At 54.6% G+C, this 60,618-nt stretch overlaps 1 protein-coding gene and 2 long non-coding RNA genes across 5 annotated transcripts; 1 reads left to right on the top strand and 2 right to left on the bottom strand.

The window, feature by feature from the left end:
* Positions 1-10,695: 10,695 nt before the first annotated feature.
* Positions 10,696-15,660, top strand: LOC311198808. Of its 2 annotated transcripts, XR_014617718.1 has the most exons (5): positions 10,696-10,812; positions 11,522-11,634; positions 13,896-13,992; positions 14,787-14,862; positions 15,464-15,660. It is a non-coding gene; the product is annotated as an uncharacterized lncRNA (long non-coding RNA). The 2 variants fall into 2 exon arrangements; XR_014617717.1 differs by lacking the exon at positions 14,787-14,862.
* On the bottom strand, positions 12,479-17,266 carry LOC311198807. Of its 2 annotated transcripts, XR_014617716.1 has the most exons (5): positions 16,791-17,266; positions 16,429-16,671; positions 15,873-15,996; positions 14,537-14,615; positions 12,479-12,716 (listed from the first exon to the last, which is right to left on the bottom strand). It is a non-coding gene; the product is annotated as an uncharacterized lncRNA (long non-coding RNA). The 2 variants fall into 2 exon arrangements; XR_014617715.1 differs by having other exon boundaries at positions 16,429-17,266.
* Positions 17,267-26,035: 8,769 nt separating this feature from the next.
* MNT (MAX network transcriptional repressor) lies at positions 26,036-59,634 on the bottom strand (the record flags this gene model as incomplete). Its single annotated transcript, XM_084273009.1, has 6 exons — positions 26,036-27,516; positions 28,994-29,186; positions 41,535-41,646; positions 42,374-42,415; positions 45,215-45,788; positions 59,562-59,634. The coding sequence occupies 6 exons, from the start codon at positions 59,632-59,634 to the stop codon at positions 26,801-26,803; spliced, it is 1,710 nt and encodes a 569-aa protein (XP_084129135.1). The 3' UTR covers positions 26,036-26,800.
* Between the last annotated feature and the right edge of the window lie 984 nt (positions 59,635-60,618).

Raw genomic sequence — 60,618 nt, 5'->3', positions numbered from 1 at the left:
CCCAATGCTCGTGTGCTAAGGAGAAGCTTCTGAGCCACCAGTACAGGGGTGGCTCTGCACAGAAACAGCCTTTGGTGTCCTAAACCAGCCAGCCAAGAGATCCCCGCGAACCCTGCTCCCCGTGAACCGCCTTCACAAAGAGCCCTCCCACTTCATGCACTGAGCAGGTCACCCCTGGAACTGGGCCCCGCCTCCAGAAATGGCGTGAGCGAACCCTGCTCCGGTTCACACGTTCCCACAGACAAATTAAGCTGCCCGGATCCAACCTCCGTGGGCTGCCGGTGGCACCGTGACGTCCGCCGAGCAGCGATGCGGGACGGGAAACGGAGGAGCCCTCGCGGGGCTGCGTCAGAGAGGATGCTCAGCGGCTTCCCGGGAGCCTATCGGACACAGGGCTCCGGATGAGCCGGGCACCGGGCAGGGGGGGACTCCGGGGCTCCCTCACGGCGCAGAGCCACCGAGACTGACGCTGGGGACTCTCCCAGTCCCGCCCCGCAGGCTCCTCCCGGCCTCCCGCTCTGCCGCCCTCAGCGCCGGCGCGGAGCCGGGTCAGGGAGGACCCCCGGGCCGAGAGACGCTGCCCCGCAGTCACTCCCTTTCTCCTCCCGCAGAAGGCGCCCGGCCCGGAGCCCCGCGGACGGGCCCTGCAGTTTCCCCCCCCTCCCCGGTGCTGCGGGGGCCGGGCTGCTCCGTGCCGCCGGCACCGCAGACGCTGCTCCCCGGGGCGGCGCGGCCCGGGCCTCGCCCCCGACCCGACCCTGCACCGCTCGCGGCAGTCAGGCGCCCGGGGAGCCGCGCAGGCTGCGTGGTGCTGCGGGGAGGCCTGCGGCTGGGCTGAGGTGGATCTGGCTGTTTCTGGCACTCGCCTCGGTCAAGGAGAGACCGGGCTGTGACCACCGATGGCGGGAGGAGCTCAGGCACGGCCGGGGGGATACGGACTGAATCCTCCTCAGAAACGCAGAGAAACACAGGCCCCGGCCCGAGCGCGGCCTGGAGCGGGCGTGACTGGCACCCAGCGCCCAGCCCGCTCCGCCTGAGGCGGCCGCAGGGGCTGCGAGCCTCTCACAGCTCGGCTGCGGCCCACTGCAGGGACACTGTTCCCTCCGGAGGCACCAGGCGGATCCCGGAGCAGCTGCCAGAAGTAATACGTTGAGGAAGGGTCTGGAAAGCTGCTCAGGGATGCCGAGGGCCAGAGGTGCTGCGAGCAGCAGTGCTGAGGGAGCCGGGGAGTCTTACTCAGCTCCCAGTTCATCACAAGCGCTGGGATGGGAACAAGCTGAAGCAGCAGCGTTTGGGGTTTGCAAGGCTGAAGTGATCACGGCACAAACCTGCCTCAGGTGAGGCAAAACCCATTCCTGAGGCCTGAGTTCCTTGACAGAAGCTGTTCCCCCCCAGTCCTGGGAATGACTCGTTTCTGGCATTGGAACTTCTCACAAGCCTTGCCAAGTGCCCAAAGCCTTTTTGTCCACCGAGCCAACGTTTCTGCGACTGCCCGTTGTGGAGTTTATTTAATGGGATGTCTGGAAGGTCCCCAAGGGACCTGAACTGGCTCCTGCTCCTGTGCAGAGCACATGGCTGGGAAGGTTGCAGCGCTCAGCCTCAGACAGGTGCACGTTCAGCTGGAAGTTCAGCTGGCACTGGACAAGCCACACAGCTCCAGTCTGCCCTGAAGGAAGAAGGAGGCAAAGCTCAAGAGAAACCAGCTGCAGCTGCCATACCCAGAGCTGGGGGCAGCTGGCCGTGCACTGGGAGCAGCACAGACCTCCCAGCCTCACCAGGTCCCCCGGCTGCGCTGCTGGGCTCGAGCCAGCAACCTCCTCTGACAGAACCAAGGGGCAGGAGGACAGTGAGCAAAACCCCATGTGTAACAGAAGTTTCCAGAGATGCTGAGGCTGCCGGGTGGATCTCAGAGCTGCACAAAGGCCAGAGAGGAGCGAGCCCACGAGTCTGGTTTTCCCAGTGAAGGCTGGGACAAGTCAACATGGCACGAAGGGAGTGAGGAAGACCAGGGCACCAGGGCAAGGGGATGGGAGGTTCCAGGGCACAGCTGCAGCCATGAGTTCCGAGGTCCGGGGGGGGGGGGATATGCCAAGTAGGAGAAAGGCCAATTCCTGCTGCACATCCTGGCCATGAATTCTGACTTCACAGCCATATCCAGACCTGTGTGGCCTCAGCTTGAGCCTTTTCCTTCCACACCCCTTTCCAGAGGAGGATACACAGAGCTGTGCCTGTGCACAGTGACACAGCGCTGGCAGGCTGCAGGCAGCCCCTGGCCTGTCACCTTGAGACAGGGACAGGAACAGGGAGGGAAAAGCAGGAGAAAGAAACAGTCTCCCCAGGAAGCGATGCAGTGTACGCAGTCAGGGATGGAACGATTAACCAGCTCTGGTGAACAGCTTGAGCAGTTCAAAGTTCAGCTCCTGTGTAACACTGTGCTCCCATCGGCTGTCCCAGCCAAAGCCCTGCAGTGACCTATGGGGATCGCACGTTTTCAGCTGTATCCTCAAAGAAAGAATCAGCCGCTCCACATGGAAGTTCTGTAACCATCTGCACAAGTGAGGGCACCCATCCCACCTCTGATCCTCAAGCCAGAATGATGGGAGCTCATCTGAGAGCCAAGGCTGCAGCTCCAGCTGGGGTCTGCACCATCCCTTCCACTGATGCCTCCCCCTGGAAGGAGCTGCTGCTGTGGGAGATGGCAGGACAGAGCTGGGGCTGCAGGAACTGCCCAGACCTTTCTCCCCCAGGGGCAAGGACAGGGCAGGACACCTGCATCTCCTGCAGCAGCGGCTGAGCTGCAGAAGGGGGTGAGGCGGCTGCATGACACCAGGAGGAGCTGGATGGCTGGTGCCAGGTGCTGGTCTGCAGCAGACTCACAGCCCACAGCCACCATCAGCTCCCCAACTCTGCACACAAGGGGAGGGGACCAGGAACACACAACGTAAGTTTGCAATGGGAAGGACTGGTGGGAGGGGGGGTGAGGTGCCCTTGCAGGGTGCCCAGAGATGCTGGGGCTGCCCTAGGATCTCTGGCAGGGCTCAAGGCCAAGTTGGACGGGGCTTGGGGCACCCTGGGCTGGGGGGGGCGTCCCTGCACATGGCAGGGGCTTGGATCTAGATGATCTTTGAAGTCCCTTCCCACCCAAACCAGTCGGGGATTCTGTATCTACAAATGCAGACACAATTATCAGCACTTCTCAGGAAGTTATCTACTAATTTTACTATGCTTCAAACTGCATTTGAGCCTTGATCTTCAGCATCACCCTCTTCTTCAAGAAGAAAACTACATTTACCAAGTCATACGGACTTGAAATTTTTCTAATCAGTTACTATTCAGTTGATTCCTGAGAAGGTGTTGAAGGGTTCACAGGTCCCATGTCATTGTTTCAGTCTGCCCAGCAGAACTGTGAACCCCTGGCTGTATTGTTAGGGCTGGTAACAAAATGCCCTGAAAAAATGGGGCTCCTTCCACAGGTGAAAAGAATGTGGGTCTGGATGTGTTACAGACTCCTCCCCCACGCAGGGAAGATGACAAAGGAAAGGCCTCACAAGCTTCCAGGTACCAGCTGAACGAGGGGAGCTTGTGCTGGGAGATGCTGCACGCTCCCAGGCTGTGCAGGGGTCACTCATGGCTCCTGGGGCTGCTGCAGCGCGGAGGCAGCGGTGCCGAGGTCCTGAGGAAGGGTCCCACAGGCTTCCTGCATCCGTCGCTGGGCCCTCTGAAAGGCCTCTGCAACACAGCAGGTGGCAGCGAGTCCCAACACACCAGGGAAGGGAGGGACGAGTCTGTCCAGGGAGCATCATCCCTCCTGGGCCAGGCACCTCACTTCCTGTTACTGAGTTCTGCCAGCAAAGCACCCGGCCCTCGCTGCTCATCAGCGTCACGAGCTGCGCTCAGTGCTCAGCAGGACTGGGCAGCCTGGCCTAGGCCTTGGCCTCAGGGCACAGTTATTCCTCCTGTCTGGTGGGAGCTGATGCCTCTGGGTGTTTACAGAGCAGATCGGAACATCCAACCTCTGCTATGGATGTGGAGAGCCCAGGGTGGGGGGCAGGTAATTACCCTAAAGGAAGGGGAGAAGGTCACAGCTTCGTGGGGATGACTATCGCAGAGAAATCACTGTCACCTTCCACTGGTAGGAAGTCCCTTCGTACTCGTTCTACAAAGACAAACCCACAAGCATGGGTAAAAGCCAAAACCTCAGATTTGGGGATGAAAACAGAATTCCTGACATTATGTTAAAAATCTGGGCAAACTCTGTTTTGAGAGCAAACCCAAACCAGTTCTCCAATGCTGCCTGGGCAGACAAGACAATCTTTCGTGACCTGATGACAAGCAGGGGAACCTTTTTCCTCTGACCTTTCCCACCATTATTGGGGGATTATTAATCCAAGACTCTCTGACAGGTCTCAGAGTATTTCTTCCTTCCACAGTGAAACAAACTCACAGTGTTTGTTCTAGGCTGAAAAATCCATCTGTGCTGCCTGACTACTCAAACCCAGTGTTGTGCACTGGGTTCAGCAGCACAGCACAGAGCTGCCCCCAGCAATCACAGCCCGAGGAGCAGGGGGGGTGGGTTCAGCAGAGCCCAGCTTAAAAGAGCTGGAAGTTTGAAAGTGACAGGAACTATATAAGGATTATACAGGTCACTGAGCATGTCTACAAACATGAGGCTCAGCGTAGAGCTTTGTCTGGGTACGACAGAGCTGCCTGTTTCTTCTGCTGCAGCATCCCAGGGCTCTGCAGGACACTGGGCACAGCGACACAGAGTGTGCTGGGCATTCTGAGACAGACAAGCAAGGAGCTTGCAAGTGGATAAAGCTGACTAGCCTGGAAGCAAGGCAGCATCAGTGAATCCACAGATGCTACTGGCATTGCTGGGCAGGGCAAATAGAGTGTTCTGAGGCTGGGGGTTGACAGGATCAGTATCTGCTGAACAAGCAACACCTCCCTTCCTTTACATGCGTCCTTTCATCTTGGTGAGGGGCCAAAAACCTGCCAGATACCTTCTGATTCATCTCCTTGAGTGAGAAACATCTCCTCTGCTCACCCCCCAGGAAAACAGCTGAAGACAAACTGTGCCCATCAAGCCCCTTTTTTCTGCACATGCGTGTGTGTGTCTGTACGTGTCTGTCCTGGGGCCGAGTCCTGCACGTCCAAGGCACAGAGGGCTCAGGTGTCTCTCTTGCTTTGTTTGAATTCAGAGTGGCCTTCTGTGACAAAAGGAACAAAAACCCCAGATGGAAAATGCCTTTGAGTGGGTTAGGTGGGGTTGAGCCGATTGCTGCTTGTGTCAGTGGTGGTGTGACTGTCTGTGAGCACGCCTGCTTGTGTATGTGTAGACATCCAGTGCAAGACTTTATTGTGTCTCCGATTTTTGTCTGTAGCCTGTGTCTCTGTGGGGCTGGTTTGCATCCTGAGGGGATTTTTTTTTTTTGCATTTGAAATTAAAGTGTGACAGTTGTTGCGGGATGGGTGGGGATGAGGGGTGCTTGGAGCCCTCCCTGTGTGCTCAGGACGGAGGCAGGAGGGCCGGGGACGAGGTGTCATTTGCCTGGTGTGAGGACAGAGTTGGTGCCCCTTTGCTTTCTGTGATGTGCCGAAGGGTGGCCAGTGAAGGCGAGTGGCCTCGGACAGAGAAACCCCTTGACCTCTGCTTGCCAGAGCTGCAGGCTCAGGCCCTTGGCTTTGAGGCACTGGGTTTTTTGAGTGACTGGTTGTCCATCTCAATTTAATTCTGAAAGCTACTGCAATGAGGAAAGGAAAACTCACACCTCTGGCCTACTTTCCATCTCTCATTATCATTTTGAACAGATTAAAACTGATTCTAACACTGTTCTGGGGTTATTTTCTTCCTTAGTCAAACAGCTGCTGTTGGGAACAGATGTTTGGAGTTAAGGAAGATTGGCTGGGGGCAGGGGTCAGTCCCAGCATCTTTCTCTTCCTCCTGCATAGAGCTCAGAATTAATAACTCAAACCTCAATGGGAACTGATGTTCCTGCTGACTGCGGGATGCCGATCTGCTCCCTCCTGGCTCTGCTGTAGGTCAGGATGAGGCCCCATTAATTTGCACCTTCCTTTGTGCTGTGAAAATGAACTGGGAGTGAAGGGTCACTGGTGGTGGGACACGGAGCCTTCCGTGGCTTGTGGGGGCACGGAGCCTGTGTCAGCCCTGGCTTCCAGGGAGACGGCCCAAGCTCCCACCCCATCACTTGCTGGGCTGGGCGCTGCCACTGGCCTCCGGATGAGACGTCCTGGGCCGATGCCTTACAGATTTGCCTTAACACCCCGGTCCAAAAGAGCGTTCCTTGGCAGAGTAAGAAGCATTAACTGCACCCACCCACTGACTGCTTTACATCGAGTCACGCCCAGGCATCGCCGGGCGAGGGGCTCTGGAGGGACCCAGCCCCCCAGCTCTGACCCATGCTGAGCGCATTCACCTTTGTCCTCCGCGCTGGGTAGGACAAAGCGCCACCGACGATGCCGCTTTGAGCGCAGAAGCGCTGCTGTGCCGGGCAGAGCCCCGCAGCCCCGTCTGCCTCCCGTGCCCATCCCAGCAGGGCCGGAGCCTCACGCCGGGCAGACGCCGCCTTTCTTCGCAGCGAGGACGCGTCACCGTGTCACCGGCTTCCCGGGACACTGCAACACCCAGACTGTAAAGATTTCTATGTGCTTGGATACATCTGCTGTGTGAAAACCAACCCCAGCTCATTTTGCACAGGATGTGTTTTTCCCGCCTGGCTGCGCCGTTCCGGCTCCTCGTGCCCCAGGACCGAGGTGCCCAACACGACACCGTCTGTGTCACTCGCCCGAAATGAACATAGAACCGAAATAAACCTGCACCCAGAGCTGCTGCCGGGCTCCGCGTTTCCCTCCTTGGGCTCCGCGTTCTTTCCCGTTACCCCACGCAAGAGCGAGGCTCCCTGTCCCTGTCCCTGTCCCTGTCCCCCTCCCTTCCCCTCCCGCCCCCAGCTGCAGCCGCGTTACCGGCCGCGCCTCTCGGGCAGCCCAGGTGCGAGTCGGCTCCGCTGCCCGGCCCCGCGCCGCCCCGGGGAGGAGCCTGCGGCGCTCGCAGGTAAGAGGCCGCCGGCCGCAGCCGCGTGTGGCGGTTTGGTCGGGGCTGCCGGTTCCTGCGGAGCGGGGACTGGCCGGGCCGCCGGGGAAGGAGCCGGCGGGACCGGCTGAGCCGCGGCCCGAGGCGGCTGCCAGCGCTTCTCCCGCAGACGGCGAAGCCGGAGCCGCAGCTCCTCCTCCTGGGTCCTCGCCTGTGGCAGCGGAGCGCGGTAAGGGGGCCGGCAGGCGAGGCTCCGGGCGGGCAGGGGGGCGGCTGAGCCCGCGGGGGCCGGGGCGGCCTCAGTCTCCCCGCTGCGCTGGCCCAGCCGGGCGGCGCGAAGGGATTCGCGAGCGCCTGGGCGAAACGGGCTGAGCCGCTTCGGCCGCCGTAGCGGGGCCGGGCAGTGCGGGGGGAGCCCCCCGGCGCGGGCTGGTGGCGGTGCCGCGGGGCTCGGCGGGGCCGGCGCTCCCGGGCAGCCCCGGGGTTTGGGGTCGCCCCGGCACAGGAGCCGTTTCGCAGCGATTCTCCGCGGTTTTTGGCCGGTCTTTGTGGCCGCTCGGCTGCGGCTTGAGGCGCGTCGCTGTCTCGCGTGTCCCCGCTCGGCCGCGGTGCCGAGCTGCGCTGCTGTTACGAGCCGGCTCAAGCCCGTGGCCTGAGGGGACGGGTGGCCCCCGGCCAGTGCCGGGGCAGAGTTCAGGGACAGGAGGGTTCGGGAGGTAGGAGTCGCCGTGGTGCCTTTGAGCATCCCCCAGCCCCATCCCCAAGGTGTCAGCGTTCTCTGAGGGCGCCTTTTGAGCTGTTACTGGGGGTGGGGGGACCATCCCTGTGGCCTCCTGCGGCAGGACGGGGGTACCCGGGAGGATGAGCAACGCGCAGAGTGGGGGCAGACGCCAGGCCTTTGGAAGCCTGGTTCAACGCTCACAGATTGAGGGGATTGTCAGGGTTGGAAGGGGCCTCAAGAGATCATCGGGTGCAACTCTCCTGCCTTAGGACATGTCACACAGTTGGGTGTCCAGAGGGGTCTCGAATATCTCCAGAGAACACTTGGGAGGGTTGAGGTGTTGCCAGCCAAACCCAGCACTGCTCGAGTGCTTGCACAGTGCTGGCTTTTGGGGGTTGTTTCTTTGTTGTTTGGGAAAGTGAGATGTGTTTCTGGGTGAGGCAGAGCACCTGGGAAGGGGAGGCAGGCCTTGGGCTAAGGGTGCTGCACTGTGTGATACCAGCCTGTGAGGGCAAAGCTGCTGTGTTTGGCAAAAGCAGTGGCAGAGTGGAGAAAGCACCAAAACCTCATCAGGCTGGTGAGACAAGGGGAGGGGACTGGCAGTGATTTCCTTCGGATCAGTGTTCTGCTGGCAGTGGGTGGGAGCGAGAGTGTCGCAGTGATGAAACCTCAGGGGGATGCTGCCTCTCACTGATACAAATCCCTGGTGGTGCAGGGGCTGTTTCAGCTCTGGGGAGAGCTGCCTGACACCCATGTAAAAAGGTTCTGAGAATGGCAGGAGAATGGTGGGGGCTGTGTGGGGGCTGTGGGAAGCTCTGTGGAAGAGCACACCAATGTGCAAGCTGATGTGCAGTCCCAGCTGCAGTGTCCCACCCTCCCTGCCCGCCCCAGGTCCCACCATCCAGAAAGATGAAGGCAGAGGACACTGTGGCACTGGAAGGTGATTTAAGCCAACATGTTATTGCCTACCCTTCACAAACTTTTATCTGTCCTTTTCTACAGGGATAAATACATGATGACAGCTCTAACAGCAGTGGCTCAGGGATGGCTGCACCTATCCAGTATAGAGGGATTTGCTGGGTAGTGTTACCCCATCCCCCACCCCGGGGGCCCACCTCTGGGCAGAGCTTTCCAGCCTAAAACTCTGGGAAACAGCTGCAAAACCTGCTGGCAGCAAACCAACCAGCGGGTGAGACGGCCGGGTCTGGGAGCAGCCCTGCTATGGACAGAAGCAGCCAGAGGGTTTGTCAGAGGTTTGGGGGTGCAGGGGGCGAGGGAGGATTTCTCCTGGAAGCCCAGCAGCTCGGTCAGGTTCAATGCCAGCTGCAGCATGATCGGGCCTCCAATGAAATTTGTGGTTTTTAACAGCTATCACAGGCCTGTGTCTGCTCCCACCCCCTCCCCAGGGAGAACTGGAATGGGCTCAGCGTGAGAGGCACATACCCTGTGTCATGTCAGTCCTCCAGCAAACCCCTGTGAGGGACGTTAGTGGTCCTTTGGTGATGACCAATGCTCACTTTAAACATCCTGCTTAGTGCAACAGCCCATGCATGGTCGTCACAGATGATCTCTCAAGGTCCCTTCCATCCTCTATGATTCTAATTGTATTTCGCCCTCTTCCCAGCCAGCCCCATCCTTGGGATTCCCCGTTCTGGCTCTGAAATTACCTCAAGGAGAAGGAAATGGCTTTCAGAGAGCTCCACAGAATGCCATTGGGAGGCTTGAAGTGTTGCCAGCCAAACCCAGCACTGCTCGAGTGCTTGCACAGTGCTGGCTTTTAGGGGTTGTTTGTTTGTTGTTTGGGAAAGTGAGAAGTGTTTCTGGGTGAGGCAGAGCACCTGGGAAGGGGAGGCAGGCCTTGGGCTAAGGGTGCCACACTGTGTGATACCCCAGTGTGGGCAAGGGGAACCATGGCTTTCCCCTTTGCTGTGCTCTAGTCCCATCACCAGTGTTCAGATGGAACTGATTATGTTCAGAAGAACCTAGCTGGCAGCTGGGTTTCCAGCTTCTGCCAGAACACAGCCTGGAAGTCAGGGGATTGCACAGGGAATCCCCAGGACACCAGTGCCAGACGTCTCAACAGCAGCCCCATGCGGAGAAAATCAGCATCAGCAGGACTCGGCCAGTGTATCAGCCTGGCTGGATTATCTGGATTTGCTTCCACTCGGAGGCAGTTTGCCTGGCCCATGGGAGATAAGGCAACCAGCCAGACTTCTGCCTCAGTAGTTTCTGACATACTTTGTCTTCTTCCAGGGCTGATGTTGTGGGAGGGCAGGAATTCACATTCTTGATGTACATACAGTAATCATGTTAGATGGTACAGAAAATGCTAAATAGAAATCCCTACAAAGATGACTGGAATTGGTGAAGAATCTGGATTATGACCCAGTTTGAACAGTTAGGGGTCATATTTCTCCATCTGTGTTTAGAATTGGCTGTAGGTCAGGATGAGGCCCCATTAATTTGCACCTTTGTGCTGTGAAAATGAACGTGGGAGTGAAGGGTCACTGGTGGTGGGACACAGAGCCTGTGTGAGCCCTGGCTTCCAGGGAGACGGCCCAAGCTCCCACCCCATCACTTGTTGGGCTGGGCACTGCCACTGGCCTCCAGATGAGACGTCCTGGGCCGATGCCTTACAGATTTGCCTTAACACCCCTGCTGCAGCTGAATCTTCTCTCCCTTGCTCACCCCCAGGTCTTTATATCTGTAGGTGAAGCAGATGCAGCGGAGCAGGACTCAAAGGCTCAGGATGACCCCACTTTCACCGTGGTGTCTGCGGACACACCAGCAGCCCTAGAGCAACAGTCTGTAGAGTTTGACTCCCCTGACTCTGGGCTGCCATCTTCAAGGAACTACTCTGTGGCCTCGGGCATCCTGTCCAGCACTGATGATGGACAGTGTCTCCTTGGAAGATGGGGCTGAAGAGGAAACAAGCACTGACTTGGAAAGGACTGATCTGGACACACCACACGTGCAGAAAGCCAAGTTGGTTGTGCTGCAGTCTCAGGACTCTGTGACAGAAGAGCAGCTGTGTTCCCAGGTGGGTTATTTAATGGATGTTGCTTCTGTCTGCGCCGCATCCTACACAGTAGGTCACAACTTATGTACCACCAGCTCTCTGCACAGCATTGCTTTGCTAGCTAAGACTCAGGCTTTTTCAGATAGGATGTAATGACAGCCCCAAACTGCAGGTGGTGAGATGATAACAGAGGATTTCTGCATCCAAAGATTTTCATCTGGATTTTGAGCTAGATTGGAAACAAGACAGCGAGAAAAATTGGGTCTTTGGGGTGGTGAGGGGGTGGGGATTTGGGTGCAGGGATGCAGTAGAGTTCCAGCAGCTAAGGATTTCTGGGGCTTGGGGCAGGTGTGGGGGTGTGATTTCAACATCATGTAATCCAAGCTGAACCCCACATTTCATCAATCTGAACCACAAACTCAATCACTGTTCAAGACCCTGGCATCCCTGTTAGTGTCCTGTTCAGTGATTAGTAGTTGAGTTTTTCACTCCCTCTCTGCTGGAGTTACCCAACTGGAAATAACCCTTTGGAACTATGACAGGCCTGGAACATTTTCCAGTGAAAGTGTATGTGTTTACTTGGGAATTTTGGCCATAATCAAGTATTTCGATGCTCTCCTGTGCCTGAAGTAGAATGGTGCTATTTCTGGGTCATTGATTCTGAGAATCTGCACCAAGTCCTGGGAATGCTCTAAACTTAGCAGAGCTAACTAAACCTTTTCTGTTCTAGATAGAGCTGTTGGATACTGTTGCCTTAAATTTGCACAGAATTGATAAAGATGTCCAGAGGTGTGATTGGAATCTGCTGATTAACCTGGAGAAGCTCTGAAATGTCATGTGCAGGTAATACAGCTTGTAAACCACACTGCTGGTCACTTTCTGTCATAAGCCATAAACTCTCATCATATACAAACAATAGTCTGTATATAAATTTGCTGTGAGGGAGAGAGAGACAGGACACAGCTTGATGCAGCAAGAGTTGATTTATTGTAAAGAATCATTCCTTTTTCTATGCTCTGCAGACAGCTGCTTTCTTTCAAACATAGGGTGTTCATGGGCTACATCTGATTGGTCAACATTTTGCTGTCACAGCAGCATCTCTATCTTATCATGCTAATAGAACTTCTAAAACCTGGTCAGACAGTATGCATATGTTATCTAAAGCCAGAGCTCCTTCTGGAGCCTGCCCTACCAGGGGGCCAGCAACGATGCTGCCCCCTTGTTTAGTTTCCCCGAGGTTCATGGCCTAAAGGCTCCATCCCGTTATCTGTTAACCTGGCAGTGCTTGAGGCTTTGTTTCTCAAGCTGCTGGCCACATAAATTCTCACTAACAAGCTTAAAAAAGGTCACAAGGAGGAGGAAAAGGGTTAGAGAGCATGGGTACAACAGGCAGTCTGAGTTTGGGATGCAGGTTTGAGAAGATTCTACCTCAGAAGACAGACCCTGTCAGTCACCTTGCGCAGCTCTCTGAATGTCCTAGTGGTGTTGGTGTCCTGCACCTGGGGGTAACGTATCCCTGCTGTATGGGTGTGCTGTGAGGATGACAGTATTTGTGAGGTGCTCAGATATAGCATTGAGGGGCACTAATTAAGTAGACAGAAAGACTACCCAAGCAGGAAACAACCCAGGGCTGTGAAATGCTTTGGACTGTGAAGTGTCAGGAAGTTCTTACACACTTGTGTTCAGCAGCTGCTTAAGATTTATTTTGCATAATCACATCAGACTTCAATGCAGCATTTAACTTTTGAGGAATAGGAAGAGAAAAATTCACTATTTAATTCACCCTGTAAAGTAGACAACTGATCACATTCTTGTACCCGTTCACAACACATGAAAACCCTCCAGCAAGAGTCACAAGAGAGATTCCTGTCTCACATCCTGCTGTATCCTCAGTGGGGATGTTTATAAAGCCTTTAGGAATTTTCCTGAAAAACACCGCAGAAATGCTCACCATGTATCCAATAGAATCCATTAGATTAAAATCAATAGAATCCATTAGATTAGAATCAATAGAATAGATTAGAAGATTAGATTAGAAGCCAATAGAATCCAATAGAATCAGGAGATCAGATTAGAATCCAATGGCATCCAATGAATAGATTAGAAGATCAGATTAGAAGCCAATAGAATCCAATAGAATCAGGAGATCAGATTAGACTCCAATAGAATAGATTAGAAGATCAGATTAGAATCCAATAGAATCCAATAGAATAGATTAGATTAGAATCAATAGAATAGATTAGAAGATTAGATTAGAATCCAATAGAATCCAATAGAATCAGGAGATCAGATTAGAATCCAATGGCATCCAATAGAATAGATTAGAAGATCAGATTAAAATCCAATAGAATCCAATAGAATAGATTAGAAGATCAGATTAGAAGCCAATAGAATAGATTAGAAGATCAGATTAAAATCCAATAGCATCCAATAGAATCCAATAGAATAGAAGATTAGAATGGAATCCAATCCAGTCGAATAGAAGGGGGTGGCAGGGACCTCTAGAGAGCATCGGGTCCAACCCCCTGCCAAAGCAGGGTCCCTAAGACGTATCACTCAGATGGGCGTCCAAGCGGGTCCTGAATATCTCCAGAGATGGAGACTCCACCACCTCCCTGGGCAGCCTGTCCCAGGGCTCCCTCACCCTCATTGGGGAAAAGTTCTTCCACATGTTGGTGTGGAACTTCCTGTGCTCCAACTTGCAGCCATTGCCCCTTGTCCTACCCCCACAGACCACTGAAAAGGGGCTGGCTGATTCCCCCTGCATCCCCTGCTTCGGATAATTATAGACTTTAATTAGGTCCCCCTTAGTCTTCTCAAGGCTGAACAGTCCCAACATACTCAGCCTTTCCTCATAGGGGAGATGGTCCAGGCCCTTAATCATCTTCATAGCCCTTCTTTGGACTCTCTCCAAGAGATCCCTGTCCTTTGTATACCAAGGAGCCCAGAACTGGACACAAAACTTCATTGCTGGGAGGATAAGGGCTGTTTTATGCAGCTCCAAATTGATACCTTGCTTCTCAGGGACAGCCTTTGCTGTCCTACACCTTTGATCTTGGCTACTTTCAGACAAGATACTGACAGGTGATCGTTTTGCCTTTTAGATTCTAGACTCAGAGCTTTCTGAATTGATGCACCAGAACAGAGATTACACTCACTTCTACTTCTGCTATCGCTGGTTCCTGCTGGACTTTAAAAGAGGTAATAATGTTCTGTGCCTATAGTTTAGACTTGAGCAAAACTGTCAGGCAAGGCAGCAGCTCCTTTGAGCTACAGGTAGACCTGCTAAAACACAATGGTGACAGAGGGAGATGAACACATCCATCAGCTAAGCAACTATCTGGCAGTGAGGGGCAAGGAACTGTGACTCTCAACTGAAGAGTAAAGCCTCTACCTCCTCCTTCACAGCCTTGTCCCAAGCCCCTGGACCTCGCTGACCCAGACTGGGCAGAAGATGAACCTCATCTCATCTGAGCTGCAGCATGTGTAGACCTAGCTTAACATACAGTGACTTGCTGCCAATGAAAAGCAGCTGAGCTTTAGGCTTGCAGGTGTGCTGCAGAGCCAGGAAGGGGCCCTGGATATGCACACAGCTTTGCAGCCCTGCCTAGAGCAAAGGGCCTGCCTGTGCTGCTATCATACCATTACTGTGGTCCCAGCATCTTCCTGGGGTCTTGAGTCTGCACCACCACCCCTACGTTCTCCCTTAATTTTCCTTTAAGCCCAAGTCTGTTGCCATACTTACACAAGTACTGATAGGTGTTGGCTGGAGGAGAGGGGGAGAGGAAGAGGAGCCAGCAGTACTATTCCTGTCTGCATGAGGCCTGTAGGACATTTGTTAGCAAGGGGGAAATGGTCAATTTGAAGAATCAGATGCTCTTGGAATGTTTATTCCCATTCAGAATTGTTGTACGAGGATGTATTTACAGTGTGGGAAGTTATTTGGGCAGCAAAGCACATCTCTTCAGAACATGTTGTCCTTTTCATTGCCTTAGCACTTGTGGAAGTTTATCAAGAGATAATCCATGATAACAACATGGACTTCACTGATATCATCAGGTTTTTTTAATGGTGAGAGACTTTTTTTTTTTAAGAGTCATTTTGCTAAAAAGCAAGTGAGGAGAGACTGCTCCTCCTCCCTTACTCACACCAGCTACAGAAGTCCCTCACAGTTTTAAGATTGCCAGAATCATTTCTGTTCCCAGGGCTTGACCCTGCTGAGGCTGAAACCTCCCAAACTGCTTCCATGGTTGATTGCTCAGGGTAGCAGTCAATAGAAGGGAGCCAAATCTACTGCCAGAGCAAGGAGGAGTCTGTCAAAGCCAGCCAGGTCTCTTCCTGGCTGCAGAGCACGACTTAGTCCTAAGCAAGTGCTCCCTGTTAGGGTCTTTTAAGAGATTTGGAAACAAATTTGTGTAATCACAGTAATTTACTAAATTATCAGTGCTGTGGCTTTCAGCCACCTGTTGCAGAAGCCCCAAATTTGGTTTTGTTTTTGCCTCAGCCACTCTTACTCCAAAGCTATCCATTAATGCTTCCCTCAAAAAAAGCCCAAAAATAACACCCAAAAAACCCCAAACAAAGAACCCCCCAATAATAATGCCACACAGCAATGCCAGGGCAGAAAAATTCCTGCTGCTGACAGCTAAGAATGCTTGTCTGTGTCTTTTAGAAATGGCAGAGCATCACAATGCTGAGGAAATTCTGAGGATAGCAAGAGACCTTGTCTACAAAGTGCAGACACTGATCGAAAATAAGCGATAATGAAGGGACTGTCCTTGTGGTGACCTATCAGGTGGAGCACTTCTGGCACTGTAACTTCAAAATGGTGTTTTAATTGCATCTTCCATGTAATGTAATAAATAAAGAGATTTGTAACAGACTTTTAAAACCAGAACTTTTCCTTCACCAGACAAGGTTTGTGTTTGACAGTCCTTGCTACACTCCCTTTGTATTTCTAGACAAAATCTTTTTGCATTCTCTGATTTCCCTCTCTAGAAGACCATCTCTCTACATATTTGAGATATTAAAAAAGGGGGGGAATTTGACATACTAGAACATTTTTATTTTGACTTACTCACCTTTGAAGCCTGGATGCCTGTTGTGTGCTCTGCCAGCACCTTCTGCAGAGGTAAGGCTGGAGCCAGCACTCGCTCACACGCTGCCAGCGCCGAATGGGGCCCTTGGAGGGGCACCGTGTCTGTCCTGAACAGGGAAGAGAAGGTGTATGAGCTCCTGTGGCTAAAGCTTCTGGATGTGTGCTCAGCAGCAATTAGTAAGGTTAATTAATAAGGGAGAGTGGCCTTAAACCGAGTAACATGGGTAGTTTGTGTGTGAAGATGCAGCAACACTAGCTGAAAACATCAGTCAGCCCTTGCTGACTCGCTCGTGCTGCTGTGCCTTCAGGGCCTGCACATGCCACAGACATGACTTTGCTTTACTTTGCAAACACACTGCAAATCTTCCCAGAGGAGATGAAACACAGTTCAGGTGAACCCAAGCTTAGCACATGGAGCCAGGCTCCCTGCTCGTGCTAACAGCTCCCACACTCTTTGCCTCTGTGCCAAGTGCCACGAAGTTCAGATCCCACGTTACAGAGCAGACACAGCACAGCCTCACCCCCTCCAGATTACTCACTGCACACTAGCTGCCTCCTCCCCACGCTGTGACGCTGGGAGCACTTCCCTTGGGATCCTCTGATCACAAACCAGGAGCTCATCTGCTCAGGTGGGTGTCAGCACTTGCCAGATGAAGCAGCTGGAGTTGTTGCCCAGGATCCAAGCCGCTGCTGCAGCACTGTGCTGGTCTGTCCTGCTGCCCATGCTGTGCCCCTCCTGCTTGGTTGCATGCTTCACACAGCAGCACAGGCTTCACCCCATCCTGCAGAGAGAGAGCAGAGCTGACAGAGGGTTCACTGGGCACCTGCCCTGGAGCTGCAGACGGGCCTGCTGCTGTCCCAGCACCTCCTCTCACTGTATAAATTGTCACGTATACTCTACCTATTTTCCCTGGGTGCGTGTTGTTTCAAGGAGAAGTGTATCTCTGTGTCAGTGAGGGGTGGGTGGAAGCTTTTGCTAATGGGTTACACACAGATTTCATGGATACTCGTGACCTGTGCACCTGGAAAACTGAGGGACTTAGTTTAAGCTTTTCAGGCATTTCACAGTGTTCCAAATGCTCCAACCCGTCACCATCAGGGACTGACTGAAAAAAAACCCCATGTGTTCATTTGCACCTGACTTTCTGTGTTCCTGCTTTTTTTTTTGGGCCAGAGCATCTTTCAGAGCATGGGGGGGGTCATGCAGCTGTTTCCCTTAAGCCCTGGAAAGAAAACATCTGTGTGCTTTTTATGGAGTCACACATGGGTTCAAGGCAGAGGGGACCTTTAACAGTCACCTGGCCTGACCCCTGCCATGGGCAGGGACACCCTTCACTATCCCAGGTCACTCAGAGATATCTGCATAAATGGCATCAGTTCACCTGAGCTTTTAAAATCAAAATTTAGCAAAAAAAAAAAGGGTGTAGGAAATAAAATAACTCAGCTTGATAATTTACACCCCAATAGGAGTATTTGCATTACAGCTCTGGCCTTGTCAGAACATGAGCAGTGGGCACTCCTGCTCTGCTCCCAGTGGATGCTGCCATAACATCCTCATGAGCAGAGTGTTACCTGGACCAGAAAAAGGTGCAAGAAAGAGCAGCTGTGCTTTGATCTGAATGAACTCTGGTAAACTAAAAGCACTAAATAGTCTGAAAAGGGGAAAAAAAAATGGACTCAAAGTGCTTCTCATCTCAACAGCCAAGTCCTCCCTATTTTTCTTTGGTATGTTGGGAATGTACTGTACAAGGCTGTTGAAGAAACAAACACCTCTGCAAACTGTTGTATTTGTTAGAACCTTCTGTCTAATTATACTTTATGAATATTGTGTATTGACTTATTTATTTTTGCTGGGAGCAGACTGTTCTCTTTATTGCTCAATTATTTATGTTTAAATGTAAAATATAAATAAATACTTATCGTCAAGGCATTCTGTGGAGCTCTCTGAAAGCCATTTCCTTCTCCTTGAGGTAACTTCAGAGCCGGAACGGGGAATCCCAAGGATGGGGCTGGCTGGGAAGAGGGGGATATACAATGAGAATCATAGGGGTTGGAAGGGACCTTGAGAGATCATCTGTGATGACCATGCGTGGGCTGTTGCACTAAGCAGGATGTTTAAAGTGAGCATTGGTCATCACCAAAGGACCACTAACGTCCCTCACAGGGGTTTGCTGGAGGACTGACATGACACAGGGTATATGCCTCTCATGCTGAGCCCATTCCAGTTCTCCCTGGGGAGGGGGTGGGAGCAGACACAGGCCTGTGATAGCTGTTAAAAACCACAAATTTCATTGGAGGCCTGATCATGCTGCAGCTGGCATTGAACCTGACCAAGCTGCTGGGCTTCCAGGAGAAATCCTCCCTCGCCCCCTGCACCCCCAAACCTCTGACAAACCCTCTGGCTGCTTCTGTCCATAGCAGGGCAGCTCCCAGACGCTCCCCGTTCCAGAGCCGGCCGTCTCACCCACTGGTTGGTTTGCTGCCAGCAGGTTTTGCAGCTGTTTCCCAGAGTTTGAGGCTGGAAAGCTCTGCCCAGAGGTGGGCCCCCGGGGTGGGGGATGGGGTAACACTACCCAGCAAATCCCTCTATACTGGGTAGGTGCAGCCATCCCTGAGCCACTGCTGTTAGAGCTGTCATCATGTATTTATCCCTGTAGAAAAGGACAGATAAAAGTTTGTGAAGGGTAGGCAATAACATGTTGGCTTAAATCACCTTCCAGTATCACAGTGTCCTCTGCCTTCATCTTTCTGGATGGTGGGACCTGGGGCGGGCAGGGAGGGTGGGACACTGCAGCTGGGACTGCACATCAGCTTGCACATTGGTGTGCTCTTCCACAGAGCTTCCCACAGCCCCCACACAGCCCCCACCATTCTCCTGCCATTCTCAGAACCTTTTTACATGGGTGTCAGGCAGCTCTCCCCAAAGCTGAAACAGCCCCTGCACCACCAGGGATTTGTATCAGCGAGAGGCAGCATCCCCCTGAGGTTTCATCACTGCGACACTCTCGCTCCCACCCACTGCCAGCAGAACACTGATCCGAAGGAAATCGCTGCCAGTCCCCTCCCCTTGTCTCACCAGCCTGATGAGGTTTTGGTGCTTTCTCCACTCTGCCACTGCTTTTGCCAAACACAGCAGCTTTGCCCTCACAGGTTGGTACCACACAGTGCAGCACCCTTAGCCCAAGGCCTGCCTCCCCTTCCCAGGTGCTCTGCCTCACCCAGAAACACATCTCACTTTCCCAAACAACAAACAAACAACCCCCAAAAGCCAGCACTGTGCAAGCACTCGAGCAGTGCTGGGTTTGGCTGGCAACACCTCAACCCTCCCAAGTGTTCTCTGGAGAAATTCGAGACCCCTCTGGACACCCAACTGTGCGACATGTCCTAAGGCAGGAGAGCTGCACCCAATGATCTCTTGAGGCCCCTTCCAACCCTGACAATCCCCTCAATCTGTGAGTGTTGAACCAGGCTTCCAAAGGCCTGGAGTCTGCCCCCACTCTGCGCGTTGCTCATCCTCCCGGGTACCCCCGTCCTGCCGCAGGAGGCCACAGGGATGGTCCCCCCGCCCCCAGTAACAGCTCAAAAGGCGCCCTCAGAGAACGCTGACACCTTGGGGATGGGGCTGGGGGATGCTCAAAGGCACCACGGCGACTCCTACCTCCCGAACCCTCCTGTCCCTGAACTCTGCCCCTGCACTGGCCGGGGGCCACCCGTCCCCTGAGGCCACGGGCTTGAGCCGGCTCGTAACAGCAGCGCAGCTCGGCACCGCGGCCGAGCGGGGACACGCGAGACAGCGACGCGCCTCGAGCCGCAGCCGAGCGGCCACAAAGACCGGCCAAAAACCGCGGAGAACCGCTGCGAAACGGCTCCTGTGCCGGGGCGACCCCAAACCCCGGGGCTGCCCGGGAGCGCCGGCCCCGCCGAGCCCCGCGGCACCGCCACCAGCCCGCGCCGGGGGTCTCCCCCCGCACTGCCCGGCCCCGCTACGGCGGCCGAAGCGGCTCAGCCCGCTTCGCCCAGGCGCTCGCGAATCCCTTCGCGCCGCCCGGCTGGGCCAGCGCAGCGGGGAGACTGAGGCCGCCCCGGCCCCCTCGGGCTCAGCCGCCCCCCTGCCCGCCCGGAGCCTCGCCTGCCGGCCGCCCCCCTTACCGCGCTCCGTCCGCTACCACAGGCGAGGACCCAGGAGGAGCTGCGGCTCCGGCTTCGCCGTCTGCGGGAGAAGCGCTGGCAGCCGCCTCGGGCCGCGGCTCAGCCGGTCCCGCCGGCTCCTTCTTCCCCGGCGGCCCGGACAGTCCCCGCTCCGCAGGAACCGGCAGCCCCGACACAACCGCCACACGCGGCTGCGGCCGGCGGCCTCTTACCTGCGGGCGCCGCAGGCTCCTCCCCGGGGCGGCGCGGGGCCGGGCAGCGGAGCCGACTCGCACCTGGGCTGCCCGAGAGGCGCGGCCGGTAACGCGGCTGCAGCTGGGGGCGGGAGGGGAAGGGAGGGGGACAGGGACAGGGAGCATCGCTCTTGCGTGGGGTAACGGGAAAGAACGCGGAGCCCAAGGAGGGAAACGCGGAGCCCGGCAGCGGCTCTGGGTGCAGGTTTATTTCGGTTCTATGTTCACTTCGGGCGAGTGACACAGACGGTGTCGTGTTGGGCACCTCGGTCCTGGGGCACGAGGAGCCGGAACGGCGCAGCCAGGCGGGAAAAACACATTCTGTGCAAAATGAGCTGGGGTTGGTTTTCACACAGCAGATGTATCCGAGCACATGGAAATCTTTACAGTCTGGGTGTTGCAGTGTCCCGGGAAGCCGGTGACACGGTGACGCGTCCTCGCTGCGAAGAAAGGCGGCGTCTGCCCGGCGTGAGGCTCCGGCCCTGCTGGGATGGGCACGGGAGGCAGACGGGGCTGCGGGGCTCTGCCCGGCACAGCAGCGCTTCTGCGCTCAAAGCGGCATCGTCGGTGGCGCTTTGTCCTACCCAGCGCGGAGGACAAAGGTGAATGCGCTCAGCATGGGTCAGAGCTGGGGGGCTGGGTCCCACCAGAGCCCCTCGCCCGGCGATGCCTGGGCGTGGCTCGATGTAAAGCAGTCACTGGGTGGGTGCAGTTAATGCTTCTTACTCTGCCAAGGAACGCTCTTTTGGACCGGGGTGTTAAGGCAAATCTGTAAGGCATCGGCCCAGGACGTCTCATCTGGAGGCCAGTGGCAGCGCCCAGCCCAGCAAGTGATGGGGTGGGAGCTTGGGCCGTCTCCCTGGAAGCCAGGGCTGACACCGGCTCCGTGCCCCCACAAGCCACGGAAGGCTCCGTGTCCCACCACCAGTGACCCTTCACTCCCAGTTCATTTTCACAGCACAAAGGAAGGTGCAAATTAATGGGGCCTCATCCTGACCTACAGCAGAGCCAGGAGGGAGCAGATCGGCATCCCGCAGTCAGCAGGAACATCAGTTCCCATTGAGGTTTGAGTTATTAATTCTGAGCTCTATGCAGGAGGAAGGGAAAGATGCTGGGACTGACCCCTGCCCCCAGCCAATCTTCCTTAACTCCAAACATCTGTTCCCAACAGCAGCTGTTTGACTAAGGAAGAAAATAACCCCAGAACAGTGTTAGAATCAGTTTTAATCTGTTCAAAATGATAACAAGAGATGGAAAGTAGGCCAGAGGTGTGAGTTTTCCTTTCCTCATTGCAGTAGCTTTCAGAATTAAATTGAGATGGACAACCAGTCACTCCAAAAACCCAGCTGCAAAGTTAGAGAGGAGCCCCTCTGCGAGGTGCTGAACAGCCACCCACCCCACCCTCAGCACCAAGGCAGGTGCAGGTTGGTGCAGTTGCAGCACTAATTAAGTTTAAGCAAGTGCCTCAAAGCCAAGGGCCTGAGCCTGCAGCTCTGGCAAGCAGAGGTCAAGGGGTTTCTCTGTCCGAGGCCACTCGCCTTCACTGGCGACCCTTCGGCACATCACAGAAAGCAAAGGGGCACCAACTCTGTCCTCACACCAGGCAAATGACACCTTGTCCCCGGCCCTCCTGCCTCCGTCCTGAGCACACAGGGAGGGCTCCAAGCACCCCTCATCCCCACCCATCCCGCAACAACTGTCACACTTTAATTTCAAATGCAAAAAAAGAAATCCCCTCAGGATGCAAACCAGCCCCACAGAGACACAGGCTACAGACAAAAATCGGAGACACAATAAAGTCTTGCACTGGATGTCTACACATACACAAGCAGGCGTGCTCACAGACAGTCACACCACCACTGACACAAGCAGCAATCGGCTCAACCCCACCTAACCCACTCAAAGGCATTTTCCATCTGGGGTTTTTGTTCCTTTTGTCACAGAAGGCCACTCTGAATTCAAACAAAGCAAGAGAGACACCTGAGCCCTCTGTGCCTTGGACGTGCAGGACTCGGCCCCAGGACAGACACATACAGACACACACACACATGTGCAGAAAAAAGGGGCTCGATGGCCACAGTTTGGCTTCAGCTGTTTTCCTGGGGGGTGAGCAGAGGGCTGGGAGGGTAGGGGTGGCTGGCTGGCCCCCCCCGTGCCCCCAAACCCAGGGGAACAGCCTGTGACCCACGGCACCACACGCCCTGGGAAACCCCAGCCCTCCTGCTCGGCTCTGAGCCAGTTTGCAGGGATGGGAGCAGGCAGCGGAGAGCACTGGGGGTGCCCGCCTGCCTTGCTGAGGAGCCCCTGCCCCTCCCCAGGCTACCGCCCTCCCTCCCCAAGCACCAGGACAGCATCAAACCCTAAGCAGGACTTCAAAGCCCATCTCGTGAGCTGGGAAGTAAAAAAATCTGCTTGTCTGCTTGATACTCTGCCAAACACGGTTAGAATTCCTTTGGGGAATCTGAATGCTTCCCTCCCCAGCTGCTGGGATCAGGGGATGAGCAGAGGACAGTCGTGGCTCCAGCCAGCACCTCCTCGGACCCCGCTGCGGAGAAATCGGGCCGGTTCCTTCTTAAGCCCCACTAAGGGGTTCTGGTGAGCTCAGAACAAGCCTGGATCCGAGGTGTCAGCTGTAAGAACTGGTCAGGGCAACTCTCATGTAGCAGCTTGGCTTTATTCCCCTCAGACAGCACTGACTGGGCTGGGGAGTGGGAATGGCCCCAAAGTGCAATGGGGGGGGGGATGTGCCTGGCCTTTGCCACACACTCGGCTGGGCTGAGAGGAGCGAAACTGCTGCCGGGCCAGCGCCATGCTGCTCCCTCTGAGAGCTGCAGCGTTTCTGCGTGTGCTGAAGCTGCCTGCAGGGTTTTGAGCTGCCGGCGGCCGTGCCAAACACACCCGGCCGCAGCAGCCCAAGATTTCAGTGCACCTGAAGCCCATGGGTGCGTTTGTGCCGTCAGCAGCCCGACATGAACTGTGGGGAGCGTGGAGGCTGCGAGGCCGGGAAGCAGAGCCGCAGAGCCTGCCCTGGGTAGAAGCATCTCCACTAACCCACGGGCTCCGAGTCAGGCTTGACAGGACAGAAGCATCTCCTCAAACCTGCTATGCACAAAGCCCGTTTGCTCTATTTCCTGTGGCACGGTCACCAAGAACTAATATTATTAACAACAGAAGAGGTTTCTTGTAAACTTCATATTTATTGATTTTTTTTTTGGGACAAATTAGATCTTCTGAATCCCAAAGTGTACATATATATATATTTATATATAGCTTTCTCCATAGGGAAAACACATATATCAAAGGAGGAGAGACATTTCTAAAGTGCCCCTTGTTATACAGTACTGAGTATGATTTCTAAGAGCATTAGCGTAAATCCAAAGTTTCTGAGGAGGAATGACGGGGGGGGGGGGGGGGGGAAGGGCTGCAGTTTGCCCTCTTCCCCACAGAACAGAAAGAAGTTTTCTGACTCTCAAAACCAAACAGAAAACCCCCAAAGAAGCATTTTGGTAGCCATGGAAAAGGCAGATGAGAACTGGGGGGGACCAGAGACCAGCTTAGTGGCTGCTTGAGGGGGACAAGCTGTTCCCTCCGCCAAAGGGGTTCAGACACCGCAGCAGGACTGCGCAGGGGAGAGAACTGGACAAGATGTGGGACTTGTGAGTGAATGGGGCAGTGGCACCATTAAGGGGAGTCAGCAGCATTGCCTGTCCCTACGTTCAGGCCATTAAATAACCCAGCAGAAAGCCCATTCTCCTGCAGCAAGTAAAAAGGGAGCGCTGCTCTCCGTCCCATCCGCTCTCCAGAGAGGAAAACACAGAGCAGCTGTGTGCACTGTCCCAGCTGGGTACCAGGATCTACCCTGGGATAAGAAACCCCGGGGGGGGGGGGGTAAGGTAGGAGAGGAGTTTTTGATGCACCAAGCACAAAGAGCAGGACCAACCACGCAGGTTGATGCTGCAGCTCCTGCCATCCTGGCACAGGGAGGATCTCAGCCAGCACATGTGCTGAGCCCTGCTTCCCCCCGCCAGGCTTTTCCTTTCAGCAAGCTCTGGCACCCTGGACTAGACATGAGGCTTCCTGACTCGATTCTGTAACTCTGTGAGTTGAGAGAGCAAGGAAAGGCAGAGACAGTTCCTCCCCCTCCTAATGCCACTACAGAAGGCAAAGCCATGCAGATCCTCTATGAAGGGAGATGACCTTGTTGCAAATACATTAGTTTTCAAAAGTTTCTGATGAGGAGCAACTGTCCTGGTGTCTAACACCCATCTCCAAAATACTGGCACAGAAAACACAAGGTCCTTGGGAAAGCACCCGCATGGATGGGGGAGGATAAAGCCCTGGCAACTCTGCTTCCCCCCATGTTCACAGTGCACTAGGAGTGAGAACAATCAATCTGTTTAAATGTAGTTTAAGGACAAGGAATCCTCAAAGATTTGCCCATTCTATTGTGCAAACTGTGCTGTGCCAGCACCACAGGCAGGAGCTTCTTGGACTCAAAGATGCAAGGAGGAGGGGGAAAAATGGGAGAAGAAAGAAGCGTTAACTACAGACCTTCAAACACAGGGCTTACACACAGACTCAACACAACTCCAAGCCACATCTGCTCAGAAGGCACAATCCCACTGGATCTCCATTAGTAGCAGCTACTCTGCCTCAAGCAGTTTGTGCCATAGCACAACAGTGTAACCAGCAAGTTTCCCTCTCAAACCCTCTGCCCCTGCTGACAGCACTCCACAACCAGGCAAAGTCCCGCTGGAGCCAACGGCTGCGCCGGGCAGACCCGGATCACTATCCCGCAGAATATCCCAGCCCCAGCCAGCCCCACCTCACCCAAGGGTGTCACATCCAGAGCAACTGGGACAGAGGCAGCGGGGACCATCGTCTCACCGGGCCCCTGGAAAGCATCTGCTGGCTGCAGCAGGGATTCTACCTGTGCTAAGGACTGCGGCATATTTGTTCTTCAAAAAGAGAGGAAGACAGAAGAGGGATCGTTCACAGCAGTACTACACACAGAACAGTGCCAGGACTGGAGTACTTGGCACTGAAATGCATCCTGGGCAGCCTCCCAGGCAGCCTGGACAGACCCTCCCCTTGTGACACCATGGGAGTTCGCCAGTGACTTCCCCCAGGTCTGACCTAACCCCTGGCAAGGGAAGAAGAGGGTCGCTCGGGGTGAGGGGGTCTCTGGTGCTCACCTCACTGCAGTCTGTAAGACACAAGCTACACACACCGACCTCCCGGGTGCACTCGACCCGGTACCAGAATCCTCCCCCAAAGGAAAACACAAACATGTCAAAACTGCTGGAGCTTCAGAAGATGCCACGTGCACATTCATCCCTGTCCAACCCACTGACTCCCACACTAAACTGTGGTCAGCTCAGGAACAAGCAAACAAATTAACCCATGCAGCACACGACTTAATTTCTGCTGTTGTTCCCGCCCGGGTTCCACTCCCTCAGGCCAGGTAAGTGCAGCACAAGCTGGCAGCACAGGGCATTGGCCTCTGCCAGACACAATGAACCCCAGAAACCCGGGGGTGTGGGACAGGCAGGAGGAGTCCTGGAAGGGGAAGTGCCATGCACAGAGATCTGCCACATCAGTTATTGCATCAGCAAAACCAAGCCAAACCAAAACACAAGCTCCCCGAAAAACCATCCGAACAAAACATTGGCAACCAGTAAAATAATAAAAACCATCATTTTCTGACATAGCTATAAAAACCAAGTCACTTATAAAACTGCAACGAATGACGTCTGGTTGTGTATTCTTTTTCCTTTTATTAGACAGGACAGAGAATTTCCTTAAAATGCCGTAACAAGTCACAGTGATTTCAGATGGTTTTTGAAATGTGAGATGGTGACGGGAAATACCTTTAACATGGGTCAACTTTTTTTTTTTTCCTTTTTTTTTTCTTTTTTCTCCTTTTTTTTGTCACTGTATATGTACCCTGGTCCACCAAACCATCTATCTTAAAGTTGCTTGTTTAGAGAGGACACTCTGCCTTCTTCCTCCAAAAATGAATTTTGTCTAATAATCCTGCAAAATAATCAACCTTACAAAAGGCCTTCTTCAAATGTTATATTTATATATATATGTATATACATATATATACACACACATACACACATATATATAAATATAGACTTCTATGATTTTTTTTCCCATTCTACGCAACGTCTCGATAAAGAGATCAGCAATTTTTATTCTACAAAGAAGCAACACATAAAAGGGGAAAATTAAAAGTCTTAAGAACATCATAGCCATATTTCACTGATTACACATAAAAGGAAAAAAAATCACCATCAACGACTGTCTTTGAAGTTTTCTCAGATTAGCAAAAGTCAAGTGCTGAGAGGCCCCGTCTCCCGCTGCCAGCGGCAGGCTGGTGACTGGGCGGCTGAGGACAGCCCAGCCCGGCGTCCCGCCGCTCGGCACGGCTGCACTTCCCTCCCGCGGAGTCGGACGTGGTTGGAATGTATGGAGTTGAGGAAAGGTTCCCAACAAAGACCTCGCCGTCAGACAATCCCCTCTAGGCCAGCTTCAGTGTGCTCACTGGGAATGATGGCATGGTTACCATAGTCACCGGATTTAGGACCGTTTGCCCAACTAACTGTGGGTGATGGACAACTTGGGTTCCTACAGCAGGCTTGGCCATCACCGCTTGCTGGCCAAGGTTTGTGGTTCCGTTCACTTGCTGGTGCGAGATGGTGTGAGCGATATGGCTCACCACGGGCTGGCTGACGGCCACGGGCTGCGGGTAGATGGGCAGCTGCGGGCCGAGGTGGGCCATGTGGTTGATGGTGGCTGGGTGCACAGTGATGTGGCCGATTGGCTGAGCAGCAGTGGTGAGTTGCACAGGGCTGGACGTGGAAGGTGCAATGTGAGCAATGTGCTTGGTCTGTGGACCCTGAATCACGTGGTTGACAGTCTGAATGACCGAAGCGTGGGTAGTGGCGGTGTGGGCAATAACAGTCGATTGCACTGTCGAAGCCGCCACGATGTGAGTCTGTGCAGGGACGATCGCCTGCGGCTGGACCAGTGCTTGTGTCTGGATGGGAGGCTGTGCGTGGGCAGGGGGCTGTTTCTGCTGGATGGAGAGGTGCTGAGGCAGAACCGCCGGGTGGTGGGAAGCAGCGTTCGAAGGGACGGCTTTCAGGAGCTCTGGGTGCTGGCGCTGTGTTAGTTTTGGTAATGAGTTCACTGGCCTGTCATCTTCCATGTCCTCATCCATGTTGTCTTCACCCTCTGGAAAAAACGAAAGGAAGAAACTCCCATAAAAAGCAAGCAGAGCACGAACTGGACTAACCAGCCTCCCTAAAGGGCAGCACAGGCGGAAGAGACAACAGCAGGAGTCACTGAGCTACGGGCAGGTGGCACGGCGTGGCACGGCACAGCATGCTCCACCCTCTCCTCTCTGCTAAGGAAGGTGCTCACAACAGGCTGAGATCTCGCTTGGCAGGCAAGGAAAGTGCCATAAGCAGGGGCAGATGGAAAGCACCTGGGCCGAGCTCCGTCTGGGCTGAAGAGAGCTCCTCCTGGAACGGAGCAGGGTTTCCTTTCCTGTCCAGTTGTGCCACCGATTGGTACCACCCCTTCAACTCCCAGAGTGGGAAGGGAACAGCCATGGAGAAACATGGCAGCAGGTTCCTTGTCCAAGGCTGGAAAACGGCACTCTCAGCCAGTCCAGGAGCTAAGGCAGCAATGCAAGAACCCTGCAGAGACCTGGAAGATGAGCAGGGCACCTTGCACCGCCTGCGCCAAAGCCAGCCACGCAGTCAAGATTAAAAATCTCCAAAGATATAGAAGCAGCAGGAAAAGCAGGGAAGATGCTTCCCTTCTGCAAGCTCTGTGTTTAGCTCAAAGCGACCGTGATGAGCTGAGGCCAGCTAGAGAGGCGAACGGCTGACACTCTTGGTGACCACACACTCCTACTGCCAGGGTCAGCAGCCTATGCTCAGAGCCTGCCAGTGTGTTCAAAGGTGACAGGCCTGACAGATGCTGGAATGTGCCCCAAAGCTCCGGTGTTCCCTTCCTGGGACCCGCTGTATCCTCTGTCTGGAGCACCAAGAGCAAATGCTGTCGCGATTCAGAGAACTGCTGCAAATGCTCACGGCTCGCTAGAGCACTACTGGAGAGCAAAGCACCACACGCCCACAGGCTGCCTATTCTTCCTGCTGCAGACCTCAGGGCGGGAGAAAAGCATGCACACTCCTGTCTCACAGCTTCTTACTGGGAGCTGTATGTCAGATACTCGTTAGGATCACTTCATCTTCACTGCAAACCCTTCTCAGACAACGCGAAGGCTCATTAAGCTGCTCAAATGCTCTGGTGATCCTTCCTGTACCAATTCCTTCTTGTCTACGCTGCCAAACACCCTCCTCCCACATCCACGCCAAACACATCAGAATGCTCATACAGCACTTGCAAGCTGTGCAAGAGGAGAACTAAGAGTCGAGCAGGATCTCCAGGTGAGGCACCGGCAGACTGAACATGCAAACCCGCGCTCTGCATCTACCTGACACTGATGCAGTGTGCAGTGTACACAAGCAGCAGCGTGTTATTAGGGCAACAATAATGATCACAAACCACGTGAAAGCCTTTATCCTGAACGCAAAGAAACACTGATGGTGCTAAATGAAGGTCTTTGCTGTCACTACGTAGCGGCATCAGAAATGGATAGTCATTGACAAGTAACTGACAAGGAATAAAAAGTGAGGGGTACCTGATGCTGTCGAGGTAGATGCCTGGTCATCCTCCGGCTGAACTGTCTGTCGAATAATTCTATCAATCTCCAAGATGTCCATCCACTGGCTCAGCTCGTTCTTCAAATCTGCCAGTCGCTGCTGGGTGGCAATCTTCTCTCTTGCCAGCCGCTCCATCTCATGTTCATATTCCTTCTCCTTCCTCTTTAAAGTCTAGAGGGAGAAAGAAGAGAAAGGTATACAAAGAGAACAAAGACAAGGATAACCTTCACTAGAGCCTGCGCAGTCCCATGTACATAGCTCAGGTTTGTTATTATAGCTGTCTTGGTGTAAAACCTGTCCAGATACAGTCACACCTTTCAAATTCAGGCAGAAAGGGGAAGGATGAGAGGTGGCCACAAAGGGTTACAAGCATTTCCAAGCAGGTTTGGCTTTCTTCCGTGCTGCGATAGAAGAGCCCCAGCACCCAGGGAAAGCACGACTGTCAGGTATGGGCAGGGCAGCTGGTAATTACTTACAAACTTTTCATTACCCAAAAGGCAGGCAGGCATTAGGATGAATCTCCTGGCCAAAGCTCTGTCGCTCTCCAGGTGCTCTGCTCCCCTGTTCAGGCTGGGGGATGTGGCAGTGCCCAGTCCCGCGGGATGCTGCCAGCAGCCCCAGCCCTCCCCATGCTGCGAAGGGGCCTGACAGGGTGCCAGCTCCTGGCACGCTCCTCCCCGGGCTCCCACCAACGGCCGGGCTGGGTGCTCTCCACGGGAAGCTGCTGGGAGGCCTGGGGGAGCAGATGGGCTGGAGTCCCTGCTGGCACTGCTAATCTTTCAAAAACTATTCTGGGATGCAATGCACTGTGGCTCGCCTGGTAAGACAGATCTCCTGTCTGAGCTGCTCGTTGGCGCAATAATGAACCTGGTGCGATTAATTGGAGCCTTCCTCTCTCTCCTGCAGCTCCCCTCCGAGCACTCAGTCTGAAACCCCAAACTACCCCAACCCTGCAGTTGGAATCAACTGACCAAAACTTCCTGCCACACACCAAGCAGCTCAACAGGCCCCCAGCACGCAGGGCCCCCAGCAGAGACCTTCCTCATTGCAGCAGGACCCATGGCTGGCACCCCCATGTCCAGGCCTGGAGCCCCTGTTCCAGTGCTGACCTCCCAGCTGAGCTTCAAACGCTGTGAAAACCCTCTGCCCCCCTTCCCTTGTGTATCTGCTGCAGCTTTGGGCTGGGAGATGCAGGGAAAGGTGACGATCTGTGTGATTTCAAAGACCGAATTGTCTGAACATGAAAAACTACTACCAAAGAAACCCAAACCAACCCCAGCTGCATTTCCCCTGACAGGCAGTGCTGTGCTGAGCGTCACAGGGAGAGGTGTAGCCATCCACATCCCAGCTCTCTGTGCAGCACAAAGCACTTGCAGCCCAAAGCTGCTGAGACTCGATCTGAACACAACCCACGTGTACCAAGGAAGGCAGTGTGATCCCCGCCAGCTCAACAGACACACATCACCCCCCCCAACTGCTCTTTTCCAAGCAACAAACTCCAGCACAGACTCTTCTCCTTATGTTTGTGCAGCGATGACTGCAGGAGTTCTGTTTTTTTTAATGTTAAGGAATCGGAAGCCTGAGTTGCCCAGGCAGCTTTTACTCTGCAGTGTAAGGGAGCTACAGTGAGAATCACAACTTTAAAACCAATTTATTTACCACTTCTACACACTTACAGCATCACTTAAAAAAGCCAATAAACGCTGGCCCCAATGGGGGGATGCTGACCTGCCCCAGGAAGAAACCATGACATTTCTCATTCCCCTGTGAACACAGGCATGGCTTTTGGCAATTGGGAAGTTTGGCTAATTAGCTGCTGGCTCTGGTGGAAACGGGCTGATGGTTTCACTCGGAGCATTTGCAGTTCTTGTGGCTTAACTCCTGACCACAGGTGAAACAGGGCGCCAAGGCCACATGAACGACCAGAGTGCTGCAGGATCCCTGCAGGAGTTCTGAACATGAAAGCTGTATTTAGACAGGGCTTTGACCATCCAGCCACATAGCTCACATGTGCCATATCACGCACAAGAAGGTCCCACGGAAAGCACGCCTGATCCTGAAGCTGTTTAATCAGCAGCCACCGAATTAAATCCCATATGTGTATTTGCTTTTGCTCCCCATATCTCATTTCCCTCCTTCACACATAGCTGCCAGTGCCAGTTGCCCATGTGGACTATTAAAGTGAGAGCAGCACCACTGTGCAGACAGCAAACACCCAGTGCAATACCAGCTGTACCACCGTTCCTCTGCGCCCATCCTGCCCAGTCCCTGTGTCCATCCTGCTTGCCATGGCTTGGTGAACAAACCGGACACAAACCCTGGCTGTCGCTCCACAGCCACAGTCCTTTGTAAACAATTTTCCACTTTATATGGCTGGATGTAATTAAATTCCTTGTTCTTAAGTCAAGATTGGAAGTAACACTGCGATGCTTGCTCTGTGCTTGCCTCTAGAATACTGCCCTGTACCTGGGACCCATGAGGTTTAAAGGGTCTTACAAAAAAAGCCCCCCCTTACCCACACTATTAGCAATTTAAAAAACACACTTCCAATTACAAGCTATTCCAAAACCAGACTTCAGCTGTTGTGTTCTATTACACGGCATTCGCTGATTAAAAATTCCTCATCAGCGAACAATCACGAAGGTGATTTGCAATTTCAAACCAGATTTGTTAACTCTTTGCTGCTGGAACCGCAGCCGCTGCAGCAAAGCAGGAGCTGCTGGTCCAGGGCAGGTCCCCAAGGAGCAACCCCACCTCCACGGCACCCGGTGCAGACCTGACACAGCCCGACAGGTTTTCAGGTTTGCTGTCCCAAGTTTTGAGCCCTATATATAACAGGAAAAAGGCAAATCCAGAGACAAGGATCTTATCCATGCAGGGACTGCCACGCTGCCAACAGATCTACACCGTGAGTAGCCCGCCCACCCGTCTCCATAAATGCTGCAACCAGAAATAGCAGAAGACAGCGTGATGCTGAGGAACCGGCAGTCCCAAACAGCCCAAGTCCCCAGAGCTCCATCAGCAGAGGCAGCACCTGGCAGGATCAGGCCATCAGCAGTACCTCTCCTTCTGCTTGTGTGAAACCCTGTTTGGTTGCCATGGGAACCAAAGCCATGGTTGCCATGGTAACTGCATCATTCGGCTGGTTCTTGGAGATGAAATCCCACAGCGGTGCCGGATGCACCCGCCTGGTACCACTGACGGAACGTACAGGTTGCGGCACAACAGCACCGCCGCAGTGCCTGACGCAGCTGCCGTACCACCCTCCCACGCACATCGCCTGGATGAAGTCACCCACGTGCAGCAACACCCAGAGAGCCTGTACTGCCACAGCTTCTCCAGGGGCTGTCCCGGAGCCCCTGCTCAGTACAGCACTGCGGTCTCGCTCCCCTGCCCCCCCGATGTCATGCAGAAGCACAACAGGCTCAACCCAGAGCTCTGAGGCGCTAACGCAAAGTGCTGGGCACTGGGGGAATGTGGGGAGGGGTCCTGCAGCCACCAGTTCTCTGTGGCCCTTGAGAAGTGACAGCTTCTGGGCAGGGGCTCCTCATCACGACGTCTTTGTGCGCCCATCACTGCTCAATCTGGTCGCAGGGGAAGAAATTAATACCTAGACAGAAACACTCTGCAGAACAGGCAATCTCCTGCAGCACAGAAACCATGGGTAAACGAGACCATGCGTGGTTATTTCCATGCATGATTGAAATGAGCACTTCAGGTGCCTGGTAAAGACCGACACTGAGCCATTATCTCCAGAACGAAAGTGGAGCTGACACGTGGCTGTTCGCACTGGCCCTGTGGATACAAGAGGACCCAGCCTCCTGCAGCGCTACTGCCTGGACAAAGTACAAACAGTTACTAGAGCAGAGGGTAGGGAAAATCCAAATCAGGAAGGCAAAGAATAAATTCAGAAAAGGCCAAAAAGAAAGCAAAAAGCAGGGAATGACTGGAACACGGAGCACCAAACCAACCCAAACAAACCAGGAATGGCATGCCATGCCCAGGGCTGCTCACCAAAACCATGCTGGCTTCTCCCAGTTTAGCAGGTATCACTCTCAAGGTTAAGAGAAACTCAACATTAAATGCACTGAGGTGTTATTTGCAGTGACTAGGTGCTAAGTTTGGTTGTGTGCTTCATTTCTTCTATTTCGCCTTTTCCAAACAGTCTCTGTCATTTGGGAAATAAGTGAGAGATTTCCAATGATGCTAATGGATTCTGGATGCCCCAACTACCCTAAAATACTGCTGTGTTTCTTACTAGGAAAATCATCCCCAAGTGCTTTAATTTGTTTGGAGGGGGAAATGAATCTCTGCTATAACGCTGGTAACTTTCTGCAAGCAAAAAATGAAAGCCAGCAATGGCACTGAGCGACAGAGTCGGGATGCAGGACCCCTGCAAGCCCTCCCTGAGCCTGCATGACGATGTACAGGCAGCAGTCGGGGAGCCCGATGAGCGGCTACCTGCTGGAGCTGCAGCCAGATCTCTGACTACCAGAGATGAGGAGGAGATTCATGTGGAGACACATTATCGCTGCATCTACTTGCTGCAGTGCTCTTGTATTGTTCTTGGAAGCACCTCACAGCAGTTTTGGATGGGTCCCAGGCACGGTGCTCCCTTTGTTCATAGTCCTACAAATCTGGCTCAGGGCAAGACGCACAGGAACACACGCGTGGCCGAGGCTTTGCTTCGAGCGGCTGTGCGGGGGAACAGGGCGGTGAGGGCTTCGCCCAAAGGGGCGGCACACACCCCAAAGCACAGCTCTGGCATGCCATGGTGGTCCCAACAGACGTAAGCTTGGAGAGAACCACTCCCCACCCCAGCAGAAAAGAACCAGCACCCACTCCCCAGCGCGGCGTCCTCCCACGCGTCTCAGGTGGTAGCGCCGAGGACCCGTCGAGAGCTCGGAGCCTACCAGACAGGCAGTCCCACCACCTGCGGACCACCGGAGATGGGGCGGGAGTGGGTTGGCCATCCTGCTGCATGGAGCCGGGGGGGGGGATGCCTAGGATCGCACAAGGCTCTAACCCACCACAGCAAAGGGTCTGATGGCTCGGAGAAGGATGCCATCCTCCCACAACGCCTCTTCCCTGTTCCTCCATCCTCCTAAGGAGGTCAGTGCCAGTTAACTCACGTCCCAATGGCTCCACCTATGGCCCACAGAGCAGATCTGGGTCACCGCAGGATTTCTTCAGACCTCCCTCCCTCATTGTAATGGCCTTGGCAGTGATGGGAGGCCATAAACCCAGTTGCTAAACACAAACCAGCTCCAGCATATGTACAAGGCTGAGCACCAAAGCTTTACAACCGCTCTGAGCCACCACTGGAGTGAAGGCAGTGCGATCGCTGTAGATGCTCTAACAATTACAAAGCCATGGAGCAGATTTATAATTGTTTACCCTTTCCAAAGTCTGGTGCCTGAGTCACAAGCAAGATGCTGAAACAAAACAAGCACACCATTCTTTCTGGCAAAGGTTAACAAACAGCTCCCACTCCCTCAACGAAGTTCAAACACCGGGCATTTTTAAACACTACCATGTGAGACATTTGGTGGCCAGTGGCTGCAAACAGCAGTCCAGTGCCTGCTCTGGATGGAGCCTCGGTCCAAGCAGAGCCCGCAGCAGCTGCCGAGGGGTGGCAGAGGATCCGAGTCAAGACACCCGCAGCTGCCCGGAGCCCATTGCAGCTTTGGTGCCCAGTCTTCCTTCCACAAGAGATGTGGAATTCCCTTCTACACGATGACCATGTGTGTTATCTAAAGGGAAAGCGGTGTCAGTGCAGGAGCATGATAAGTACAGTCCCAGGCTGGACACTGTTATACTGCACCTGACATGGAAACTGTCTGTCTGGCTCCGACTGGCACGCTGTGTGCCAAAGGACTGGAAGTTCTCTGGGCATCCCCTGGCTTCTCAGGCTGAGCACCCCATCTGCTGTATCAGCACAGCCTGACGTCGCACCTCTGCAGATAAAGCCTTCAGTGACGCCATTAAGGGCAGGAGCTAGACCTTGCACTCGCTGTGTGTGAAAAGCCCCAGTGACTCCAGAGGAAGATCAGCCTCCATCCTAATTCTTCCCCAGTTCACGTTTTCAAGCGGGTTCAAACTTGTTTTTGTGTTGCTAAACACTAGTCCTTCAAGGTCTTATTTCTCATCTCCTGAAATCTACAAGTGACAGCGTGTTGCATGACCACAGCCTACTGTCACTGGAAGCCTTTTTTATTGGCAAGGAAATTCAGGCTAATTAGACGAGATGGAATCAATTGATCAGGTCAGGTAAACACTGTGAAGCCACACTGCTGGGCACGTGAGTGCTCTTCACATGAAGGACACGCTGAAAGTACTGATGGACCCAGCTGCTACCAGGCAGGTCTTGCAGAAGGTCAGTAAATTGACTGAGGAGCTGGCAGAGAACAAAAAGCAAGTCACCACCGTACTTTCCAGAGTGGGAACACAACTGGACTCAGTCTGGCTCGGGTGCTTTGATCCATAAACCCCCCGGCAGTGCCGGAATGCAGACGAGTTCTGTTTGTTGTACAAGACCAGATGCTACTGTCCAACACGTGGGGTTTCTGCCTGCGGCACGGCACCTCTCTGCGCCAGGATCCATCGCATTTGTGGTGCGCTCCCTCACCCCTGTAATGCTTAAACTCAACTGAAACATTACCATGGGACCCCACAAATCCACTGGCCTTGTTCTGGTCCCCTACACCAGACAGGGATGAATTACCATGTTCTGGCAGTGATGAAGCAACCAGCAAATAAAATCCAAGAAAAAGAAGCAGACACCGAGGAAGTGTCAACATCAGTTGTCATACTTGGGACACAGGAGACTGGTTTAGTTTTTCACCATCAGCCCGGAGGTTGTTCTGCCTTCCCTCGTGCCCGATGTCGACACGTCCTCAGCTGCAGGATTATGGTGCTTTGTTGACAAAGGGATAGAGTCCAGTGTCCCACCCCGGATCATCACTCCTCCCTTAATGCCTCAGTCACACCCACTGTCTAAGTTTGCTGAACTACTTCTTCTCTTTCCACCTGACAATGATCTCGAGACCTACGAACTCCTGTCTTTGCTTTAACTCCAGTTCAAGGCAGTTACATACGACAAAGGGAAATAGCACAGAGGGAGCAGCAGGGACCCAGGCAGCAGGTTGGCTGAGGCTGCAGCACGGCCGAGCGACGGCAGCTCAGCTGAGGAAGCCACGTTTGCAGTCACATGAGGAAATCAGGCACACAGTGCAGTAATTCACTTGGGAATCTAATGAGAAGTGAATTACCTTGAGGTCATGTACCACCAGTTTTTGTACCATAGACATTTTGTTAACCTCCTGAGAAAGGCTCCAGAAGGCAGACACTGCAAGCTGCTGCTTCTACTTCCCGCGAAGAACCAGCCCCAGTGTCATAAGGGAAACATATCTGTCAACGGAGACTGCTATTTCAGTAAAACCCTTTTCTGGCTAGCTGCTCTACAGCTCAAGTGACAGCAAGAGGCCTGCGGCAGCCCCGTGCCTTCTGAACAGCCTGGCCGCTCCCATCTAATGTTTCTCAAGTGCACACAACCAGGAAAACCAAAAGACTGGTTTGCCACAACCATTTATCTGGGTGATTTCTGGGAAGGAAGGCTACGGGCATGGCCCAGGAAACAAGCTTCCAGCGGCATCACTCAGGGGCTTTGCTCCAACACCCGCCAGTCAGCAGGACGTGGGGCACGACGCAGCCCTAGGCAATAAATGGTTTATGATGTGACCGATTTGTCCTAAGTTCATCACAGCCATTTCCTATCTTGAACACTACAAGCAGCAAGGGGACTGGAAAATGTCTTCTATGAATTGGTAAACAAAGGTGGCTTCTTAAGCAGAGCAGAAACCCTTCTGCAGGACTAGGGCCCGACACTTGCCACCGCAGAACATCCCCCCGCACATCTCTGGGAGCTAAGCGGCCCATGCCAGAGCTTGGATCGCAGCAGCACGTGGCTTTACAGGCTTGGAAGGCTTTTTACCCTTTGCCTGTCGCAGGCCCAGGGAAGCTCAGCTTTGTCTTGTGTTTTTAAGCACACTGCTGTTTAGTCAGCACGGAGCTGGCTGTGGTGGGGAACCTGGCAAACAAGCAGGACTTGTGGCGTGACCTCCCTTGCCCGGCTGTGACCCGCTGCTCACGAGCTGTCTCATTCTGGCTGTCCCGATGTCACCCAGTGAGCGGAGAGCCTGGATGTCATCTCACACTAAACATGCAACACAAAATAGCCCCTGAACCTGGACAGTGTTCAGGTACCTCACTGACAGGCGGTGTGAGAACACAGAAGAGAAACAGTCTTGCTTAAGGGCTTCAATTAGCTTCCAACTAAGATGATTACAACATTTCCTAGGGGGCACAGAATCCGTCAAAGAGAATCAGATCAGGACGCCCAGCTGCACAGACGTTCTGGCTACGAACTGCATTTGACGTCTCCTGCTCGGCTCCCCGGCCGCCTCAGCAACACCTTCCTCAGCACAAGCGAAGCACAGTGGCTCTCCGGGGAGACAACGGCCTTGTCCTGCCTGCTCTCTGCCCAGGACGCTGGCCGGCCTCAGCCCAGGGCTCTGCTCTCTTGGAGCAAACCCGCATTTTCATCCCACTGCAATTGTTTCCATGTCATTTCCCTGATCTCAGAAACTTTCCAGAGGCCTTCAGCATTTTCACTCACGTTTCACAATGAGGAAAGGGAAGAATGAAGGGCGAGGGGGCCCGTGTAAGAAATGTGCCTCATCGCAGGCTCCGCCGCTCGGACCCGAGCCCACGCTGGCTCCTGACCCCTCAGGGACAACTCCCTGGGCCTAGAGCCACAGCACAACAGCCACAACAACTGAATCACCATTTAAAAGGATTATTAACTTCCAGCTGCGTTCGGCCTAATTTCCTTTGTGCAATAGCGTGTTTAATTGCAGAGATTCTAATTTACTGTTGCAGAGCACAAGCCCAACTCTAAAGATAAATTAAAATGACAGCTCCACGGGAAGTTTGGAATTTAACTTTCTGACTTATCTGATTTGATGCAGATACAAATATTTAAATCCAGCCAAGGAAACAAACAGCCTGTTACTAAGAAGTTCCAGCTGGAAGGAGAGAAAAAGGCTTTTGCAGGAAGAGAGGCTGCAACAATTAGTGCACTGTCATAGTCCTCGCGGGCACGGATCACCAGCTAAGCAGGGCTGGCACGCTGCACAGCTCCACTGGGCTCATTCAGGTTTGGTTTGTTGGTGTCTACTCCCCATTAAGTGAAAAACCACTTCACTATGCTGCAAGAGGGTTTACTTTTAAATCTCCTTTGTACAATTCCCCTGTTCTCTTTCCAAGGGAGCACCAAGAGTGAACCACGACCAGCCTGGTAGGTGATTTGCTGCCAAAGAGGCAACGTTTCTTTTCTTTTTTCCTGTAGGGATGACCAGCTCCATGGTGCTGCCCGCAGACCCGGCTGGGATCCCTCTCACCCTGCTGAGTTAGAAAGAGGTGGCTGAGCCACAGTCCCACCTACGCTCCCCATAACCCTGGGGGAAGAGAAGCATCATGTCCGGACAGTTCATCCCATCCCCATGCTGGCACACGTCGTATTTGCTGAGATGGAACAAAGCTCAATTCCAACTAAATTTAAAAGAAAATTTTTTAAATTTATTTTTTATCTTGAACTCCGAAAATTCAAATCAGATTTCCAATAATCTGTTTTTTCAGGCAAATAAACAGAGCGCTCGAGCTCTTAGTGCAACCACATCCCGTGACTCAGGCACAGCCCCACGGCAAGGCCGCTGCCAAGGAAAACACTCTGCTTCCAGGATACTCCCTGCTGCTTGCCAACTCCAGCGAGCAGCCACCAGAGACGCTCTGGCCGACCCGCTGGAGGAGGAGGAGAAGGCGAAGTGCTTCAAGCCACGGACGCTGTGCCAGCAAGGAGGTTACACAAGCGGCATGGCCCTGCCGTCTCTGCCGCCCGCAGGGCAGCAAGCCAGCCAGGCTGCTGGTGGTGGTTCAGGCATATCCACGCTGCTCACCAGCTCACTCGCCGGATGGGCAGTCCTGTCACGCACAGGCTGGCGCTCGCCATGTGCTCGCTGCACACATGGAGCTGGATGCTTGACACGGGAGCTCCCAGCTGGACGGGACAGGCATGAGGTTGCCATGACCTTTGCCACCACGGCAGGCGAGCGCCTGGCCAGAGGCTGGCTGTGCTGGTGCCAGCCCAACACCACCCCACTGATGGGCGGATGGACAGCCGCAGCAACACAGCACTGCCCTTACTGACGGATGGACAGACACAGCAATGCACCGGCTGGCCCCCGTCCCAGTGCTGCAGCTGCCCTCGTGCCACCATGGGTGTCAGGGCAGCTCTCCTTTGAGGAGCTCCAGGCAGACCCCTGGGAGGGCGACTGTCACATCACCCGTGGCCTCGGGGCTGCGGGCATGTTTTGCTCTTGCACACCCCTGCACCTCACCTGTGTCTCTCTGGCTCCCAGCTGCTGCCCCGACCCCGCGTGCCCACTGCAAGACCAGCTCCGTGACCCTTAAGGCCACCTGCAAGTGTGAAGCTGGAGGGGGGCCAGTTACTTGGCACAGAGGCAGGCAGAAGCTGAGGGCTGCTCCCTGCGCGCTCCCTGAAGCCAGCCCAGGGGAATGTGGGCAACCGCGGCAGTCTGAGACATGGCACCACACACCGGAGACCAGTCACCGCAGCAGTTCCTCCCACAAGCCACAACATCTGTGGTGAAAACCAGAGCCCTGCAGATACAGTCACCTTGGTGTGACGGTCCCCAACACCGGGATGGAAATATGGCACCGTTTACATCTGCATGTTCACTTCACCGAATGACTAAACATCCCCCAGCTACACCCCAGCCCAAGGCTCCCAGCGGTCCCGGGCAGTGGGCACACCAGAGCAATGGGGTCACAGAGCTGCTCCCAGCCATTCCCATTCCCACAACGGATCCATGCTGGGAAAAGCAATGCAAAGACTGTCCTGAAATGGCCCCTTAAAGAAAACAGAATGGCGTTCTGAACCTATGCCTATCTTCCGGACCAGTGAAAACCCCTGAGAAGGGCTGAGCCAGTCCAGCTACAAACAGCGATCAGTAAATACTGAGTCTCCAAAGCAAAGCTGACGTGAGCCAGCCATGTCTAATACTTCTGAACAAAGGACTGAAATGGTATTTGAGAGAGACCGTGGAAGACAGGAAGAAAGCAAGGAAAATACAGGATGCTTTACTAGGGAAAAACCCATTGTGAGCAGTCCTCAGCACCCTTATAATGCATGACGTCTCTTGGGTCTCTTTATTTACCCTATAAATTTAGCAACTCTTCCATTTTCAGATTAATTTCAATTGCCTCACATGCTGCTGATTTCAAAGTCACAGAGTGTCAGGGAAGGCAGCAGGCCTGCCAGCAGCCTGACTCTCCTCTCAGAAGACACAGGCCCTGACAATATCCTTGAGTTCCCATGAGACAGGAAAGTTACTCATGCTGTGACGTTTTGCTAATCACATTCTCAAAACACAGCGGCCTTGAATACAGGGGTACAGACTACCCTAAACCATGGAGGAGTTGTGGGAAGGTATTTGGGACTAATGGAACATATTAAGAACCAGCCATAAGAAGATGGTCAAAACAGCAGGTGTGTGGATGCTTTTAGACATCATAGATAAACTTAATGATATTTAGCTAGAAGATATGCTTATCAAAACTCATTATTATCACTAAACAATCAGTGTGGTGTAAAGAGTGTATGTAACCAATTAGCAGTTTTCTATCTTGCCACATTTGCAGTAACAGATGTATATAATCTGTGTGATTTCACCCAATAAACGGCTTCACCTAAAATTCATATCGAATTGCGTGTTGCCCATCGCCGATCTCTGCAACAGAGGACATCTCTAAGAGTTTCTTCTGTGCTGCCATTAACCACTTTTACAAATATTAACCAAGCAAACCCCACACTTTCACCTCTCCACCTGCAAACACAACAACTGAATTGTACCTTTCCTTTTTCCCAGACTTGTTCTCAGTACCCCATCCACCTAGAGCTTCATGCCGCAACCCTGACTTCCAGTCCTTCCCTGCCTCCAAGCAAACAGCCTCTACTTACATCTCCAACCCATCAAAAACTCGAGACATGAAAACCTCCATGGCAGTCTGTCTGTTTTGGTGGAGCAAACTTCCCAAAAAATTCACCTTCATCCACAAAGGAGCAGCTTGAGTTTATACAGCCTGGACATCCTTCCTTCAGATCATATGAACTACCTGTCACCACATCCCTGTCACCGATACGGACGGGTGACTGGTGGTTAACTAGGAACTTCCAGTATAAAGAGACTGCACGAACCCAAGTGTTCCTAGAAGATCCAAACATTCTGGGCACATACACTTGCATGGGAGGAGAAGGGAGAATGGGAGCTTTTCTCTTCCCTTTTCCCTCTGCGTTACAGGAAAAAGGTAAGTCTGGTTTAAGCAGCCAGTAGATAAAGTGCTACACAAGGACAGCTGCAACCCGAACGCTACACGTACCTGGATGTATCGCAAGGCACTCCTTAGGACGCTGAGGTTTGAGGTCTTCTTGTCATCTACGTTGGGGATGTTCCGTTTTAATGTCTCAAAGCATTCCTTCAAATGCGCCCGTCTAAAGAGAACACAGACAGTTTGTCAGCGTGGGGAGCAGACACCAGGAACCAACCCAGCAGCGGGCTAGAGCTTCGTTTGGCCTTCATCCAGCAAAGCACTCACACGCGTGCATAGCAGTCACCCAGGCTACCTGCCTGCTCACAGCTGAACTCGATGCTCCAGGCAGCAGAGAGACAATGGGGGTGTCTGCCTGGATCCTAGTCCTGGCTTTGTTAGGAAACCACTGTGCAATCTTAAGTGAGGTGCCTCATCTCCCCCCCGTATTTCCGATTAGCTAGTTAAACTGGTAACAGCTTTGGATCAGGAGCTGCTCCTCATTCTGTTCTCACACTGTAGGCTGATCCCTGATCATGGCAGGTTTATTACTTTGAATCCAAAGAGAAGGCACACCGTTATGCACGTGGGGATATACTTTGCAGGATCAGGGCTCTGCAGGGTTATTGTAATGCCATAATACACGGTTAGGTAAAACATTCCAGGAAGCGAGAGATGCAGAACTGAGCTGTCAGAAAGCAAAGCAATGCTGCATGATTCATTAAAAGCCACTGAGAATTTTGTTCAGGTTATTGGTTAAAAAACAAACAAACAAAAAACCGCCAAAGCCAAACAAATATTGACAGGATATAGGCCGAAAGAAAGGAAAAAAAAAAAAAAGAAGAGAAAGGGAAGGGGGATTACAATTTAAAAACAAAAAAAAAAGTGAACCCCCCTGGCTTTCTACGCACCTGTTCTTCTCCAATTTATTATGTACTTCCCTGGTCCCAACCCTGTAACCCAAACAGAACAAAGATAAACTCAGTGTCAGGTTTAAAACCACTGCGATTCATCCTGTGCGTTCAATGGGTGTGCCTAGTCATACCAGTGAGGACCGAAAAGCAGTCAAGCTGCGCAGCTATCGCTGGTTTAATATGAGTTGAATATGTATTTCTACCTAAGATAAACCCCACACTTTCCATGTGCATCAGCTGGGATAAGCATTACACATACACTGCACACAAGATACAAGCAGGAGTAAGGTGTGTACACACAGAGACGGCTGCTACCAACAAGAGGGAACGACAGGAGGATGGACTGTAAGTATCGATGCGGTACCAGAGAGCCCCAGTTCTGACCCGTTTCTGATCGGGACCTGCACTCCTGCAGGTAAGATTTACGCCGCTTCGCACCGAAGCGTGCGGGACGTGGCAGATGCACTGCAAACCGCTTCAGGGTTTCGCTGTGCCTGAAATAACACAGCTCAACATCAATGCAGAATGAAGTCATCCAGGAGTCCTCCAGCTGGAGGAAGAACCAGGGTGAGCTCTGCGGTTCTGGGGTTCTGCTTTGTCCCCACCCTCCCAATCAGAGGAATATTTGTAGGAAGAAGCCAGACAAATTCATGGTATCTTAAGTTTTCCAGCTACAGTGGTGAAAAAGTACGTTAGTAGACACATGGAGATTTCAACTGTCTCCCATAGGCTATGCACAGGAATTACCTGCCTTTGGCTGAAAACACACCGACACTGGGGTGAGCATTTCAGGAGGGACCTTCATATTTCATAAATATTCAGGTATTTAAAACAAGTATTTGACAGCCATTGCCCATGAAACATTTACAAACTGAAGAAGTCTTTTCCATGTTATGTCTCCAGGGGTAATTCCGGGGCAGCAAGAAGTGTGCACCTTGGGGTAACCCACAGAACGGACTTCAGGAAACCTCGGCACGTCGCTCAGCAGCAGACAGATTTTCTGGTGCACCAATGCCAAGAGCTCTAAAAATCCCAGATGGTAAAACGCTCCGATTATGGCAGAAACCCTGCAGCGATGCTGCACCTCATGCTGGGACAACGGCCCTCACAACCTCCCAGGAGCAACTGCAGCCATCACCAGTACCCCCTTGCCACCAAAACCCCATGTGGGCCCATACAACATCAGGGACAAGTCTGCATGGTTAAAGCACAAATACACTTATCATTTCTGCAGTCAAGCCTTTTACAGACAAGCTCTGAAGATCCCAACCCATCTTACAGAATAGCGTTTTACAAAGGTCTTTACAAACTCTTATCTACACCACCTTCACTGGTTCCTTCTATGCAGTTTGGGATCTCTACATCCCAAGGGACACTCATAAACCCTTTTTTTACCCACTGCATCTTCCAACTCTTCCCACTCCAAGATGATACAGAAACTACTACCCCTCAGGTGCAGCTGTCCAGGGGGAAGGTCACTGCCAACTCATAGCCCTGTGCTCCTGCTCCTTTCACAAGGGGGTACGGTAGATCTGCATTACAGCTCCAAGCCAGGAAAAAGGAAGTGAACTGCCACATCCTGACCTCCTGATACATTCCAAACACTGAGAGGGAGCAAAAGGCAACACCAGGTTCTGACCCGGCCCAAATGTTTCTCCCAAGCAGGTCACTGCCTTTTGTCGGTCCTTCCTCCTGGCTCTTTGCTGAGGCTGGGTGGACCAGAGCAACAGCAGGACCCCCAGCTCTGCTGGGTCTATCTCAGCTCTGCAGCCTAGCCATCCTGGGGCGGGGGGGACAAGGCTGCTGCTGCCACAGCAAGAGGGACTCCAGCCGGCACGTCAGCTCCCAGCATCTGCTCTGAACTCCTGACCGCATCCCCGCCCGTGGACCTGGGGGCACGTTTGCTTTATTGCTCCCAACAGCCAAGGTGCAGAGAGCGACTTTGTGCCCAGCCTCCACAGGATCGGCACGGCATCTTCAACACACCGCAGAGAGTTACCGCCCAGCAGCAGGCAGTGGGGAGGGTGTCAGAGGTCTAGACAACACGGCCCAGGAGGAAAGTCTGAACAGATCCAGGTCATGTACCCTGCAGGAAGGAAGCCTGAGGGGCCAAGGGGAACAGGTAAAAGCTTGGGGTAGAGAAAGGAAAGGTTTGTTCTCCCAGCCTACAAGAAGTAACACCAGACCACGGATTAGTACACTGTGGTGTGGAAACAGCCGCCTAAGGAGAAGACAAATCTCCACCAGCCAAAGTCCTTAAGAATGAGTCAGACAAACACTAACCTGGAGCAACGACAGAGTCACAAGCCCTGTCCAAGAGTGAGGACAGATCAGACAGTCCCTGCCAGCTGCGGGAGCTCTGGACACGTTGTGCTTACGGCACTACAGAACTGCAGCACAGCTGAGGGGATCTCTGTACTGGGGAATCAAACCTCCCAGATCTCATCCCAGTTTCAGGAAAGTTTTTGCAAGCAGCATCGCTGCACGATTGCCCTGATCAGTGTAAGCAGAAATCTTTTGCCAGACATAAGATGCCGCCTGAGGTCAGACAGACAGTGCTGGGATTTGCTCCCTAATACACTTCTGGGTTGGAAAAACAAATCCTTGTAAAGAGTCCTACAGTGTGTTCCCTACAGGTAGGGAAGTAAAACAAAAAAACATCAAGCTAAGAAACCCCGTTATCAAAGCAACCGACCAGACATCCAAACTTCCATGGATCTCAGGATTTCTGACCTGACAACTCCATGCAAAAGCAGCAGCTGCTCCAGGTTGATGCAGCTTTTGGTATCATTTTTGCCCGGTCCCTCTCAAAAGCCTCCACACACAAGGTACACTCACCCTCCAGGTCTCTTCTTCTGCTCATTTGGTTTTGCGTCTTCTGCTGGAGTCAGCTTCAGAGCACCAAGCTGCGGGGGAGCTCCAGGGTGCTGCAGGGGCTGGTGAGGCTGGGGCTGGATGGGCTGCTGAACCACATGGTGCTGGGAGATGGCCAGGACCGGCGCCGCGTAATGCTGGAGCTGCTTCGGGCTGCCCGATGGCGGCGTAGCAGCTTTCCCGTCCGGCAGAAGCGGGCCCGGCGGCCGCTGGATGACCGGCGCCACCGAAGATGCTTCCTTAGTGACACTGGGAGTGCTTACGAGGGGCGGGTGGCGGACGAGCGGCGAGGACAGGGTGGTCTGGGCTGCTTGCTGAGGGGGGCTGGTGACAACTGGGATGGGAATGACAGAAATGGGGGCTGCCAGGGGTGGGGGCGGTGGGGGGGCGGGGGCCGGGGGGGAGATGGGCACCAGCAGTTCGGTCCGGGGCTCCTCCAGGATAAGAGCGCTGTTCGCCCGGGGTGCGCTGGCCTTGCTGGCCTTCTTCTGCTCCTGCTCCCTCTCCAGGCGGAGCTTCTCGTGCTTCTCATTCTCCTCTGAAACAGAAACACCAACAGTGATTAATGGTGCTTCCCAACAGTCCTGTCCAGCCAGGTTGGTGACTGACTGCTCCCGTTGCCAGAGGGGAGCAGGGCTCTGGGGACAGCACAGCACAGCCCACAGGCACGTCTGGGGCCTGGAGCGGGACCTGCGGCCCACAGATCCATGCTGTGTCCAGCCACGCTGCACCTTCCCTTGCAGCCCTTTCACTCCAGCATGAACCACGGGATACAAACCACACGCTACACCCACATTCGACCCTGGAGACTAAGCTGCCAAGGCGACTCCCGACTCCTCCACCGTCTGCAGCAGCCCCAACATCCCTGAGGACACCATGACCACTGTAGCAGATGAGAAGCCACGACCCCATCAACCTCCTTCTCGAGAGCTCCACTGAGGCACCCTGTGCAGAGAAATGGCCCAACCCAGTCACATCCCACTCTCAAGACACGAACTCACACACTGCAAGGCCCTTCTGCCAAGGGCAAACAGTATGGACCCACACAAAATTAATGGACACTGAGAGCTGTGCCAGGCAGCCTGTGCCCGTGCCCATGCCCGGAGGGATCCAGTACAGGATCAGCCCCCCTTGCACAAGCTTGTGGGGTTGGACTTGGCACCCCGAGCAATGCTCACTCCCACAGCACCTTCCCAAAGCCCTCCTTGCTTGTGCCTGTCTGCAAACACATCACCACACTCTGTACCAAAGAAATCACAACAAAACATTTTCAGCTTTTCTTTTCCTATTTGTAAATCGGCACAGAGCTCCAGAGTGCTTGAGCGAGGAGCTCACCCTGGCGTGGTGGCAGCCCCAGGACAGGTTCCAAGGTAGTTACGGACAAGCCCAGAGACCAGCCCTGACTGACAACACCCTGGGAAAAAGCTGCATTTCAGCATCACCTCAGCTGGAGCCAGCATGTGCTCGAGAGGCAGCGTCCACTGCTCCCAGTGCTCCCATTGCTGACCCAGCTCAAGGGACAGCGATACAGGCCCATCAGGGCACTCCTCTCCTGCCCCAGAGTTTGTACAAGCTTTGACACTTGGCTCTGAGGCGCACACATTCCCGTATGTTTTCAGAACGCCAGACAAAGTCAATGAAATCTGTGTGGCCTGACTAGCAAAATAAACCTCACTAAATAGGATCCAGGTCTCCAGCTTTAATTGTGTGAACATGGCACCAAGGATATTTGTTTATACAAGCCCTGTGGCACCAGTGGCCCTGGTATCTCGGCATCTCACAGCCTTCTCCAAATATCCCCAAACCCATGGCCCATGAAGCCCAGCAGCTCTCATTCCTCACAGCCTCTGAGGAGCTGCAATGAGAAGTGGTGTGCCAGCAGTATGCTTTGAGCTGTGACTTGTGCACAGAAACACACGAACATCTGGAAAATAAACCCTTACTTCATCGAGCAAGGGATCAGAGGAATGGCACGTGCAGTCGGATGTCCCACCTCCCACTGCAGCCAGTATCAGTGATTCCGAGGAAGTTCTAAGGAACATCCTGAGCTTGGGCTTGGCCTCAACATTCTAGCTGGAGTGTGTATTTCGGAAATTTGATAGAAAAGCGTGTATACCACAGCATGCAACTCCCAGGGTATGCTCAACCCCCAGTTACCTTCAAGAAGCAGCTACATGAAATGCAGCAAGTGGGACAAGAAGGGCCCTGTGAGGCCAGCTCCCCGGCCCTCACTTTCCAGAATGATTCAATGGAATGTAATAATGCTGAATAGATTGATGTAGATGTAGCTTGAGACAATTAATATAACTTTAATTTGTGTATTTAAGAATAGATTTGTAGTAGATTTTAGTAGAATATGTCTGTAACCGTGGGGGCTGTTTCATGAAAGTGGCTACAAAACTCAGCTGTAACAGTGGAACAGCCTTAAGATAGGGGCCCAGCTGTTACTGTTAACCTGGCTGCTGTCTGGCTACTCCCTTACCTGGCTTTTGATTTTGAGGGGTGTCATGCAAAAGCAAGAGACAGCAATTCAGGGCACAAAACTTTTATTCCTGATTCCGAATGACCTTTGGCACATGTGACTGCAAAGCGTCACCGTCCCAGATTCACAGACCACGTCATTTCCTGCCGTTCCCTCCAGCCCAGCATTTCCACACTGTACATTGTACCTCCCCCCCAACCTACATGAAAGCCCTCTTGTCCTGCTCTGCTCGCTGGCTGCCCCCAGAGCCCTGTCCGAGACCAAGCAGCCCAGACTCCGGGGGCAGGAGCCCAGCGAGCAGTGTCCGGAGGGACACAGGGCATGAGCTGCGGGAAGGCAGCCCAGCTCCAAACCAGACAGGGGAACTTCAAACCCCAGCAGCCTGAGTTCAACGGTCAGCAGCAGCAGCAGCCCCGACACATGCACCCCTCTCGTGGGACCAGGGATAGGGTCAAGCCCCCAGCAGCTAGCATAACACCCGTACCAAGCTCCAGCACCAGGGCTGCATCTCCAGGCTCTGACTTGGTACTTGGAAGGCACCACGTGAAAGCCACTGATCTGGAAGGAGTCCACAGCCAAACAGTACTTTTCCCATGTCTGCCCAAGACTCAAATCCAAAGTTTTAGTTCAATTCCTTGCAGCACCAAGCAGGAGGGTAAGTGAGCTCACGACCTGACCTACTCTGACATGTGAGGTTGTTTAAATAGCAACTCAGAGCCTGAATGCAGTATTTCTCCACCTTGAAGCAGTTCAAGAAAACATAATTATTAACATTTCCTTAAAGGAAGAAGTAAATCAGGGCAGGGTGGCAAAAACCCCAGCAGGAATCCCCTGATGTAAACAGCGCAAATCTCAGCTACCGGTGATTTCAGACTGGTTCAATTGAACAACATTAATAACTAATAAATAAAAGCCCTTTGTCTGCAATTCTTTTGCTCCACTTTACTGCCTGGTTTGCAGCCAGAGCCAACGTGATGGCCCTGGCACAGGACTCACAAGGAAATTCAACCCCAGCAACCTGCTGACTAATGGTGTTTCACCAGGCATGTTTGGCCATGCGGCCAGCGCCGGGGCGGCACAGGTACCTGGGAGAGCGAGAGCGTCCTGGGGACCGACCTGGTGCCAGCCCTGGCCAGCCACACGCTGGACAAAGGACCATGCAGCTTCCACCCAGACGTAAATCTGCGCCCTGCCAGACGGAGGGGCAGCAAAGCAGTGGATTAATGGAAACTGCCAAGGTCTGCCGAGGACGGCAGAACCTGCCTGGGCTGAATTTGCTCCTGCACAGGCTCCTGGCAGCAATGTCCCTGCAGTGCAGGAGAGGATCTAGAAACGAGACCTGCAGCTGAGGTGTGTGCCGAGGGCGATGCTTTCCAGGGCACGAGCAGAAGTCAGCAGTGAAACTCCTACAGGTAATCGTCATTCACAGGGGAAGCTGAGAGAACAGGAGAGGTTACCCCCAAGAGAACAGGAGAGAAGGTTACCGTACTCTGCTGATCAGAAATACTTATGTTAATGTCTCTGTGAAGCAGGTGCAGCCCTCGGGCTGCTGACAGGCTGCCAACAAACAAGGCCTTCGGTGCTGCAAATCCTCGACTCCCTTGAGTTTATTTCAAGGGTTTTTTTAGCCAAAATCTGACACCAGTGAGCCACTGTCCTCTGCGTCTGACTCGTCCATAGGCAAAAAGGAACCATGCCATCGACCCCCATGCCAGGAGGGGTCCGAATGTCTCTATGCCATCTCCTCCTAACAGCCCCCAGGACAGGGACACTTCACCAAGCTCTGAAGATCTATCCTCTGCTAACAAACTAAACACAGGCCATAAAAAAGCCCCCCCTTGGGGCGCTCTGCTTTTCCACCTGGGTCAAGTCCACCCAGTTTCCGTCCCCAACACAAACAGGGAACAGTACCCAGCACCCTGTGCTCACACATGTGTGGCTCATGTCCACGGGCAGAGCACCCAACTCATGAGCTTCCACAAGCTCAGTGCGCAAGGGCCAGCAGGCTCAGGGGGGCAAGTGAACGGGCAGGCACACGCTGAAATCACCTGCGATTTCCACTCCATCTTGAAACTCTCATCAAGGGGACGAAGACTCAATGAGCCCTGCAAATCCTCAGGGCCCTGAGCCACTGCTGAGGGGACAAGGACCCTCACCCTGCCCACACTGCACCATGGGCCTCAGCTGCTGAGGTGTACACCACAAAGGATGATGGCAATGCCACCAGCCATGGACGAAGCAGCAAATCTTGTCACAGATCACAGAAACAGGGTCAGCGTTCCCGGCTGCCGGACCACGGCTATTTTAGGGCCCTGACAGTCCAGGAATACACAGTGCCAGGCACTCTTAACTTTAATCATCTTGCCGGGTTTAAATTTATCCCCTCCCTTTTGCCTGCCCTGGAAATGCCACCATCCGTAACCACGAGGGCTGCCAGCCAAGGAGCAGCCGTGCAGGCGGAACCCACGTGCCTCCGTGGCCGGCAGCGGCCAGAGTACATCAGGGAGCTGCCTGCTCAAGTGCAGCAAGAGCACTGCATGAGCACTGCATTCCTTAAAGGAATTTTAATGCTCCTGTTTCCTACTGGGAACGCTGTCAGCACTCAGAACGTAGCAACAGCTCATGCCTTCCCAAAACTGAGTGCCTCGCCTCAACGCATCCTTGAGGGTCCTTCACCAGAGCAGAGAATATTCCTTCTCCCTCACACCGGCAGGCAGCGGCCTGTCTGCGGTGCCATTCCCTGAACAGTTTGCAATGAGCCACGGGAGTCACTGCTGGCTCGTACTGGGAAAGCACTGGAGACAGGAGGAGCCTCCAGTATCTCCTCTGTGAGGCTGGCCTGGCCACACTTGGGACAGGGACCACCGTGCCAAGAGGAAGGGCAGGCTGCGGCCTGGAGCTCGCTTTCTGTTTCTGCAGGTCCCAGGCTCTGGAGGGGAGAACCGGGGAAGGAAGATAAGGACCAAGTCAGCAGTCCTGGAGCCCAGCCTGAGCCAGGCCAGTTCTGAGTCACAGCTCAGGCTGCTGACACAAGAGGACACGCCAGCCAACAGCCGCAAGTGCCGAGAAACAGGCTGGAGGACTGACTGAGGCCCTTCTGAAATCGTGACCCCCTTTTCTTTGAGCTTCCCAAAGTGCATCTGGCCACAGTGTAACACCTGCCCAGCTCTTCTCTCCCACCTCTGCTAAACCCCCTTGGTGTGGTGCCTGCCCCTTCCCCAGCAGTAATGGGGCAGCCCCCAAACGCAGCACTTGTTGCCAACACCCTCCCAGCTGGGCCAGCAGCTGCAGCAGCCCCTCACAGCCCAGACCACGGTAGGTGCAGCTGCAAGGAGCCAGCTGCAGGGCACCCGATGGCTGTAAGGCCACTCGCTCGCTGCTGCTCACCCAGGCACCACATTCAGATGTCCGTCTACTGCCAAAACGCCCCAGGTTCCTTCCCATCCACAGACTGGGCCACATTCCCTGCCTGCAGAAGGACTCAACTGTACTTTAAGGGCACACTGTTCATAAAGGGTACTGAAATGCTCCACAACCAAAAATCAGGAGCCTGTGACACAGGGCCAGTCTTCCCAGGGCTTCAGGAAGCCCAGCACTCCCGTCCAGCATTCCCTCTGCCAAGGAGCCCTCGCTACACCGCATGCTCCCCACACACCTTATCTGCAGACCATATCACCACTTGCTGCTACAACAAAAATACTCATGTCTCCATTTTCTCAGCCAGAGGATGACGACACGTTCATGTCACAGCTGTAAAAGCAAAGGAAATCCAGCCTTCGCCTTAGCTATGCCTACCAGCATGGTTCAGCATGACGGAAGGGTCTGTAACTCTCAGGAACCAGTGACCACAGAAGTGACACCGTGATCCTCTTGCCTCTAAATCACAGGAGCAGACACGCTTGATTCCCACTTCACAGAGATGGATGGCTTGCAAGAAGGGAGTGTTTTCTTTCAACCAAACCATAACAGCTACTGGAACGCAGGAAGGTTGAATGGACCCTCAAGAAGTCACGTCATCTCCCAAGCCCCAAAGAAGAATCAGCCATAACTAAGGAATACTTGGTACACATCTCTCAAATCGACGGCTTCTCAAATCTCTATGGATAATTTACCCTGTGATTTAATTTGCTATTCCAGCGCTTAGCTGAAATCCCAACTCAGCCTCACATAGTTGTTTTAGCTGCATTTTAGTTACAACTAACTCTTAGTGGACAGAAGAAAAAGAAAGGGCTGGGATTTAGTAGTACAACAAAGGAAAAGAAAACACATTAAGACTGCTAAAGACCCACGGTGGACAGCCTCCTCTCCACAGGCTACCCCGGCGCCCTCCAGCAGCGAGGTGTCGAGCACATCGCACGCATTGCTGCAGCACCGAAGCCTGGCAGGCCGGAGGGACTTAAGGCCCTTGCTGTCGCTTTCGGCAGAGCTCAGGATGAAGCTCAGAACAGTGTGGGCTCTGACACCAGCAGCCACTGCTCCAACCTGGGCAGACAACCTGCGAGCCCCTTCGACGCGAGCTGCCACCGCACGGCCTTGCCACCAGGCATGAAAACAATGGGATCTGGTAAACGGGTATCTGCACCTTGAACAGCTTTTGCATCGCAGTCGGAGCTAAAGGTGGCACTGACCAACCCCACCTGCTCCATGGCACAGCAGAAGGAAGCTGCCGTGTCCCCTCCTGGCCCAGGGACAGCGTGGCACGATGACGTCTGCAGAAACACAGCAAGCAACAGTGTGCTTTAAATGTACTGACTGGGAAAGAAGGGTGAAGCTGAGCTGCCTGAATAAAGCACCTTCGAAACAATCTACAATCTCTTCAAACAGAACAAGATGTGTCCACAGAAGAGACATCGGAGATCCCGCTTCACCCGCTGCTCACACCCCGGTCTCAGACCCTCAGGGTGCGAGCAGGCTGCAAACTTCACTTGAAGCCAGACAACACGCTGCCTGGATTTTACACACGCTAGAAACTGAAGCAAGGGCAGGTTAAATGACTTCATGTAACACACTGAGTCATGGCAAAACCGGATCTGTGGGTTAATTACCAGCCTGTTAGGTAAGCGTATTTGCTCGACACCAGTTCACTAACGTTCCTCGATCTCCGTGACCAGGAGAGCCCAGTGCTGCACCTCTGCCCCGTGCCAGGGGTTGTTTGCACAGGCTGCTAACAGAGTCAGCTCCCTGCTCAAGGAAATGAATGGAAAGGTGCAGCTTTCCCTTCAGAACCTGATCTCCGTGCTAGGAATCCAATGCTATCTGCCCATCAATGCACACCTAGGGGTGCACAGGAGGTGGTGGCTTTCCTTGATCTCCAGAACTGGCTGCGGCAATCTCCGAATTCACACACACGCCTCTTCCCAAAGGTAACATCTACCTCTCAGAGACAGCATGCTGGTACACCGAGAGGAAGAGCTGGCCACATCCTCCTCAGCAAACGTCACAGCACCGCTGCGATGCTGTCCACCTTCATAACAACCACCCTGAACCCGCAGCATTGTCAGCCAATGGCACAGGCACATTAACACATCCCTCCTCAAAAATACTCACTGTGGTCTTTGTTCACTTGGACTCCTGCAAAAGTACAACAGCTCCGTCCACATCACACCTAAACTCCATCAGGCGACACCCTGCCATTTGGCCACTGCAATTCTAATCAGAAAGAACAACAGGAATCAAAACCAAGGCGACAGATTTGTTTGAATGCTTCAAGCTGTCAGCTGGTGCCAGGTTTTCCAGGGGGAGATGCCTGCTCTGCCCGAGCATATGACAGTACCCAGAATGTAGAGTGATCTACATGAGGTGCCACCAAGTCCTCTCAAACCTTCTCTCATGGTGATGTGACTGCATCAATATGAGGGGCTGACTGGACCAGGGAGTATTTTGTGCCACAGTGGGAAAACCTGGTGCCCCCTGAGCTGCACAAATACTCAGAGACTGGTCTGAGCCTTCCTGAGCACGGCTGCACTTGTAACAAGTGAACAGGAACACAAAGGAAACACCATCAAGAACATGACCGGAATTACATACAGCAGGCATTGAGTTCATATGGTCCTGTTCATAGAAGGAGATTCCGGAAAGCTGGGAGCCTGATTCCCGTCCCAGCCCACGTGGCCACAGTCACTCCAGACAGTCTCTCTGTGACCCCTCTTCCACACAGAGATATACAAAGACATTGTCCAGGGACACTGGGAATCCCATTACCAGCAACCACACTTCGGTACCATTCCGAGTGACACGATCCGAGTGACACACCAGACGTTACACACACGCTGGCGCATGGCACATCCATCACCTTCTGCAGGGTTATCACACCTTGCAGGCTCTTGTGAGCTGCCATCAGATCCACACCGTGCTTCTACACATAACCTTGAGCGTAGGAATGCAGAGGAAACAACTTTTGTTATCAGATGCTGCTATGAAAAACATCAAAGGCTGCAGGAAAGACAAGGAAAGCCCAAGGGAATCTTTAACTAGCAGGCAGAGTGGATTGTGCCATCTGCAGTAAGAGACCTGCTTTCAGCATGCAATGCTCCTTCATCCCTCTCCCACCCTCTGCAATGCCACGCCAGCAGCTTCCAGCAGAAGATACGGTGTTGCAGAGCTGCCCAGGGCTGCCTGTACTCCAGCCTCTACATACAGCTTAGCAGGAGACTGGGAACCAGAAGGCTCCACCTGACATCCCGCTTTGTCAAGGCACAGCTTTGGGTAAGGCACTTCACGGCCCTGCCCCTCAGCTCTTCAGCCCACATCCTTCCAGAGGTGCTGCAAAATTCAGCTACAGATGAGAATATGCTTTTGTGGCCCTTGCTGAAGGAATTTATCAACCCAGGGAAGGGAAGTTTGCATTTCTTCCTTTGGCAAGGCAGGCCTGCGAGCTTTGCGTGCTGTCTGTGTTTTCCAAGCACGCCCGTACGCCTGCACACGCAGAGCAGACAGGAGGGGAGGAAGATGGGAAATGAAGGGCGATTTACTGCAGTTTTACTTCTCCCTCTGCCCTGCACCGGAGCCCCCAAGACCAGCGAGCTGGGTGGGCAGCCAGCACGCTCCCCTGCGCTACGGATCTCAAATGCCTGAAAAGCAATGAGTTGAAAGCAAAGAAACCCTCTCACGTACTGAATATGATTACACTGTGAGACTGTCTGCCACAAGGTTACGCCAAGGCTCAGAGAGCCCTTGCTGACCAAAAGAAAACCACCTAAAACTGAAGTTTTGATGTGACTGCAGTTTTGTTGGGCTTTGGGAAGTTCAGGATTTTGTACTCAAAATTCAACTGACGTTCCCCACAGTACAGAAGAGGAATCGGCAGGGTTAAGGAAAGCAGATGCCCAACTTCCAGCCCCGCTGCTGGCCGTGATGCAGGACGAGATAGAAAGTTCCACCAGCACCTTGGGAGAGCCGAGCCTTGTGGACAGCACAGGTCTGGAAAGGCAGCTCCTGTGCAGCCACCCAACTGCCTTACCCTCCAGCACCTGGCCCACTGCCTGCCCAGCTCATGCTCTTCATGAGGGGAAAAAGGGAAAGAAGGAAAGGAAAAGGTGAGCACCAGAGCTGGTCTGACACTCGAGCAACAAGGCCAGTGAGGATTACGTGAGGAAACTCCAGTAGTCAGCCTGCTGTCACGTTTATCCATGGCTTCTGCAGGCCCGAGCAGGCTGTGGAAAGCCAAACTTGCCTGCATGCTGAGCAAAGCTACTGCCACCCACCACCGTGGCACTGGCATACTCCCAGGCCGTAGCGAAGCTCTCGGGTACTGGGAGCCTTTGCAGAGAGACAAACACTGTGATACTTGTTGGGAGGTGTTTTAACTTCTTCCAAAAGAAATATGGGTGGACATGCTGCCTGTACACCAACAATGATGAAGACATGGACACCCATGCCCAGAGATGCTCAGGTCCTGCAGTATCCTCAGCTGGATAGAAGCCACTGTGGCCCAAATGCCCTACGGGGTTCCTGGAGACGGTGTTAAGCGTCATACTGATGAGACCCACAGAGGATGCCCAGGTTATGCCCAGCACTAAGATGCTGCCCAAACACCAGTGCTGGGCACGAGCTGGTCCTCCTCCTCCTCCTCACCCATCAGCACTGGGTGGGTGGCACTGTAGCCAAAGGAAACCTTCCTGGTCACACACACACCTCGTTCCCAACCTCATGCAATTCAGATGTGTGCCAAAACACAGCTCGGTGGGGATATGCCTACTGTGCGGTCACCACCTCGCTGGCAGCGTTCAGAAGAGACAAGGCTGTGAATGTAATTGAGCAAAGCAGAGAGCACAAGCTGGATGCAGAAGTACCGATGGGGGAAAACCCCAAGAAGACAACTATTAGCTATCTGCAATTATAAACAAATGTCTTTTCTCAGAACATGAAACATTCTTGGATTAACCTAAATTCAAAGAAATCAGCCACCTTCTAATTCCAGTCAAACGTCTCTGGAGTTTGCAAGCAACAGCCAGTAAGGGCCTCGGTCTGTGGTCTGTGCCCTGCACACACTGGCGCCTACAAGCACATGAGCCTCTGTTCTACAGGAAAGGGGCAGCAGCACCAGCAGCACGAAGCACCAAAGCACAGATGGGGACAAGGCAAGAGTGCTTCAAAATCCTGATCCCCAAAGCAATCCAAAGCTGAAGCACGTGGCCAACAATGGTGCAGGTCTGGGTTTGGGTTCCTGTGGCATCAAGAGTGTAAGAAGAAACGTGTAACGTCATCTACCCCCTTGCCTCCCCCAGCTGGTTGGGTTTTCCCCCACAAATTAACGAGATCCAAATAACATCGTTACCAGTCTCATCATTTACATAGCATCTGTCATTGTGTAGGAGAAAGGGTCTGCTGAGCGTGTAAACAGGGGCCAAACCGCTCAAGTTTCCTTTCTGCTGCATCTCTGCACGTCTACATAAACCCATCACACACACTTGTAAGGAACCCTTCCGAATCAACACTGAGCCAACACGGTGTGAAGCACACTGTATGGGTTGCCCTGGGCCCAGGAGTGGCAGCTGCATGTGGGCTGGAGCAGGGCAGGCTCCAGGCTTCCCCGAGGTGGGTCAGCCTGGCCAGTGGCGCGGCTTCGCCCCTGCCATGCTGGCAAACCCAAACGGGGCCACCAACAGCTCCCCAACGCTGTAAACGGCCTCAGAGGGCTGAGGGCACAGAGCACCGATTGCTCTGTGACAAATCAAGACAAATGAGGCCGACATGGTTTAGTTTTCCACCGGTGGAAGAGGCTGAATGAGCAGGAAAAGCCACGCGTGTACCTGATGGAAACGAAGCAGAGCTGAACAACAGCACAGGTTGTGGCCAGGGAAACAGGACGTTCTGCAGCACTGGGGCCACGTGCATGCAGTGCTGATGGAAGCACACCAGGGCCCAACTCCAAAGCCAAGCTCAGCTTCACCCACAGACCTGCAAAATGCAGCACTAGGACACCAGCACCCTGCCCATGACAACAGCCCTGGTGTCACAGGCAGCCCCCACCAGCCTGACCTCCCAGAGAGTCCGGGGAGAGGGTGAAGATCCAAGTGCAGCCTGCTTTTGGGGAACCCCCCACCTCCTCTCTTTGGAAAGCTCTCCTCTTCAGCCACAGCCCACACACACAGTCCTCATGCCTCTGTCCAGCCGGGAAGCAGCCCCAGCTCAGCACAGGCAGGCAGGACGTGTAGCTCTGCCTCCCATGCTGCAAGTACGGCAACGCTCCTTGCCTCTGGGAATCCCCGTGAAGGGGATCAGCTGCACTGCCACCCTCTTCCCTCCCAAAGCCAGTCTGTCTCCTCCTTCCCAAACCTGCCTGGTTTTTCCTTCTGACAGTTTTCTTCCTCTCAAAGGCGGGGTGATGAGCACCTGGCTGAGTGGAAGACCTTTTCCTCCGCTATTCCCGGGTCGGAAGAAGCACCAGATAAAGCATTTGCCATTAATTCACTCTCTGGGCACCAGGGCAGGCCCATCACCAATGGCCACAGGCCACGCTCACTGTCACAGAGTGGGGACTCCAGAGCAGGTCCCTGTCCTGCACTCCCACCTGAGGCTGAGCACTGTTGTCAGCTCTAGACCCAGAAGCCTTACCCCGCTGTTATTTTAGACTTTTCAATGCCATTCCCAAAACGGATTCATTTTAAGGCCAGACTAGACTTCTGGCATTATGCAGTGGTTAAACGTGGGTGCAATGCAGGCATGCAACTCCTCTGAACACACACTGAAGGGGGAGGAGGGGAAGAAGACAGGGAAGAAGACAGGGAAGAAGACAGGGAAGAAGACAGGGAAGAAGACAGGGAAGAAGCCAACACGCAATGCTCCATTGTTGCCCAGTCTTTCCCAGCCATTCCTCTCCGGCTCATGCTTTCCCCCAACATCTTCCTGTTCCCCAGGGTTCAGGCGATGAGCTCCTCCCTCCCGTGCCACATATCTTCCTGGTGCTCGCCGCTCCCTTGGAGCGGCCACGTTTGCACCGACCAGCTCAGCCCCGAGGCGCCTGTTGCCCAGAAATGGTAACCGCGCATCGCAGCCGCACGCTGAGCCGCTCACCCGGGGAATGTCCTGCCCGGAGCAGGCTGTGGCACGGAGCAGTGCCTCCTGCACCCCCTTCCTCACGTCCTGAGCCAACTTGAGAGCCCACCCGATTTCTTCTCTTTGGCACCCTGCCCTCCTCGCACCCCCCCCGGAACCATCCTCCCAGGGCTGGACTCCATGGGCTCTCGGGGTCCCTTCCAAGCCCTGCGGGTCTGCGGCTCTGTGGATAGTTCCTGCCTCCAGCACCGCTCCTGCCCATCCCGGACCCCCCGCTTGCCGCAGCCGCCTACACAGCGTGCTGTGCTGACGCGGGGCGACGGGGAAACACCGCCGGCCCCCCCGGGCTCTGTCTGCGCCGCCCCCGCTGCTTCGCCCCGTAGAGCATTCGGACCGCGGGCGGCAAGAGGCAGGGAGCGCGGCTGGGGAGCGGCGAAGGGGCCGTGACGGGCCCCGCAGGAGTCCCCGCCCTGCCCGCGGCCCCCGGCCCGCTCCCGCCCCGCCCGTGACTCATCGCGCACACAACGGGCCCGCGCCGCGGCCGCAGGGACGCGCGAAAGGCCCGGCCCGGCCCCGCTCCCGCCGCCGGGGCGCGCCGAGCCACCGAGCCGCTGCCCCGTGCCCCTCGCAGGGACCGGCTCTCCCCGCGCCGGCGGCGGACGGCACCCCGGGGCGGGACGGTTAGGACAGGACGAGAGGGAACATGCGGACCGGGGCTGGGGCTGGGGCCGGGGTCCCGCCGCGGGGCTTCCCCCTCCCCACCCCCTCCCGCCGCCGGACGCGCCGCGGGGTCCGGACGGGCCGGGGCTCCCCGCGCGCCAGGGGCGGGGCCGCTCGCACGTGGTGGCGGGCGGCGCCTCTCCGTCACGCGGCCCCGCCCCCGCCCCGCCCGCGGCGCGGGGACACGCAGCGCGCGACGGTGGCGCGCCCGCGGGAGGGGCGGGGCGGGGGCGGCCGGCGCCCCCCGGAGCGGCCCGGGGACCGGGACTGGGACCGGAGCTGGGGTCCTCCCCGCCGCGGGGAACCCCGGCTGGGCCGGCGCCGCGCCCGCTCTCCCTCCCTCCCTCCCCCGCCAGCCTCCCCCTCCACGCGCCCTGTCACTTCCCCGCCCGCCGCGGGCTTCCCACCGCCGCCGCCCCCGGCCGGACCCCGGCGGCGGCGCCTCGCACCGGCAGCGCCGCGGCCCCACCACGCTCCCCTTGCCTTTGCCTTGCGCCCCCCCGCCCGCCCTTCCCGCGGCGCCACCCCCGCCCCCCGTCCCCCGCGCCGACTCGGCCGGCCGCGGGCTGTCAGGCGGCGGCCCCGGCGCGGCGCCTGCGGCCGGCCCCTTACCACGTGCGGTCTGCTGCTGCTGTGCCTGCCACTCCAGGAACCGCGCCGCCTCCAGCAGCGTCTCGATGCTCATGGCGCGGGCCCCGGCCGCCGCCGCCGCCGCCTCCCCGGTCGCGCGGGCCCGGCCGCAGGCGCCGCGCCGCCCCGCGGCTCGCCCCGACGGCAGCAGCGCTGGCGACAAGATGGCGGGCGGCAACAGAAACACAACAGGCGGGCGCTGGCGCGGCCCCGCTACTACGCGGCGGGCGGCCGTAAGACGCGGCGCGGAGCACGGGGCGGCCGCCCGGAAGGGACGGGGAGGGACGGGACGGGGCGCCCGGCCCGGCCTGGCCGCGACGCGAGGACGGCCCCGCGACCCCGCCGCTCGCGAGGAGCGGGCGCGGCCGCCGGCTTCGCTCCGGGGCGGGAGCCGGGCGCGGGGGAGGGAGAGGGGCGGCGCCGGGCGCGACGGGGGAAGGCGGGCGCCGGGCCGGGCTGGCGGCGCAGCGCTCCGGCTGCCGGGTTTTCCGAGCGACCCTCCCCCCGCAGTGCGCTCGCGGCCCATTACAATATGTCACCGCGGCGCGGGCCAATGGGCGCGGAGGACAACAAGGCATGGAGCCCCTCCACATGGGCGCCCCGCGCCGCCGCCGCGCGCCTTAAAGGGGCCGCGCCCCGGCCGCGCCCCACCAGTCGCGGCCTGCCGCGCGCGCCCGGGGGCGGATCCCGCCCGCCGGCACCGGCCGCTCGCTGGAGCCGCCCCACTAAGCGAGGCCCCGGGGAGCGGGGGTGAGAGCTGGGGGCGGCCTGGGGCGCAGCCCGCGGCGGTCGGACGCGCCGGTTCCGCGGGAGCCGGACCCGTCCCGCTGCGGCGCGAACGCGGGAGCCTCCGGGAGGGCGTCTCCGGGGAGCCGCCGCTGCCCGCGCTCCGCGGGGGGACCCGCGGCCCAGGCGCTGGCGGAGACGGACGGAACTTGGCGGTGTCGGCGCGGGAACGTTCCGGACCCTGCCGTGCGTGACGCAGCGTCTCCCGAGCCGGGCAGGATTCCCGCGGGCCGGCGGAGCGTCCCCGGCGCCG

Source organism: Gallinula chloropus (assembly GCF_964237585.1).
Source record: "Gallinula chloropus genome assembly, chromosome: 19".
NCBI classification, from domain to species: Eukaryota; Metazoa; Chordata; class Aves; order Gruiformes; family Rallidae; genus Gallinula; species Gallinula chloropus.
This window is presented reverse-complemented; position numbering and strand designations above follow the sequence as displayed.